The sequence below is a fragment of the Meles meles genome, chromosome 3 (assembly GCF_922984935.1).
Source record: "Meles meles chromosome 3, mMelMel3.1 paternal haplotype, whole genome shotgun sequence".
Lineage (NCBI taxonomy): Eukaryota > Metazoa > Chordata > Mammalia > Carnivora > Mustelidae > Meles > Meles meles.
Genome location: NC_060068.1, coordinates 49,622,882 through 49,694,970, shown reverse-complemented (window position 1 = coordinate 49,694,970; position 72,089 = coordinate 49,622,882). Strand labels below are relative to the sequence as shown.

At 42.0% G+C, this 72,089-nt stretch overlaps 1 protein-coding gene across 1 annotated transcript; it reads right to left on the bottom strand.

Moving 5' to 3' along the window:
* Positions 1-22,027: 22,027 nt before the first annotated feature.
* On the bottom strand, positions 22,028-50,709 carry LOC123938932 (neuronal regeneration related protein). The gene is made up of 5 exons (XM_046000723.1): positions 50,686-50,709; positions 50,263-50,304; positions 48,881-48,945; positions 27,319-27,396; positions 22,028-23,101 (listed from the first exon to the last, which is right to left on the bottom strand). The coding sequence occupies exons 3-5, from the start codon at positions 48,881-48,883 to the stop codon at positions 22,976-22,978; spliced, it is 207 nt and encodes a 68-aa protein (XP_045856679.1). The 5' UTR covers positions 48,884-48,945; positions 50,263-50,304; positions 50,686-50,709; the 3' UTR covers positions 22,028-22,975.
* Positions 50,710-72,089: the final 21,380 nt, after the last annotated feature.

Here is a 72,089-nt window from a genome sequence, read left to right as displayed (position 1 = left end):
TATATTAGTTTGCTGGAGCTGCCATAAAAAACACTGCAGACCCATTGGCTTAAAGAATAGAAACTTATTTTCTCACAGTTCTGGGACTGGAAGTTGGGATCAAGGTGTAGGCAGGACTGGTTTCTTGTGAGGCCTCTCTCCTTTGCTTGCAGATGTCTGCCTTCCCCTTGTGTCCTCATGTGGTCTTTTAGTCTGGGCACCAGCATTGCTAGTATCTCCTGCCCTTGTAAGTACTCCAGTCCTGTGTAGTGAGGGCCCCCACCCCATGGCTTCATAATCCCTCCTAAGATTAAGACCTTATCATTCCTGAACTTCATAAAATCTATCTATGAAAGACCCACAGCAAATATCATCCTCAATGGGAAAAAGCTTGCAGCCTTCCCGTTGAGATCAGGAACATGACAAGGATGCCCACTCTCCCCACTCTTGTTCAACATAGTATTAGAAGTCCTAGCAACGGCAATCAGACAACAAAGAGGAATAAAAGGTATCCAAATTGGCAAGGAAGAAGTCAAACTCTCTCTCTTCGCAGATGACATGATTCTTTATATGGAAAACCCCAAAGACTCCACCCCCAAACTACTAGAACTCATACAGCAATTCAGTAACGTGGCAGGATACAACGTCAATGTACAGAAATCAGTGGCTTTCTTATACACTAACAATGAAAATACAGAAAGGGAAATTAAAGAATCGATTCCATTTACTATAGCACCAAGAACCATAAGATACCTGGGAATAAACCTAACCAAAGAGGGAAAGGACCTGTACTCGAGGAACTACAGAACACTCATGAAAGAAATTGAAGAAGACACAAAAAGATGGAAGACTGTTCCATGCTCTTGGATTGGAAGAATAAACATTGTTAAAATGTCTATACTGCCTAGAGCAATCTATACTTTTAATGCCATTCTGATCAAAATTCCACCGATATTTTTCAAAGAGCTGGAGCAAATAATCCTAAAATTTGTATGGAGTCAGAAGAGACCCCAAATTGCTAAGGAAATGTTGAAAAACAAAAACAAAACTGGCGGCATCACGTTACCCGATTTCAAGCTTTACTACAAAGCTGTGATCACCAAGACAGCGTGGTACTGGCATAAAAACAGACACATAGACCAGTGGAACAGAGTGGAGAGCCCAGATATGGACCCTCAACTCTATGGTCAAATAATCTTCGACAAAACAGGAAAAAATATTCAATGGAAAAAAGACAGTCTCTTCAATAAATGGTGCTGGGAAAACTGGACAGCGATATGTAGAAGAATGAAACTCGACCATTCTCTTACTCCGTACACAAAGATAAACTCGAAATGGATAAAAGACCTCAACGTGAGACAGGAATCTATCAGAATCCTAGAGGAGAACATAGGCAGTAACGTCGTCGATATCAGCCACAGCAACTTCTTTCAAGATATGTCTCCAAAGGCCAAGGAAACAAAAGCAAAAATGAACTTTTGGGACTTCATCAAGATGAAAAGCTTCTGCACAGCAAAGGAAACAGTCAACAAAACAAAGAGGCAACCCATGGAATGGGAGAAGATATTCGCAAATGACAGTACAGACAAAAGGTTGATATCCAGGATCTATAAAGAACTTCTCAAACTCAACACACACAAAACAGATAATCATATCAAAAAATGGGCAGAAGATATGAACAGACACTTCTCCAACGAAGACATACAAATGGCTATCAGACACATGAAAAAATGTTCATCATCACTAGCCATCAGGGAGATTCAAATTAAAACCACATTGAGATACCACCTGACACCAGTTAAAATGGCCAAAATTAGCAAGACAGGAAACAACGTGTGTTGGAGAGGATGTGGAGAAAGGGGAACCCTCTTCCACTGTTGGTGGGAGTGCAAGTTAGTGCAGCCACTTTGGAGAACAGTGTGGAGATTCCTGAAGAAATTAAGAATAGAGCTTCCCTATGACCCTGCAATTGCCCTGCTGGGTATTTACCCCAAAGATACAGATGTAGTGAAAAGAAGGGCCATCTGTACCCCAATGTTTATTGCAGCAATGGCTACGGTCGCCAAACTGTGGAAAGAACCAAGATGCCCTTCAACGGATGAATGGATAAGGAAGATGTGGTCCATATACACAATGGAGTATTATGCCTCCATCAGAAAGGATGAATACCCAACTTTTGTAGCAACATGGACGGGACTGGAAGAGATTATGCTGAGCGAAATAAGTCAAGCAGAGAGAGTCAAGTATCATATGGTCTCACTTATTTGTGGAGCATAACAAATAACATGGAGGACATGGGGAGATGGAGAGGATAGGGAGTTGAGGGAAACTGGAAGGGGAGATGAACCATGAGAGACTATGGACTCTGAAAAACAACCAGAGGGTTTTGAAGGGGCGGGGGGGGTGGGAGGTTGAGGAACCAGGTGGTGGGTAATAGGGAGGGCACGTACTGCATGGAGCACTGGGTGTGATGCCAAAACAATGAACACTGTTATGCTGTAAATAAACAAATAAAAAAAAAATTTAAAAAAAAGACCTTATCGCCACACACACTCATATTCTGCTGGAGTGCCAGCGTGCTAAGGCTTCCACATATGAATTTGGGAGGTTAGTAACAATTGAAGGGTTAATACAAATGTCAAAATGCAATATCATCCAGGCCCCTAAAAATAAAATGAGGAGATGCAGGTGACATCAGTGTTGGGGTAACGGTCTTCATCCTCTTCATTCTCATCTTCTCTCTTGTCGGCAAAGTGTGCATCTTCTTTTTTTTTTTTAGAGAGAGATCACAAGCAGGCAGAGAGGCAGACTGGGGGGGGAGAGCAGGCTCCCCGCTGAGCAGAGAGCCCAACGCGGGGCTCGATCCCAGGACCCCGAGATCATGACCCGAGCCAAAGGCAGAGGCTTTAACCCATTGAGCCACCCAGGCGCCCTGCGTGCATCATTTTTAACTGATTGTCTTTCTGGAAACCCTAGGCTGTCTTAAATGCTAACATTCTGGAGTTTTCGGGAGGTCTCCCTCAGGAATGAGTGAAATGGTGTGATGGACAGGACTGCAGGGTTAAACTCGGGAAACAAATGGAGCGACCCGTCCTGGGCCCAGCAGGAAGGCCTTGGCCAAGACTCGAGCCATGCCGCTTAAATCTACTTTCTGTGCTCCACTTCCCAGCTACCCCTGGGCCATCTAGGACTTCATTCAAATACACTCAAGGCAGGGCGCTCCAACACTTGTGGAACATTTCTCTGGCAGGTTTCCACTGCTTCATTCTTCTTGTTAATGGTGGCAGAGGAAATTACACAAAGTGTCCAGGATGTTGATTTGCTACTTGCCTCACAGATTACTTCAAAGTCCCCTCAGAGTTTTCCGAATTTTACTTTCTAGAACAAATATTACTGGCATAAACATCAAGTATGCCTGTGCAATTATTCTTAATGATTGTGGTAAGCAAGCTCTGGATTTTCAGGTCAGAAGCAGTCTGCCTTTTAGCAGTTAGCAGTTCATGGCCATGTCGTAATATGTTTAGTTGGCACAGGCTCAGGTCTCCAGTTGACTGAATCAGCAATGACAACAGCAACCACAGAGTGTGAAGATGAGTGGGTTTCCATTGAGTTCTCTCCTTTAGCTCTTGTCTTCACACTGTGACACTGTGTGGCATTGCCCAGGTTCTCTTCTGGTTGCCTTGACTGAAGATGGTATCAAAGGAAACCAATTTGATTAATCAAGCCATAAAATTAGACAGGGGCACAAGAAATTATTCCATTAAATCTTCTAGGAAAACTCCAATGCAACCAAACCATTTAAGTTTTCCAGGGCAGAAAGGCAGTGTTTCCTGTATATTTCGCTGTCAGAAAGGTTTCTTGGGTCAAAGTCACTCCCCTGCCAGTGTCTGAACTTGAATTAACTCTACATATTACCATATCTCCTGACTGACAGCCAGTCTCAGGAAAAGGCCTGGTATTCCAACATTTTGGAAGAAAATACAGTAACTGAACTCTGAATGGTGACCCTGGGTTACCCTTGAAATCTTGATTCACAGCATTAGTCATGGCCATGATAGAAGGCACTTAGCCTATGGGTGATCTAAAAAGTCTTGCTTAATCAGTGACTCATATGGTCAATCCCTTGAAATATGGTCATAAATATGAAATTCCAGGGAAACGCTCTGTAATTTTTTTGAAAGCCAGTTGTTTTTCTTTTATGTCAGAAATTTGGCTCTTTGCTTATTTTAGGCTATTTGCTTATCACTTTTCTGTGCCTTTGCATCAATGATCAAAGCTTATTTTGTTGGGTTCCCTTCTTTCTCTGGTCTCCCATTCTGCTTTCTTTAAGTCTTTGACAAAGACCAGTGTTTTTAAGAATACCATCCACTCAACTGGCAATGGGATCAGTCAGTTCTGGCTCTAGATCTCAGCCTGTGCTATTGGACAAATAGGAGGTGAGATTTGCTTGGTGATCTACCATTTGCAAAAAAGTAACCAAGACTTAGTGACGAGTGGCCCGGGAAGGATTTAGACTGTACAATATTGAATGTTAAAATCCGAGATTTCTGGGCATAGAATCAAAGTGGGAATGCTTGGGAGCTGTCAGCATAGTTGAACGGCAACCCTCACAACTGCCACACCTCTCCCAGCTCAGATCCTTATTGTGTAGGTGAGGAAACTGAGTCTCAGGGACATATATGATCATTTGCCCAAGTTCATATAGTTCACTGCTGCAAAGTTGTGTCTGTAACTTGGGTCTCCTGACTTTCAGCTCAGCATTTATGACATCATATTCTCTGTGGCTCTCAAGGTCTTCTTCACCATCCTATCCATCCCACAGTGCCACCCTAACCATAGAACTGTCCAAGTCAGTTCGCTGGAGGTCAGACAAAATAACAAGTCTGAGTACATGAGCTGTGCAGCCAAGAAAAACCTAAGTGTAATCTCCTCTCCACACCTCAGGAATTGTCTACCTCCTCACTAACCAACAGTGGTGGCTTTACATACCCATTCTACGGAGAACAAAGGGATTAAAGAAAACAAACAAACACGTCATAGTATTGGTCTCCTCAAATTCCTTCAGTGTTTCCCTACAGAATTTCAACCCCCTTGCCTCAGTATTAGAGGCACCTTTTAGCCTGCCCTAAGCCTCCGTCCTTCTTTTCTCTTCAGCTGCTTCTTACCCTGTTTGTCTTTGTCTTGCTGTATTTTTTTTTTTTAAGATTTTATTTATTTATTTGACAGAGATCACAGGTAGGCAGAGAAGCAGCCAGAGAGAGAGAGAGGAAGGGAAGCAGACTCCTGGCCAAGCAGAGAGCCCAATGCGGGACTTGATCCCAGGACCCTGGGATCATGACCTGAGCCGAAGGCAGAGGTTTTAACCCACTGAGCCACCCAGGCGCCCCTGTCTTGCTGTATTCTTGCCCCCCTGTTATCCCATTCACCTTGCCCACAGTGCCCCTCCTATGCTATTCTTCATCTAATTCTAGCTGAACCTCTAGACCCAAATTCTTTTTCTCAGGTTTCGCTCAAGAGGGATCCCGTCCACGTCCTTCCGAAGTCATCTAAGCACCCCCTGAACCCTGATTATATAATGTCTGATATTGTCTTTTGTAGGCATATCAACCAGGTTTCTCCTTTCCTAAAGATCTCCATGCTTTTCCATACCTATAGGGCACACACTCTATACTTCTCACCTCTGTGCCATTGCCCATGCTGTTCTCTTCCTTGCAATTCTATTTCTCATTTCTGCCTACTAGAATCCTACCTGTATATCAAAGTTCAGCTGAAATAAACCCTCCATTAAACTTTCTCTAATTTTCTGTATTCAAATGCTGCTGTAACATTACCACAAACGTAGTAGCAACACAGATTTGTCTTTTTATAATCCTAGAGGTCAGAAGTCTGAAATGGCTTGCACAATTGAAGTGACAGGGCTATTTCTTTCCCAGAGGCTCTAGAGGAGAATCCGTTTCTTTGCCTTTTTCATCTTCTAGAAGCCACTGGCTTTCCTTAGCTTGTGGCCCCCTTTTCCATCTTCAAAGCCAGCAGGGTAGCATCTGGAAATCTCTCTTTGTTTCTGACATCACATTGCATTCTCTGTCTGAACTTCCTGTCTCCCTCTTATAAATACCCTTGTGATTATATTAGACCCACCTGGATATTCCAAGAAGCCTCTGCACCTCAGTATCCTCTACTTAATCACATCTGCTGAGTCCCTTTTACCTTGTAAAGTGACATATTCACAAGTTCTGGGAATTCCCCTTACAAACATTTGATATTTTTTATTTCTTTTACCTTATAACATTGTGTTCGAATATCTGTAATTCAGGGTTCCTCGGAGACTGTCTTGAGCTAGAACAGGATAAATTCTTAGAGTGTCTTATCTTTATATTCTTAGTCAGAGCCCCAAGCTCAGCCAGTAAAGCTCTACTACTGAGAAGTGCCTTGTTGGTTTGAAATCCAGGCCATAGAGAGATTTGCCTTCTTTGCAGCTGGCTGACTTGTGTTCCAGAACATGAGGCCCCAGAAATTCAGGGGGCACAAGGCTTCCTGCTCCACATGGTGTGGTATACCCGTGACACATGTAGCATGTAAGCATATACAGTGGTTTAGCACGATGTATCTACACATAGAAAACCTAATAAAATATAGCTGAACCCTAATATTTTTCTGTTGGTAGTTGTATAAATTAGTGCAGTTTTTCTAATGAATAGTTTGGCAACAGATTTGAACGTTTTAATCATGCATAAACTTTTTCCTTATGATTTCATTTCTGGAAACAGTCCTAACTTTGTCTCTGCTGTGATGCCTACACATGGACATAAAGATAATTTACACAAGTTTTGTTCATTGTAGAAGTACCTGCAATAATGGATAATTGGAAACAAGGTAAAAGTCTGTCAGTATAGTCCTAGTTATTGAGTTATGGTATAATATAAAAATAGAATAGTAAGCAGACATTCAAAACAAGAGAGAGATACAAAAACTAGCAAGGAAAATGTTCACAGTATGTTATTTAAAAAAAAAAAAACAAAAACGGGGCGCCTGGGTGGCTCAGTGGGTTAGGCCTCTGCCTTCGGCCCGGGTCATGGTCTCAGGGTCCTGGGATCGAGCCCTACATCGGGCTCTCTGCTTGGTGGGGAGCCTGCTTCCCCCTCTCTCTCTGCCGGCCTCTCTGCCTACTTGTGATCTCTCTCTGTGTCAAATAAATAAAATCTATATTAAAAAAAAACAAGTTGTATACACTACATCTAACACAATTTGACTTTTGCAAACAAAGCCGTATATATAATATATACAACAGAAGGATCAAGAAGATAACGATTATTTCTTGAGTCTGTGATTTTGGAACATGTTCACCTTCTGTGAATATTTGAACTTGATTTTACAGTTATAACTTGCTTTTATAGTTGGTAAAAGGGAAAGAAACTTATTTCTGAAAAAATAGAGCAACAGATGCTATGTGAATTCTGGAAATGAGAGGTCAGTAATGGGCATTTGGTTAGAGACCAAAACACAAGGCATTTTTTCAGAGGAAACTAAAAGCCAAGAAGGAGGTGGCACCCCCTTTAAACTTAACAAAATCAGCTGCTTTACATTTCCTTTCTTTTCCACATGTTGACAGCAGTCACGTAAAAATGTTTCCCAGTGGTATTAGGATGTCAAGATTCCACTATTCTCTACATCTGACACTTTTCGGTTCTTCTGCAGCTTGACCAGAAGGTTAAGGAGATCTTCCAGAATTCCCAGGGTAAGGATGGAGAATAAATTCCTTTTGTTATTGAATTGCTAACCGTCCTACACCAGTTTGATCATTCACCAAATTGGAGGTTTTTCTTAGTATGTCTTTGTTTGCTTTGTGGATAATGACAGACGTTTTTGGTAGGCGATATTTAGATATTTAGAAGTGGGTGAGATTAGTTACCTACCCACAAAATCCCCATCAGTGGTTCATAGAGTCTGAAGTGCCAGCTCTCTGTCCTTCTGGGAATCTGACCAGACTTTTCATAGAAAAGTCTCTAGAGGCAGATGTGACAATATGTTGGTGGCAGAAATGTGTAACTCTGAAGGAAGAGCTGGCTTTCTAGACTTACAGACTCTCCCAAGGGCACAAGTGCAGACTTTTGGGGCAGCTTAGCAGAACCTAACACAATACTTAAGAGAGAAAAGCCAGACACAGACAGACCTGAATTCAGATATTGGCTGTCGCCATACACTAACTTGGGGATGTTACATAATCACGTTTGCTTCCATTTCTTTATCTTTAAGGTAAGGGTAATAAAAAGGTATTTTAAGAACTAAAGAAAATGATGCACATGCTGTACACAGCATCCAGTAGTCAGCATATATTAAATATCAACTATTGTTGTCTTATTTCACTTAGCACAACAACAATTATCATATGGTTTCACTCATATGTGGAACATGAGGAATAGCATAGAGGAACACAGGGGAGGGGAGAGAAAACTGAATGTGAAGAAATCAGGGAGGGAAGAAGTCCATGAGAGGCTCTGGACTCCAGGAACCAGACTGAGGTTGTAAAAGGGAGGGAGGTGGGGGGATGGTGTAGCCGGGTGATGGGCATTGAGGAGGGCATGTGGTGATGAGCGCTGTGTGTTCTATGCAACTAATGAATCGCTGAGCACTACATCAGAAACTAATGATGTACTGTATGTTGGCTAACTGAACATAATAAAAAAATAAACTATTGGGGTGCCTGGGTAGCTCAGTTCTTAAGTGTCTGCCTTCAGCTTAGGTAATGATCTCAGGGTCCTGGGATTGAGCCCCACATCTGACTCCCTGCTCAGCAGGAAGCCTGATTCTCCCTCTCCCATCCCCCTGTTTGTGTTCCCTCTTTTGCTGTCTCTCTCCCTGTCAAATAAATAAATAAAATCTTAATAAATTAATTAACTGTTGTTGTCCCTGTTTTGTGTGGCTCCAGGGGGGAGAACTAGAATTTATGGATGAGAATCAAAAATAGGAAAATAATGAGTTAATTCAAACAAAGAATCTTCTGAAAATTTTAGTATCATAAAAATAGATTAAACTATCTTTTAATAAAATAAATTCCTATCAAGGGCAGTATCCAAGAAGAAACTAAGTTCTTTTTGAGCACAAGTAGAGGGAGCAGCTGGCCGAGGGAGACCTCGCGAGCTCCCCACTGAGCAGGGATCCTGACGTGGGACTGAGTCCCAGGACCCTGGGATCCTGACCTGAGCTAAAGGCACTTAACCAACTAAGCCACCCAGGCATCCTGAACTGTTTAAGTTCTTATCAGAGGTTTATCCAAAGCTTCAGGAGAGATTCTTGCTAAAGGTAGAAGATTGGATATAGAAAGTTCTCTTCACTCTCTGCAACCCAGATTTTGTAATGTTGGCCCATTTTCTTTCCTTATAGGTATGATTTAGACATGATTATCCGTGTGTAGTCACAGGAGGGTCTTTTGTCTTGTAGTTTTGCAGATTGAGAAGGTTAGTCTGTGTGTGCCCTTTTCCTGGGAGCCAGTCAGAAGCCCTTCCACTGCATCTCTAGTCCCATAATATAGCAGTATAAATAATTTTCAGCTTCTAATTTGTTCAGGTACATACACATTCGCCAGCCTGACATTTCCCATTCCTTTATTTACACCCATAGTCATGCACATCTTCAAACAACCCTAGCCCCACATTTGTTTTAAAAGATAGGTCTCTACTGAAACAATAGGGCCTTGTTTCTGGGATTAAATCTGTGCCCTGGGCTCTCTAGCTTTCTGTCATTTGTACTTCTATGCCATTTGATTCTTTTTTTTTTTTTTTAAGATTTTATTTATTCATTTGACAGAGACAGAGATTACAAGTAGGCAGAGAGGCAGGCAGAGAGAGAGGAGGAAGCAGGCTCCCTGCGGAGCAGAGAGCCCGATGTGGGGCTCGATCCCAGGACCCTGAGATCATGACCTGAGCCAAAGGCAGTGCCTTAATCCACTGAGCCACCCAGGCGCCCCGCCATTTGATTCTTACATAATTTTTGTGTATTTACCAACCTCCCTGCTCCTTTTTTTCCCCCCAAGGAAAGGCTCTACGCAGCTCTTTACTCTTGACCCAACCCCCTGCCTCATCCTGTTATTATCTCTACCAATTACTTGCTGACTTCACCCAGACTGAAATCATATCTCGTCTGGGCCCTACTTCTTTTTTAATATTTATTTATTTGACAGAGAGAGAGGTCACAAGTAGGCAAAGAGGCAGGCAGAGAGAGAGGGAGAAACAGGCTCCCCACTGAGCAGAGAGCCCGATGTGGGGCTCGATCCCAGCTCAGATCATGACCTGAGCTGAAGGCAGAGGCCTAAACCACTGGCCACCCAGGCGCCCCTGGGCCCTACTTCTGACCTCACTCTGGCTATGTCTGCTCCTTCTCACTTCTTGGTTGTATTTCAGCTCAGGATTCCCCTAACACTTGTTGGTCGCTTTGCCTAACCTTTAAAAGGTTACAATCAGTTTTTAACCAGCTCATAATGTTTCCTGTACCCATTGCTTCATGCATGAAGGGGCAGAGGAATCTCTTGGTCTTGATGAATAAACTAATCATAAAATGATATAAATGGTTTAAAACTTTAAAAATGTTCACCCTCACTAATATGAAAGAGAAAATAGATGCAATGGGGTACTATTTTTTACCTGTGAAATTAGCAGAGGTTGGCATCCAGGTATGCACTGCAAGGCTGATGGGGGTTCTAGGGGAGATATACTACCGTACTGATAAACCTGTAACTTGGTACAAACTTTTGTGAAAGCACTTTGGCAAAATGTAAAAGGAAACACAGCAGATACCTGAAGAGGTTTTGGAGCATAAAGGTTCATCACAGCATTATTAGAGTGTGAAAGATAAGAAACAAATGTCCAGTGTAAGTAAAGAAGGTTTGCTATAATTAAATATCTTGCAGACATTCAGTGTTTTTCTCTTCCTCTTTTTTTTTTTTTTTTTAAAGATTTTATTTATTTATTTGACAGACAGAGATCACAAGTAGGCAGAGAGGCAGGCAGAGAGAGAGAGGAGGAAGCAGGCTCCCTGCGGAGCAGAGAGCCCGATGTGGGGCTCGATCCCAGGACTCTGGGATCATGACTTGAGCTGAAGGCAGAGGCCTCAACCCGCTGAGCCACCCAGGCGCCCCCTCTTCCTCTTTTTTAAATTAAACTTCCTAATTTGAGATAATTGTAGATTCACATGCCATCATCGGAAATAATACAGAGGGATCCCATTTATGCTTTCCCCAGTTTTTCCAGTGGTATCTTGTAAAGCTGTAGCACAATGTCATAGGATATTGGCACTGATATCATCAAGATGCAGAACATGTCCATCACTACAACGATCCTTCATGTTGAAAAAAAATTTTTTTAAATTTATTTATTTGACAGAGATCGCAAGTTGGCAGAGAGAGGGGTAGAAGCAGGCTCCCTGCTGAGTAGAGAGCCTGATACAGGGCTCAATCCCAGGACCCTGGAATCATGACCTGAGCCGAAGGCAGAGGCTTTATCCCACTGAGCCATCCAGGCACCCCTCATGTTGAACTTTTATACCTTCCCTTCTGCCCACCACACCCCCTCTGTAGCGCCCAGCAACCACTAATCTGCTCTTTGTATACCTTTTTAACTTCAGAAAAGTTATATAAATGAAATTACATGTAAGTTTTTGGGATTGGCATGTTTTCACTGAGCATAACTCTCTGGAAATTCCTCCAGGTTGTTGCACACATAAGTAATGCTTGTCTTTTTATTGCTGAGTAGTATTCCATGATATGGTGCACACAGTCTGTTTAAACAACCCATTGAAAGACATCTGGGTTGTTTGGGGCTGTCATGAATCAGGCTGCTATAAACATTCACACATAGGCTTTTAAAGAACATAATTTTGTATTTCTCTGGGAGAAATACCCAGGAAAGTAATTATTGGGTCATATGTCAGTTGCATGTTTAGTTTTTTAAAAAACTGCCAGATTGTAGCTTTTCCTCATCTTCGTAAGCAGTTGTCTCAACTATCTCTGATCGTTGTCCAGTGATGCTGCATTGTGGTTTTCATTGTGGTACATTTCCCTGGTGGCTGATGATGTTGGGCATCTGTGTACTCAGCTGCCGTCTGTGTATTTTCTGCACTGAAACGTCTCTTCATGCGTTGTGCCATTTTCTTTTCTTTTTTTTAATTTATTTATTTTTTCAGCAAAACAGTATTCATTGTTTTTGCACAACACCCAGTGCTCCATGCAATATGTGCCCTCCCTACTACCCACCGTGTTGTGCTATTTTCTAATTGGATGGTTTATTGTTGAATTTTTAAAAACAGATATAATTAACATATGAAGCTCATCCTTTTAAGGTATAAAATCCAGCAGTTTGCAGTGTGTTCAGAAGACTGTGTAACCCTCACAGTTCTTACAATTCCAGAACATGTTAATCATCCCAAAAAGAAAGACCATTATCTGTTAGGAATCAATCTCCATTCTCTCCTTCCTCAGCCCCTGACAGCTTCTAATCTACTTTCTATTTCTATGAAAGACTTGCCTATTCTGGACATTAAATACAAACAAAATCCTACAATATGTGGCCTTTCGTGACTGGCTTCTCTTAACTCACATAATGTTTTCAAGGTTCAACCTAAATAGCCCATATCAATGCTTCGTTCCTTTCTATGGCTGCATAATATGGCATTGTGTGGATAAACCACATTTTGCTTAGTTCTTTATCAGCTGACGAACATTTCAGTTGTTCTCAGTTTTTAGCTGATCTGAATAATGCCGCTACATACGTTCATAGACAAGTCTTTATGTGCCCCCATTTTCAATTCTTTTGTTCTATACCTAGGAGTGGAATTGCTGAGTCAATGCTAAATCTATGTTTAATTTTTTAAGAAACTGCCAAACTGTTTGCCAAAGCTGCTGCCCCACTTTACATCCCCACCAGCAATGTTATGCGTGTGTAGGACATGTAAAGATTTAAGGAAAAGGCTCTGTGGACGTAGACAAGGTCATTCATTCCAGGCAGTGAATTACCCTTCAGCTGAGCGGCTGATTCTGCCCTCACAGTTGGGTCCGTATGTGAAGAGATGTAACAGCCCCTCAAGTATCCTGCACAGCGGCAGCGAGCAAGGGCTATCTATCACACCCTTCCCAGGGGCTGCTACCACGCTTTTTCAATGTCCCTCCGGGCTAATCCTCCTCCACAAGAACTCACATCAAATACTCCCTCATTATCACATCTGACAAAGGAAATCCTAGCTGTTAATGACAAATTAGAGAGTTACCCCTCTCTCCTAGAAAGCAGTGTCCCTCAGCTCTGCAGGGAACATCTGCTTTTCAGAAACTAGTTTTGAGAATTGAAGGCATGAGCCAGCAGAGCAGTCACCCCTGCGGAGGCCTGGGGAGGCACTGCTGCTTGCTCCCCTCTCCCATCCAGCTGGCCCGTTCGGCACATACATCAAGGAAGGAACAGGGGGTGGTCTGGGGCCTCTGAAAAAGAAGGGACTGTGTGTCCCCTTCTCAGGAGCCGTGAAGACAGCAGTGCAGGAAGCGCATACTGGACGCCTGGCTTAGTACTGGGGTTGCCCCACGTGTTGGGTTGGGGGAGCAGAGCACAAGTAGCGCAAGGGCAGCCATTAGGCAGTAACCAGGACTCCCACTTTCTTTCTTTCTTTTTTAAAAATATTTTATTTATTTGACAGAGATCACAAGCAGGCAGAGAGAGAAAGGGGAAGCAGGCTCCCTGCTGAACAGAGAACCCGATGCGGGGCTCGATCCCAGGACCCTGAGATCATGACCTGAGCCGAAGGCAAAGGCTTAAACCACTGAGCCACCCAGGTGCCCCTTACACAAGTTAGCTCTATCACCAGGCACCCTGATGGCCAGGGCCTCATTTGCTGTGTGTTTTTTGTGGAACCTTCTGCCATCAATCCTCTCATTTCTAAAAAGAAGCTGGGTCAGCTGCGAACAAGGTTCTTGCAAGAGGGCAATAGGGGTGGTGAGAGTTCCAGAAAATGGGTCACAGGCACACTGGCTAAAGGAACTGAGGCAGTGTGGTCTGGAGGAAAAAAAGGCAAGGGGAGCAAGATGCAGAAGGCTGCTGTGTGGAAGAAGGAGCCAGCCTAGTCTGTAGAGCTCAGAACGCAGCTAGGACCAAGGGCTGGGTAGAAAGTAATAGAAGGCATTGGGCTCAGAAAGGTTCCAGCTAATAATTAAAGCTGCCCAACTTGAAAGAATCAGCAAATTAATGCATTCATAAAACTCTCTATTCTATGAGGCTTTCATTTAGCCACATGGGTCTCGGTGAAATAGCCAAGTCGTGCATTAATGGTACTGTGTATTGTGTGAAGGAAGAGATTAATTTTGTGTTGCTTTCAGTAGTTATGCTTGGGGGTAAGACTGATGGACACATGCAATGAAAGAAAAGGTGACCCCCCTTTTCCGTCCTCATTCCCGAGCTGCCTGCTGCTCTTTGGGCTTTTCCCCAGAAGTTCTGGGGTCTCAAGGACTATGGAGTTGAGCACCTGATGTGCAGTCCTTTTCTCTCACCACTCAGCCCCTTCCTCTGGTGACCATTAACCTGCCCTTTTGGATATGCTGGATAGGGATATAATGCCATGCTTGAAAGAATCTGGAGAAGAGGGATTTTAGCACTAAAGAGATTTGACTTTGTAAGGGAGTGAAGTAAAGGCTCTAAAAAGAATTGCCAGTCTTCTACAGACTCATCAGATATGCAGCTCAGGAGGGTTGATGTCTAGGATCTCCCCCCTCTCACCCCATGTGATTAAGTTGGTGCCTTAGTAGACCATCCACTGACAGGCAATCTGAATCTTTCACTTGTCCATCAAAATTTATTGGTGCTTTGTTTCCTCAAGGTCTTATAGCTTGCAGTGCCATAAGTTCATGGTCAGCAACTTTGAAGGCTTCCATTAGAAAAATGGGGAAACTTAGGCATTGTGGCTGGTTGGGAAGTATTTCTGCTCAAGAATGAGTTCCTCAGGGGCACCTGGTGGCTCAGTCGTTAAGCATCTGCCTTCAGCTCAGGTCAAGATCCCAGGGTCCTGGGATTGAGCCCCGCATAGGGCTCTCTGCTCAGCGGAAAGCCTGCTTCTCCCTCTCCCACTTCTCCTGCTTTGTGTTCCCTCTCTCGCTGTCTCTGTCAAATAAATAAAATCTTAAAAAAAAAAAAAAAAGAATGAGTTCCTCAAAACACATAGGTGCATAGGTGGTTGTCTAGTTCAGAGGTTTCCAGACTTCTTGGTTCTTACACTCTCCAAAAGAATTTTAATAGAATATGAATTATCATGCAGTTTTTAAGTTAATAAAGTTTTTCACTGTAAGTTTGAATACTTTCAAAGGATGTAATTGGAGCATATTATAAATGTTAACATTTAAAAATGAAAGTTGAATTTCTTTTGTAAATGTATACAATCAAATCTAAACACTATGGCAATTGAGAATGCATCATTCCACTTAAAAAAAAAGATTTTGTTTATTTAAGAGGGAGAGAATGGAGGGAGGGGCAGAGGAAGAGGGACAAGCAAACTCCCTAGTGGGCAGGGAGCTCAACACAGGGCTTGATCCCAGGACCCTGAGATCATGACCTGAGCCACCCAGATGCCCTGTCATTCTATTTTTAAAAACCATTTATTTAACTTGCAGAAATTTGACTTTTTTTCTCCTTCAACTTTTCTTTCCATTCCCCCCAAATTTTACCTTAATATAATTTTTTTAAAAGATTTATTTATTTGACAGAGAGAGATCACGAGTAAGCAGAGAGGCAGGCAGAGAGAGAGAAGGAAGCAGGCTCCCCGCTGAGCAGAGAGCCCGATGTGGGGCTCGATCCCAGGACCCTGAGATCATGACCTGAGCCGAAGGCAGAGGCTTAACCCACTGAGCCACCCAGGTGCCCCTAATATAATTTTTGTTTAAAAAGACTATTAATTACCCTGTTACATTTACTTTAATAAAAGTATCTAAATTAAAAATTTTAACTTTTATTTTCTGTGACTATAAAACTCTAAGCATTAAAAATATGTGTGATTGAATTGTCATTATTAGCAATGTATTGATTAAAATAACAAATATACTAATTATTGCAAAAAGTGAAAGTATATCGTAAGTGCATCTCTTAATGAGATGAAGGACTTTTGTCAGTTCATGTTTCTGTAGAGGAATATTACTTTTTGCTAGAATGAGATGGGTTGGCTTCAATTCTATTTCTATTTTTTGTTTTTTATTGATGTAAGCTGCAGGAATTGAAAGTCTTTTATCATAGCAATGTAATTCAATTATTTGAACTTCTATGTTATATGCCAAAATTCATATAATGAGCTATTATCAAAAAATTCCTTTTTTTTTTTTTTTTTAAACATTTATTTGACAGAGACAGATCACAAGTAGATAGAGAGGCAGGCAGAGAGAGAGAGAGAGGGAAGCAGGCTCCCTTCTGAGCAGAGAGCCCTATGTGGGACTTGATCCCAGGACCCCGAGATCATGACCTGAGCCGAAGGCAGCGGCTTAACCCACTGAGCCACCCAGGCGCCCATCAAAAAATTCCTTTAATCCTCTGTCACCTGACAGCTTGATTAGGTTCTTCTTCGTTGTTCTTACAAGCAGTGAATTGGAAAACACGTGACTTGCAAAGAGCTTTGTTCTTGTCATTAGCATAATTCACTTTCTCATTTTATGGGAAGTACACTAAAAGAGCTCTGCTAAGATTTCTCATTGTTTTTATGCTGTAACACTTTCACATAGACTCACCTTTTAAAATTCTGTGTCTTCAGAAATGTATTTTAATTTCATTACAGTTTTGCCAAAACAATGCCTTTTGATAAAATACTTTGACCTTATTTTTGCTTTAAATGTGTTACTATTACTTTGGAGCTGCAGATTCAACTCATTTATAGAAAACGTCTGTCACAAACCACGTTGGCAGAGCCAGTGTTCACTGCGAAACCCAAGTAGCCAAATCAGGTAGACTTTCTGTCAGAAAAAACTTTGACTTCATTTTTCAGTCCCCTAAGCTGTTTTGAAGACTATAAAAATCAATGAAGATTAAAAACATATCTTGTGAAGCTGATCACTAACACCATAAAAATTAAAATGATATAGTTAATTCCATGTTTAAGTTATTAAAAACAAGATAATCAATAGACTCTTTCTCATATAAAATAAGAAGAATGGAAAGAATCTGAGGGTTTTGGAGGGGAGGGGAGTGTGAGGTTGGGTGAGCCTGGTGGTGGGTATTACGGAGGGGACGTATTGCATGGAGCACTGGGTGTGGTGCACAAACAGTGAATTCTGGAACCCTGAAAAGAAATTAAAAAAAAAAAAAAAGAATGATAAAAGGCACGGTATATCTGGTAAAAATGGTATATATGGCTGGCTGGCTTTGGAGAATAAGAACTAGTATAACAAGGGCATCTGTGTGGCTCAGTGGGTTAAGTCTCTGCCTTTGGCTCAGGTTATGATCTCAGGTTCCTGGGATGAGGCCCACATCACGCTCTCTGCTCAGCAGGGAACCTGCTTCCTCCTCTCTCTCTGCCTGCCTCTCTGCCTACTTGTGACCTCTCTGTCAAATAAATAAATAAAATCTAAAAAAAACCTAGTAAAAATAGTAGTAGAAATACTACTAATAATATGGAAAGGTCCTATGCTGCTAATCAGTCTGGCAGCACATAATTTTTTATTATTATGAAAAAGATATTAAACACTTAATAAGAGAATATGAAGAAAACTATATGACTATAACTGAAATATTTATTTCAGTCTCTGGTTTGATACAACAGGTTTTGACAACTATATTAACTAATGTGCATTGACTATGAAAATGCTCAGGAAAGTTTATCCTTGGGTTTTATCCATCTTATCTTGTAAAAATTATTATCTTGTAAAAATATTGCCTAGAGGCATTCTAATTACATTTATAATAGTCACCATTGCAAACCTATATATTGCTGTAAGCTGCTCTAAGTTGCATTTCTTCCCAGTTCAGATATGTCCTAGGGATGAGTATGGAGAATTGTGGAAAATAATTGTGTACAAGTGTGCAAAGAGGCCATTTTTGGTATTCAGTTTCTCTGATTTTCTCTGTGCTTCATTCTCTCAGGTCTCTCCCCCTCAAGAGCAAGACGTTCTTTGAAAAGAGTGAAGAGATGGAAGAGGAAAAGGTATCAAATAAAAAGTCATTATTTCTATCATTCCACTTTACCATATATATCTGAATTCTAAAAAGCCATATATGAGTCCAAACACCTTATTTCTGTGTTTTCTAACATAGCAGTTTTATCATGTGTTTAAGAAAGGAGAGCCCAGAGTTGTATGGATTTCTGATTAAAGGAACCTTCAAAGGACCATAAAGGTTCCATTAAAGAGAATTTTCCCTTTGTTTGCCACATCTGGGAATTTGGGTTCATATTAAGGGCCATGTGTCATTAAGATTTGGGATAGGTGAGACTAACATCTTTGTTTTTATAATGTGGGGCAGAGACTAGTATGAATACAGATTTGTTCTCCAGTAGATCCAGGATATTTGTAGAGGATCTGGAAATTAGTTCCCTTCAAACTACCCAGGAGCACGTATTCCTTGGACTTCACATGCCCTGAGGCACACACCCTAGTTTAAAGATTTCACATGCCCTGAGGCACACACCCTAGTTTAAAAATCAGGAGTTTATCAGACCCCTATCTAGCTTAACCTGACCCAGTACAAGATTTTTTTTTAACCATAGGGATCTCAGTCCCTGAGGGAGGGCCATTGAAGAGTTTAAGGGACTCTGGGGATGCAGATGGAACAGCAGCAGCCCCTATTTGGGGAGCAGTGATGAGAAGCCTGTTCCCCGTCTGGTGTTCACAGATCTGCATGTGCTCCAGTTGCCAAACAAAAAGATCTGAGACAGTCCCCTGGTCCTTTGTGGGTGAATAAGCAGGTCACTGTTGTCTGAAACCGGCCATGGGTGCTGCAGACCCACAAGCCAAAGGAGGCAGGCAGGGTAAAGAAAATAAGAGGTTATGAGCTCTGGATTGTTGGGGAGGGGGGTCATGCCTCACCAAAGGGGGAGACCCTACTTGGCTCTAACCCCTCTATCGCCAGATTTTTCAGTTTTCCAGGGAAGACAAAAACCTGCATTTTCACATGAAATCTTCCCATTTGTAAATGTTGGCAATCAAATTGAGATTTTTTATAAAATATTTAGCAGGCAAAACAAGTCTACACATCCTATCTGATCCGTGGTTGTTGGTTAGCAATCTCTGCCCAAAGGCCACAGGGTGTTATTTTTGCCTCCTGAGAGAACAAAGCAGCTCCTAATCAGAGTTTTTGTCTCCCACATGGACTCCAGCTAGCACTCCAGGTTCTTACCTCTGCCTCAGCAGTTATTAACCCCTGAAGTGCATAGCTCAGCAAGTCATAGCTGGGTCCCACAAGTTTAAATGCAGCAAATATTTCAGGCTTCACGGAGGCTGAGGGAATTGTCATTGGCAAACCAGAGTCCACTGCGTTGAATAGAACTTTAGACAGTATTCTAGCTTTCCTGTTTTGTTTTTTTTTTTTTAGCTTTCCTGTTTTTACAGTTCCCGATATATTCTCTAAGTTTTCCTTTCGAGACTGGCAGCACTTGTCTTAATAAATGGAGGGTGTGCAGCCCCAATATTGCAGTTCCTGGATGCTCTCCCTTACACACCTTCAATCTGGAAAGCTGGACCTTCACTCTGGAGCTATAAAGACTGTGAAAACCTCTTCAGTGAAAGAAGTAGCTATGATTCTATTTCAGCCCTTCTCACTTTCAGCCCTTGGCTTGCGATTACCCTCAGTGCTTTAACTTCAGATGGTGTGCTGGTTTTAAAATGTGGCCATAAATTGTTCAGTATTCTTCCCTTTAGGAGGTAGAGCTTAATTCCCTCCCCGTGAGTGTGGGCTATATTTAGTGACTTGATTCTAATGAATAGAATATGATGGATGATAGTGACTTCTGAGAATAGGTCACAGGCATTATGGCTCACTCCCAGCTCTCGAATTACTTGCTCTGAGGGAAGCCAGAGGTCATGAGGACACTTCAGTAGCCTTGTAGAGAGGCCCATGAGTGGAAGAACGGAGTTCTCTTGCCAATAGCAGATTCTCCAGCCCTGGTCAAGCCTTGCTGACTTGACAGCAAGCTCATGAGATCCTGAGCCAGAAGCACCAGTTAACCTGCTCCTGAATAGAGCAGAATCTGTGAGCTAAGAAAAGTGTTGTTTCAGGGTGCACGGTGTGGCGGTAATGTGTTTTGTGGCAACAGATTACTAACACAGATGGGTGTAAAGCCACCTAGGCCATACCGCCTCTGTGGCCTGGCCTCATTGCTCCTTGGGTTTGCCATTTAGCAATGGCAGGAAGACAAGATGCATCCCCTCCGAGCTGTGAAAACATACAGGGGATGGGAAGCTGCTGCATGAGGAATATGGCAGTTGTTTGTAAGGTGAAAGGCAATTTGGTTTAAGGACGACTTCTCTTATATTCGGAAATGTTAACCTCTGGATGAGATCACCAAAAAAGGTAGCGTTAGCTCCATTTAAAGAATTTTCTTTTGGATTGAACAAATTCTGAGCATGTGGTAGGCAGTTGGGATTTTGTTCTGCTCTAAGATTCCTTTCTCTTAATAAAAAAGTTGAAGGTAAATAGGAAAATTAACCAAAATCTGCGATGCACGTGAATTTCAAAAATAACTCCCCAGCATAAATGTCCCTCCTGACACACGGGTGTCAAGACTCCTGACACACGGGTGTCAAGTGGGCATCTGATGCCCCGTTTCCAGAAGCTGAGCACCCAGTTTGGAGCCGTGCCCCTTTGGTTCCTCTCCCTCCTCTCTGGCCTTTGTCTCAGAGGCCTGGGCCTTAACCTCTGTTCAGGTGAAACAGAAGTATCTGGACGCAACCAGCCAGTTCAGCAACTTGTGGTAAGCCAGGTAAAGTTACGTCCTCATGGAGGAGGGAGCAGCTGCATTTCTCATGCTCAGGGAGAGGATGAACCCCCTGAATTTCTGGTTGTGGGGTCACAGGAGACCTCTGGTGATGCCATCTCATCACGTGCTAGATCCCAGGTAGCTGGGTACATATGAACTAATGACTTAAAATCCCGCCTCAAATTCTCATCTTCCTCCAAGCGGAAGCCTTTCATCTATGTATAAGTGCAGATATTCCCCGAAGAAGGGAGGTCTTGTATCTTTTGGATAAAGAGTGCCACAGCCTCGCCCCTAATCTCATAGAACCTTCGGAAGGGAACACACGTGAAAGGCAGAGCTGATTCTCTTCCTTTTGATCTTTGCCCTTCGGTCTCCTCCGGGGGCTCTGAGAACACACGAACTAGCACAAACCAGTGAAAGCATTCAGAAATAGACCTCTCCAATGACGAGCCAAGCCAGTCACCTTACAGCTTGCATATTTATTGAACAAATACTACTAAAATAACTAAAATACACTGGGTACCTGTTGTGAGTGCATCAGTAAAGATCACATTGTTACAAAAGCCTGCATTTCCAGCAGTGCACAACTGCAACTCTACATAAATGCCACAGATGCAGAATACTGTTTTCTTGCTCTATTTACACAGCTGATATACCTATTCTAACAAAGGAGGGGCAGGAAGATGCACAAGAAACTCAGGCCAATGGGGGAGCGAGAAGAGAACGAAGTGCGCTGCATGCAGCATGGGCATTAACAGTCAGACGCGGGACAGGGCGGAACACAGCCTGCCCCGTCCGAGGAAGAGCTGAAAGACAGTTATATAAAAATTAAGGTGGGCTTTCAGACTGGCTAACACAACAACAATCCGTGAGTAGATGGTATTGTCTGGTTTTATTTTTGTTTATCCATTTCATTGGGAGCAAGGACAAAAATGTAAAATCTATACCTTGCTTATCAAAATTGCTGAAGAAAAGTGCTCTGCCTTTTTTCAGGTTTTTAAAAATTTTATAAAGACCTTTTTCCCAACTTATTTTTTGGGAAAGGTGTAATTTTCAGATTCTGACTCAGATGGCAGGGTTTTGTTTTGTTTTGGATTATTTTTCAGAGGGCATTTGTTTGAAACGTTTGCCCTTTCTTCCCCCAAATATCCTTTCAAACAAAAAGAACCGAAAGAGACATCTAAAAACGCCTGTCAAATTATTGCTTTTCTTTCTCTAAGCTAGGCAGGCGAGGCTACCGGAAAGAAGAGATTTGGTAAGTAAATTACAGTTTTGTGATTGCTCCCGCTACTGGGACTGCTTGTCCATGAGTGCCATCCGGCGAGACGTGAGTCTCTCACTCTCTCTGGTAGCGTTCACTCAACCTACAATGCTGAAGAAGAAAGCCACACTGAAGACACGAGGAAAACAAGTCAATCCAGTCTAGAGAACAACATTCAGGGAAACAGAGTACCAACACCTTCTTAGAACATGGAAATAAAATATAACTCCATCAGAGCTACCTCGCCAAGGAGCATGTTGAAAGTCCAAAATAGCACCATTCATCAGTGTCTCAGGTCCTGTGGCAGCATCTCGGTCACTTACCACAAGGAAACAATGAGTTTCAAACTACTTCTATACATCAAAAGAGTACATGGATAAAATATAGATATACAGACAATCGATGAACATAAACTACTAGGCTTATTACATCTAAATGGAAAAAAAAAATGGGGACTCTCAGCCTCTGCGAGAAGCCGTCGGAGCTGTGTGAGTGAAAAGGCAGGAGTGGACCGGTTGTATGAGAGCAGAGGGAGTTTGAGTTGTGGAAGACACCGTTGTTGAGAACCAGGCCTGAAGGCCCACCTGTAAGGGTTGTAAACGTGGATTCACAGTGTGAAATTCTGAGCGGTTTCACTGGAGTCAGAATGATTAAAAACTGGTTTGATGATACCTATTTGTCCACTGTAAATTCTCTAAAGCAAGGCTCAGAGTCCCATAGTTTCTTCTTATACTTGATGATTTACACAGAAAAAAATCCCATATATGATACCATGACCTCATCAATACCCATACACCATATGTAATACAAATGGAGGTGTGACAATTAAAAAGAGTGGAGGTAACCGATGCCTGGGGAGTGGAGTTCACTGCTGCCAGGTGGAGTCAGGGAGACGGCCTCAATCTGCTCATCCTTCTTGCGGTTCACTTCCTTTGGGACAGGAAGTCTTCCCTGAAAACCAGGTGGGGACACACACACACACACACACACACACAAACACACACACAAAGACACGTAGTCATGTTTCTGAAACCATTTGAAATTTTTTCTTCTCCCTCCTGCCTTTTATCCTTGAACTCCAGATGTTTTGCAAACAGAGTTTACATATTAAACACAGTTCACCTGAATGTAAATATTAGGTCTGTGGGGGCATGAAGTAATTAAACACTGGCTGCCTTGGCTTCAGTAGAATCAAGTGCTTCTGTAATGGCTGTGCCCAGCCATGTGGGAGGCAGCATTCCCCAGAGTCAGGTTTCTGAGGACAGTTTCTAGTATGAAACAGGGCCCAACATGAGGCTGGGTAAGAGGTGCTTGTTTCTCTTCAAAGCATTCAGGGACTGTGAAGGAGATGGGTAATTGCCTCTTTTCCAATATATAATAAAAATATTTAAAAGGAGATGACAGCTTATACAAAGGTAACTTATGTATGGTTTTTTCTCTGGACAACTGGCCCAGTCCATGTGGGCCTGATAATCAGAACCACAAGCAGGTACCAAAGGTGGGAGTGTTTGCAGGAAAGAGGAGGACAGTGTGACACCCAGGACAGAATTTAGTGAGATCCACCTCGTTTGGTCTGGGGCTATTCTAAGTCTATCCTCACAAATGTGAGTAAGGTGTCTCTGTTTCTGTCTAGAACAATCCAACCACAGTGTGACTGATCCTCCATCAGGCACCCATGGGGAGCAACTCTCCATCATAACCAGAGAGCAAAAGGACAGGACAGGAAGCCCATTTGCTCAAGGGATGATAGGTCTTAACTTTTAACTTTACCACAAATACCCTGTATATCCCAATCAGATATGAAAATAGTGATTTGACAATAGTCTTATCTTTTAGCCAAATCATTAATTGCTGGAGTTTTCTCAGACACATTATCCAATATGGTTTTAAAAGATTTTTTTTTTCCTTTCTGCTCAGATCACATGTTCCAATTAGACATTTACAATCTATTTTGGCTGGGTATGAATACTTGAATTAAAATAATAATCTTGCTTTGAGATCTGTGAATTATCACATCTGAATCTCTTTTTAAGAATTCAGAAGTCAGGAACTTTCAAACAACTTGAAACTGAGTAAATGTTTTCAGCAGCCACAGGATGTACTAAATGTAACAGATAATTCAGGTTTAGTAAGTCTTATTTCCTATAAATATATTTTTTAAATGTTAAACACCTGGTATGCCTAAATTTTGGGTTTAAAAATCTCAGACTTTGAGAACATACATTTTCAGGATATATAGAACATCCACTCAGTATGTACTTTCATGTTCTAGTCTTAGATTGTGATTTATAAGTTGTTTTGGTATCACTAAATAGCAATAGGACCAAATCAGGAAACTGAGTAATTCATCACTCACACACACTTAAGGACTAGACAAACCTTCAGAATCATTATATTGGGCAGTCTTTTTCAGTTGTGCAAAAAATTTTACTCTTGAAATTTTGACATATAATCCCAAGATATAGGAAAAAAATCCACTGTGATCCTGGTGATTTTAAACTGTTTTTCTCCTCTCCCTCAACCCGTTAGCCTAGTTCAAGATGTGACAAACTTGGGTTTTGGACGAATAAAGAATTTATTGGCTGCTAATTATCACAGGCCAGGAAGGAAAATCAAAACTTCGTAAGTGTGATTTCACTCAGCTACACTCTGTCCGTGGCTGCTCTTAAAGCGGCTTACTTCAGTTCCTACATGACTAACTAGCCAGTCTCTGTATAAGTCTCCATCTTACTAACCCCATTACCTTCATGGAAAAGACAAAACAAAACCAAATGAAGACTGGGTGGGATTCTGGGTAATTTGGGGAGAGGTATTTCTAGGGAAAAAAAATGGGAAGGATATTATTTCAGATGTGAATTTACCATTTTTATTACTTTTTCTATTTTGAGACCACCCCCCCCCCCCAATGTTCATGTCTTCATTTATTATTCATGTTCTGAATACCTACTGTGGCTTGAATACTCAGATTTTAAAGCTACAGAGATTAAAACAGAGGCAAAAATAGTCCCTGTCCATCCTGCCCTTTATTTTCTATATGGGAGATGCCCAGGTTAACTGGACAATGGCAAGGCAACAGTGGTAAGCCATGCAGACAGGCATGCTGCTAAAGTGCCCTGAGGGGCCAAACCTGACCAGCCAGAAAGAGCTTTGCACATCTTCCCTTTGGAGGCTGGAATTTACTAGATTTCAGTCCTTACTTCCTGTCCCTCTTTTTTTTTAAAAAAAAAGAATAAAATCTGCTCCCTCACTGAAAGAACTGTAGGCTTCTATAGTAAGGGGAGAGGGTTTTCAAAGAGGGGATACAATGTAGTCTTAGTTCTTCAGAAGTCAGGCCTTATAAGAATTCAGGCAAAAATAATCCTATCTTCCTCCATCATCCAGCTCCTCATGGCTCCCAGACAACTGAGGATCAATCTAGAAGGCTGGAGCAGCAGCAACAGATGTGTCCGGTGGTTCCCCAGACTGGTTCTCCCAGATGCTTCTATAATTAAGCTACCTCAGGTTGGACGGCCCTCTCTGCTGAGAACTGTTCGAGTCTGAATCCCCCAGTTTCTCAATAATGTACCTCGGACAACATAAGATTATTTTTCTCGATTATGCAAAGATGTGCTTTTCCACAAGGAAACTGCTGGGAAGGACAAATATATTATGCTTAAAGGATTATTCACATATGGAGAGAGAAAAGAAATTAACAGAAGACCTGAATCTCAGGGTCCATTGTGCCAACCTTGTGAAGCATGACTCAGTGGAGGCACGGCCTAGGTCCTGGGTTGGCCTTCTAAGAAAAAGGGAGGGGCTGTTGACCTCACTGAAGAACTTGCCTAGTCTTGCCACTCTGGTTGATGTCACCAGTATCAAAGCAAGGACTTCTGGATGGCTGAATGGGGCAGAAATAATGAAAATACTATACTCTTCCTTTCCTCTCCATTATCATGTCTTACCCTCAGCTGCTCAGTTGAGTGATGCCCTGAGCTCCCAGTAAAGAATGCCTAGAGTTATACTACTGCTGCTGGGGCGGGGGCGGGGGCGGGGGAGCTGCTAGAGTGCTGGCGTGGAGGTGTGGGAGTGTGTGGTGGTCAAGTGTGGTGGGCGGTGGTGCTGGGGTGATGGGGGTGTGCTTCCCACCACCAGCTCGCTTCCACCCCAGCTCTACAAGATGGCACAAGTGTAGCTCAGGCAGGTCCAGAATCCTTTTGTTCACCTACTTTCCTAACACTGGTTTCAACCTGAACCTACAGAAATTCTCTGGAAGATTTAAAGTGATTTAGAATTGTTTTCTCTTAGTGCTAACTACCAGTTGACACAATCTCTCCAAATGCTGCCTGTCAGTAAAAGATAGGGAATGCTGAAACCATTTAGTGTAAGTAAGAGTTTCTCAAACATTAAAATGTCAATAAGAGCTGGGAAAGCCTCACCATGTGTCAATTACACTTATGAAACTTCTGAATGGAGATTTTATTTTCGTGCGCATTTTCTTTCTTTCTTGCAAAATCAACAGGTCAGTGGTAAAAAGTACAGTCCTCTTCCTTAAGGTCAAATTGATATTTACCTTAACGGGCAAGTCCAAAGGTATCTATCCTAAAAACTGCTAAGTGTTCCTGTTGTTAGAAATGGTGCTAAAATCCAAAATGTAAATCTGACATATTTTCTTAATGCAGAGAATTATGACACCTAAGATGTCAGAACAAAGAAAAGATGTTTGTAGAAAATACTTTTAGGCTTAAAAATTAGAAGAAAGAAAAATAATAGTTCATGCTCTGTTTTGTTTCTTGGGTGATTTCATCAGACATTTAGGCACTATTACCAGACAAAAGTGTCATCATTTTGTACTTTTAAGATATCGTTTAGTTTAATCATACTTGAATGGAAGAAAGTAAAAACCTGTAAAATGTGCATTTGATAAATTGATTCTGTGATTCTTAAATGAAAATCTGCTTTGAACTTGTCAAAAAAAGATAATGTGAACCTTAAGAATCATAGGAATTTAGGATATACATACATGTATCTGTAGTACATATGTACTATATATTATTTGTAAGATCATAACAGTATCACGTTAATAGATTCTTATTGTAGACTAAATGGATATTAAAAAAGAAATAACTGATTTTTTAAGTTGGCTTTAAACTGAAAAACATTTTTAACAAAATGGTAGCTAGGGCTCTTACCTTAGGAAGCCTTCCCTCCATTTCCTTATTTGGAAATGGTTCTTGACTGACCCAGACAGAGAGCTCTGGGTAATAAACCTACAGAGACATAAAAGCACACATATTCAGATTAAAAACAGCATTCACTCTGAAACCACGTGGGATCAACTTCATGAGCTCAATCCTCAGTGTCACTTCTTTCCTGATTACAGCTTAGAGCAGTGGGAAAGCCCTTCACCTCTTTCAGACAGTTAGTGTGCATCCAGATGTACAGCACTCAGGGGAGTTCTGGCTCAGGGTCTTCTAAGACTAAGTCCAACAGAGCAAAGATGTCAGTGTTACCTTCAGCACTCTAAGTGGCAGCCTCCTGACGTGACAGGCTGAGCAAACTAAGGCACTGGGGAGGCCTAACTTTAAAAAGCAACCTATGGTAAGTATACTTACAAACCTCCATGTTTATAAGATAAACATGCCACACACCCGTACAACTCTGTGAGGGGTTATCCCAATAATCAATTAAAAGGCTCAACATTAAAGCATCAAAGCATAAGGAGAGGAACAAGCAGCCTGCATTCTCCCCAGGTCCACATGGCAACTGGCGATGCTCTGCCCCATGTCTGAATGTACCCCAGTGTCAGAGAGAAGCAGGGAGATGGGCGGCATTGCCATGAACTATCAGAGAATGCCAGCTGATGAATCTGGGGGTGGGGCCATGCGGGACAAGGGGGAGAGCCCAGAGTGGAACTGAGTAATTCTTCGTTAGGTGTATACAAAGGGTTACTGGCATAAGAAAGTTGCAGACCAGCTGTTCTCCATCTCCAGGAAAGACAAGAGTAGGGGGTTAGGAATTAAATTACAACATGGATTTAGGTCAGCTATAAGGAAGGACTTGGCATAAGAATTGCTAAATTACTGAAAGAATTTAGAGAGGAAAACTGTGAAATCTCCTTTAAGAAATTTAGAAACAGAATCTAACAACCATCTGCCAGAGTTAATTCACATTTGATACAGCCTTGCTTGAAGGGAGGGAAGGAAATTAGATAAGATTCCCTCCAGATCTGATTCACTAAATGCTCTAAATAAGTCTCACATTCAACAAATAATATGAAGAATCACATCTCATTAATAGGTTAACAAACAGGCTTGACAACATTTTTGCTTTTCGAAGCCGCAGATGTGGGAGCCTAGTCATGGGGCAACTGCAATGTATTCACTGTCCTCCTGGTCAGTCCACTTGGTCAGGGGGCCTGAGCTAGGAAATGTGGATGGTTGTGTGGATTCTTCAGGATAGTCGAACAGCAACTATCTTTGCTTTACCCCAGTAACATTACAGCACATCCCAGGGTAGCAAGCAGCTCTGCATACACTACCCTAATTACATCCTGATAATAAACTTAAGTCTTACCATTTCAGAGATAAGAAAACAAACTCAGTAAGGTCACCAACTTGTCCAAAACCATACAGTGAGAACAGGATAGGACTTGAATTGAAACCAGATTTCCAGAGTCAACTTCCCACTATCCTGATGCCCTCAAATCAGCCCAGAATGCAAATTGCCTACCACCTCTCTCAAAATTACACCAGTCCACAGACACCACTCACATTTCTATGTTACATATTTGAGAGCTCATTCTGTAAGAACGGAAGTCTGACTTCAGACTGGGTTTGCTTTCTGGGCCATGTAGTTTCCCCAACCTGAACCTCCTTCAGCTTTCTCCTCCAAATTCCACCATCTGCCTTGTTTGGGACAAACAAGTCACCCCTAACATACCTTTTAACTGGGAATGGGTGAAGAAAAAGAAATTGACATCTAAAATATACAGCTTTTTTTAAGGCTTAAAATAAAGTTAAAGCATACTAAATCCCACTCTGTGCTTGATTTAAGGAGATTCCCAACTGGGATCAACTATAGATTCACTTAATATAGATAGATATAAAATTCACTTAATATAAATTTCTACATTACTACTTTTTTTTTTACATTACTACTTTTAAAAGCAGTACAAATTTTAAATATATATATTAGCAAAAAATAAAGCTCTATTGTAAATAAATGATAAAAATACATGTAAAAACTTAGGCGCATGGACACAATGAAAAGAAACATCAAGTAAATGTTTTATCTTTGTTCTTGAGCTTTTCTGTGATAGTCTATTTTAACAAAATGTCACTGCTTTAGCATTTAACTTCCAGGTTCAAAGCATCACTACAAAAGCCCCCCGAGTCCAATCTGCAGAAAAATAGCTAGCCTCAGAAATCATTATACTTATTATTGTTACAATTTGTTTTTCCAAGAACTTTTTTTTCTTTTTCTTTTCCATTTTTTTTCCTTAAGAAAAACTGATTTTTTTTTTTTTTTTTTTTTTTTTTGCCAAAGAACTCAGGAACATGGGTATCTGATAGCAAAACCCACAACTAAAGAAACTTCTTACCCTATCCCAATTTGTTCTTTTGAAACATAATAATTTAGCCACAGATTGACCAAGGGCACTTCTAATTAGGCACTTTTTAGTGTCTGAATCAAGTAGTCATGGTATACTTTAGGAAAAATAAATGTCCTTCTGGCCGTGTCGGATAGTCTTCCAGTCTCCTTCAGAATCAGAATTTGAAGCCAAAAATGGCAGGGATAGAGGCATCTGTTACATCCTTAAATCCTGCTTGGTTGGTCTCTAAGAACTCAGCATATCCCTGGATATAGCATCTGAAGGGGATGTTTAAACTTTTTTTTGGATTTGGAAAAAGTTGGTAGATTATTGGAAATATATACTACCTCCATTACAGCTTTGTTCTTTCTTTTACCTGTGGTGTTTTGAGACTCTAAAGTGAAGGACTTAAGAGAAAAAAATCTGTGACAAACATTACCCTTGCTCTCAGATACCTCAGAATACCCTTGTCTAAGCATGCATTTGCCACAAGTTTTCGGGGCACTTGCAGTGTGCTGGACACTGCTAGGTTCTAGGGATTACGAGAAATACAGCCCCTGCCTTCTCGGAGCACAACAGATCATTTTATAAAAGTGTGTTCTATGGGCTAAATTGTACATTCCCCACATATAAAATTCATGTGTCAGAATCTTAATCCCCAGTTAGATTGTGCAGATATTTGGAGATAGGGTCTTTAAAGAGGTTATTAAGTTAAAATGAGGTCATGAGTGGAGACCCTAATGCAGTACAACTGGTGTCTTTATAAGGAGGAAAGGACACACATAGAGGAAAGGCCACATGAGGACACAGGGAGAAGATGACCATCTACAAGCCAAGGAAAGAGCCTCAGAGGAAACCAACCCTGCTGACACCTTGACTTCAGAGTACCAGACTCCAGAATTGTGGGAAAACAAAGTTCTGTTGTTTAAAAGCCACCTAATCAGTGGTACTTTGTTGTGACAGCCCTGGCAAATTAATTATGTGCTTTAAATGAAATTTTTTAAAAAAGGAATGTATAGTTTATGTCAAATATAATAGCTGTTGGAAAATGTATCAACAGACTAAAAAAAGAAAAAAAAAACATTCAGCAAGCCATCCAGCAGTGCTGTCAAGAGAAGAAATGGGGGGTGGCAGTGAGCCGATCTGGGAGGGCATGTGATGGCTAGCAGATGCAAGCCAAGGAAGACAGTGGGTTGAGGGTCAGGGTGTCATGAGCTCCATGTGGGAAAGCCCCCTACGGCCAGGAGGTCATGCTGCAGCTCTCGGTGGCCATCCAAGCAGCAGCACAAATGCAGCCCCACAGCTGCTCTACCCCATCTTTTGGCTCAGTTCAGAATATCAGGAGCTGCCAGTGGCCCCAGGATTGGGTACTGATCAAACATGAGTCAGAAAACAGAGAAGCTGATCTGTCTTCCTGAAGTCCACCTGTTCTTGCTTGGACCCTAAACTTGTTCATTCATTTTGGTACAAGTCAACCGATGGCTACGTGATAACACATGGCATAAACTTATTCTAGTTCATTCCATTTTCTGGATTCAAGACCAGGTTCCCTATGAAGACCAACTTAATTAACTGTTTCTTTTTTAAACTTCATTGAGTTCTCTGTTGGTTTGGTGACGTGCATCTCAGCTATGCAAGCGTTCCAGATAGTACGAATGGCGCTACCTCAAAACTACTGCTCTGTTACACAAGCAAACCAAAGTATGGCTTAATCCTCACAACAGAAGATTGTGTCCTGTTAATAAGAAGATACATATTCTGTTAAAACTCTCTTCCATATAGACAATAATTGTTTGCTCTTGCTCAGGTAAAATCCTCAGAACCCCCTGGAATACTGTTCTTCTTGAAGTTAGGAATCACAGAAACAAGCTACATTCTCAACAATGAAGAACACATGAATGTTTGAGAAAACACACTGGGAAGGAAACGGTGTTTTAAATTGAAGAACATGCAAAGGTTTTGCTTGAATTCTGGGAAAGGTTAAGGGTTTATGCTTGTCACTGAATATATTAGTTAATGCATCTTTTTTTACAGTGCTGCATTATCTCGCTGACAGCTAAGTTTAAAAACAACAGAACTGACAAAATGAACCACACTGGCTTAAGCACGCTAATAATGATAGATATGTATTCAGATATCCAGGAGCAACTCTTAGGTAAAACCAATTTTCTGCTTTTATTAAATATATTTAAACCCACTATATATTTCAATACAGTTTTATGGTGAAAATGTGCTCTTTCTTACTGTTTCTCTTCCATGGATGTAAAGTTTGGGTATTTAAGTTTCAATGGTCTATCCCATAAGTTGAGAAATGAAATGCTCATGGTTTCACCTTTGTGAATCTCCGTTCTTTCTTTCTTTCCTTGGCTTTATTCTCTGGATAATACATTATGGGGAAAAAAACTTCATTTTTTTAAGTCCATAAGGTAATAAGCTTGCCAGTAATTACCACTTGATAGCCAAATTAGAAAAATAAAATGGGGAAATCAGAGGCCACTCCTGCTAGTCCTAAAACCGTGCAAACTGGATTATCACTTAACTTCTTTTTGAAACCTCTCCTAAGCTTTTCATTTAGAAACTTGCAGAGTGTTTCCCAGCAGTATGGTCCACACACTGAATCTAACAAATTGACGTGTCTTCTGTCACTTTGATGCTGCATGTAAAATTCTAATTGTACCTGTTTATAACCTGTTCCTACCTGTATTTTTCTCTGGAAAGCAGAGTAATTGTCAGTTGATGCCCAAGTTGGCAAACACTCTGGTTTGGGAAATAAATGAATTTGTATTTTTTCTTTGTTCATTTACTGTCTTTCTCAATCACCTTTGTTGATCTCCTTTGTTAAAGGAGAACAATCCCCAAAATCAGGGCCGTGGCTTTCTTCAGAGTCCAAACACATATGTATACGCTGCTACTTAACTGGGTAACATGCCTTCTTAGAAACCTGCCATGAAGATGCTGCATGGCTTGGTTGTTAGTGACCATAATTAATATTATTTTCTATCCTTGGTGGAGTTCTGTGTGCTTGAGGAATACACACACATGGCCCTTTTATGACTTAACAAGGACAGGTGTCCGCCCCTGCAATTAGGAAAACAGAGCAGGGTAGCAGGTGTCCAGCCTGCATAATTAATTCTTCTAACAGCAAAGGAGCATATTTCATAATCTCTCTGCCAATTAAACAGTGTGTGTGTGTGCATGTGTACATGTTCTATTCCACCTGATTGGCCGGGAGGTCATGGAAGCTGGTACTGTATTACAAGAGGATTTATATGCATATACATGTACTTCATTTCTGCAAATACCCTTTGAAGTGGTGCTATGAAGAATCTCCCTCTAAAGCGACTCTGCTCCCAGGTATGCTGGCCATGTGAGAGGGCAGAATGTAAACTGAAACCATAAATGAGTTACAAGGATCATTTTCTCTGAACAGCATTACATCAAAGATTAGATGGTGCCAAAAGATGATGCACTGAGCTCTCTCTCTAGAGACCTAGTCTTAGCAATCTGCCTAACCCTGCGAGTGCTGTCTGGAGCTGGAGCACATCGCTGAGGAAATGCACTGCCCCTAGAAGACAAAAAAGATAACAGTACAGAACCCCGGGCCATTCAGATAATGTATGTAACCTCTGCCCATTCGGGAAAGCAGGGTGTCACTTGGTGCCTGAATTGGCAAACATTCTGGTTTGGGAACTAAATGAAACAAGCAGCCACCTAAATATATCCACCCCCACACACGCACGCATGCACGAGCTGGATGCTTACGGACCCCTTACGGACACCTGACCATCGCACTCAGCTGTAAATGCCCTCCCGCTGGAAAGGGGACCGTAGCCTTTTAGGGTGCTGCTCGATTACAACACTTGCTGACACACTCAGCTTTTCCAAGGCCTGACAAGTTCTTAACCCTTAGAAATGGGGGTAGGGGAGACAACTGTGGTTCAAGGAGGAAGATGATGGTATCTCACCAACTGCTTAAGCCCACTGGCATTTGCTTTGCTTTGGGTGCACGGGTCCACTATGGGCACAGAAAATGTCCATCTTTTATTGACACACAGCACAATGTGTTCCTGCCAACATTACCTGTCAGGCGGGCCAAAGATTGGCAATTCTTTATTTTGTGAGTTGGGGTGTCTGAAACAAGCTGTGTCGACTTTAATAGTAGAATCCTTTAAATTCACTCTGCTTGCAGTGAAGCCATCTTGAGAGGCCGCTGATGAAAATGTGGGAACCTGACAGCTGTGGAATTTTATTTCTAGATTTCAAGGAGGCAGAGAAAGGAAAAGGAAATCTCGCTGGCAACAAAACGAAAGTGTTTACATGTGAAATTAATCGTCAGCACAAAGAGCTTTCCCAGTCACTCTGTTCCACAGTATAATATGCTGCTGGTTTGGCTGCTGAGTCTTTAAAAATTTGATTTCTAAGAATAATAGCAAAGACTTTAGGGAGGAGCAACAAATCAAGTCAGGAGCAAGCCACAGGAGGTTAACATCATTATCCAGCCTTGCATTTTCGCCACTCTGAGACTGTTAGGTGACCTGTCAGGGCTTTGGCAGTGCCTGGTTCAAGGCAGGGTGCAGTGGCAGCTGGCGGACACGGTCGACTGCGGACACGTGCATGGTACAAACTCCTCCTCCCACCCCAGCCTCATTCCTTTCCAAAAGGAACATGCTCAGCACAAAGCAATCCACCTAAAGACTCCATAAATCCAAAAAAGGGAGTTACTGATCGAGGAATTCTCAGATTTCTGCCAAGGCACCCTCCCCTGGGCTGGAGGTCAGCCTGGTACAATAATCAGAGCCAAACTGCGGACCGGACTCTAGGAATGAAGTTGAACATTTCAAATCTCGACTTTTAGTGGACAATTTTTCTTTTCGGTGATGAAGACAAAACAAAGTACAAACAGCTGATAACAGCCCAAAGTAAACCAGAGGAAAAAGTATAAGAACAAAGCTTGGAAACAAAACTCCTAAGAGATATCTAAGAAGAGATTTTCCAAACAAAGGGAAAAAATAAAGCAACTTTTTAAAGCTCTGGTTTGAGATTAAGCAGTTTGTGAATGAACAATAAGAAAGTAAAGGCCACAAAAGATATTTGCTCTTTTCAGCAGAAAAAATAAAAAACAAAAAAACCAAAAAACCGGCTTTTTTAACTAGCAGCAGAAAAAAAGAAAAAGCCCCTCAGGCATTTAAGCACGGCATAAGCTTTTCCTTGGCCCTATGACCTCAACAAATATGTTAATAAAATCTTTTACCTCCCTGGAGTGAAACCAGAGTAAATATTTACTTAACACATTGAGTTTCTAAGTCTGGACCACCTTATTCCCTAATAGAACTTGGTTTTCACTTGTAATTAAGAAATTAGAAACACTACATTTTGCAATGTGTCTCCTACTTTTAAGGTGAAAGAAGAGAAGGTAAGGGGGAGGGGGGAGCAGAGAGCTAGAGAAAGAAGAAAACTATTTTGTGCCCTGTACAACAAACTGCTTGTGACTTTCCGAACAAAAGTCTCTGCCACAAATGAGGGTAATGCTGCCGGCATGCTTTCCAGTACCAAACATCAGAGTTAGCAGGACTTCTTCCGAGCACATTCCAAGGTTAATAGGAAACATCTAGACTTGCTTTTATTAGCTGGTTTAAATAATTTTAGGTATGCTAGGTTTCACCTTCAAATAACTAAGACAGAAGTCTGACTTCTACTCACTAAGAATGCCATTTTTTTCTTTCTTCTTGTCCTAAAGTATGTGCTACTCATTAAAATCTAGGAAAATTTTCACCAACATAGAAGGAAAAGTCCTCAAATATCAGTTTATTTTGTTAAAGTCATCAATCAAAAGGTAGTAAGGTTTTTTTTTTTTGGTTTTGTTTTTATCTAGACATAATGATTTGGTATTTTTCTTGGTCTGGGTGGAGGATGAGATAGCCAGTTGCTTTTGAGGACTTTGTGGACATCTCAAAGCATTCCTGTGGCTGATATGTTCAAGACTGAACTTTCCAAAAAGTGCATTTTGTCCTAAAGCACACATTCCCAAAGAAACTGTGCACTCTCTCCATCAGCGTGCCCTCTCCTACTGGCTCCTGCAGACCGCCTCCACCGGCCCCATCCAGCATGGAGCAAAAGTCATTTACAGCTCCACGCAGGCCACACCCTGCCTTAATCATTTAAACGCGGCTATCTCTAAACGCGGCTATCTCTTCAACAACAAACAGCATCATAACACATCACCAAATTTGGAGGGAAAGTCATTTCTATTGCAAGAGGATGTAATTAAAATTGGTTTAAATCAGGGGCGCCTGGGTGGCTCAGTGGGTTAAGCCACTGCCTTCGGCTCAGGTCATGATCTCAGGGTCCTGGGATCGAGTCCCGCATGGGGCTCTCTGCTCAGCAGGGAGCCTGCTTCCCTCTCTCTCTCTCTGCCTGCCTCTCTGCCTAGTTGTGATTTCTCTCTGTCAAATAAATAAATAAAATCTTTAAAAAAAAAAAGGGGGGGAAAGGGAATCTCTAAGAGGCTGATGGAATTTGAAAAGGCATGTAATTACTACACTTTAAAAAAAAATTGGTTTAAATCAGATGCTGATTACCTTATTAAAAGTTTGGCTTAAAAAAAAAAAAAAGGAAAAATCGAGCCAGATCTGTATCCGCATGCTGTTAAATGCTCAGGACACATAGAGGCTATGAGAGGATTCCCTATGAAAACGGGCAAAAATCTAAAAGGAAGAGAGTAAGATTGGGATGGATGTGCCCCTTTGTACCATCTGGATTTTCAGCCCCACTGGAGGGTCTTGGAGAGGTGGTAACAGGAGGGGAAGTGGACATGGTCTGATTCAGGAGGCTTCTCTCCGATGAGGGCTCAGTCAGGCAGTACTGTGGGAAGCAAATAAGACTCAAAGGGGCAGCCACCAGCCCAGGGCTGGGAGTCACCAAAGAATCAAGAATCTACAGAGCATGAAGATAAATGCAGAAGGAAGGCCAAGTTAGAGGACGCTGGGCTGTGTTCCCTCACTTACATTCTCACTGACACGAAAAGGGTAGTACTGGAAAGTCAGGCCTTCCTTCCAAGTGCCGGCAGCATTCTCCAGCAACAGAATACTCAGACCTCATGTTCTTGTTTTTCTTCCCCAGTCTTTCTTCCATTGTAAACCAGTCATCAAAACTCTACTTCTCTAAAGAAAGAGGACTGTAAGCAGTACACGGGAGTAGTTGGAACCCGCACGTGCAGAGCATGTAAATTTGGGGACCTGCGGTTTTTGGTGGAAATGCACACGTGGGTTCGTTATAATGTTTTTAGGCATGTTTCCCACGTGCACTTACTGAAGCCTCACAGTGTGGCACCAAGGATGAAATGCATCAATCTAGTGCTGGCAGCAGCATCGGGCACATAAGTGGATCTGGGCCGGGTGTCGTACCATCATCCTCCCCGTTTTACAGATGAGAATGCTGAGGGAGAGCAGTCGAGGAGCCTGCCCATGGTCACATAACCCAATCTCTCCTCTCATGGAATACTATCTGTCAACGTGGCCCTTCTCCCCACTTCCCCCAGAGCCACCTGGAGCGCTGCCATGAACTCCCCTAAGAGCCAGGGCCTGTTTTCCATCCCCCAAGAACCGAGGGTGTTGAGCATCTCTGCTTTCTGCCCTAGTGATGAATTTCTGACACCTATTATCAAAAGGAGTTTTCTCAAAAATATTTGCGGCTCTGCTGCCTGTGTTTCTGATAACTGGCTGCCCTTCAAAAATAACTTACCTACAAACCAGTTAGCACAGTTTGAGGGCAGACAGAGTTACGCTCAGTAACCGTGTGTCACTAGAGTCCTCGAAGGACTGTTAGAGCAGCAGCTCTGGCTGGGTCACATTAAGACTTTGGAGCTGGTTTGGGGCGCCTGGGTGGCTCAGTGGTTTAAGCCTCTGCCTTCGGCTCAGGTCATGATCTCAGGGTCCTGGGATCGATCCCCGCATCAGGCTCTCTGCTCAGTGGGGAGCCTGTTTCTCCCTCTCTCTCTGCCTGCCTCTCTACCTACTTGTGATCTCTCTCTCTGTCAAATAAATAAATAAAATATTTAAAAAAAAAAAAGACTTTGGAGGTGGTTAAACCCAAGCTATACTGGTCATCACAGTTTTGTCTTTTTTCAGTTTTCCCTGGAAGGAAATATTTAGAACAAAACTAGTATCTAGCAATCACTGCAGCTAATTACAAAGGGCATTTGCTGACAAACCAAATTGTTTTAATATGACCCCCAAATGAACTCTCAGACAACTTCTCAGATGGCCTAGCAACGCACAGTCAAATTCAGAATAGCTTTCCCTCATCAAATGTATTTGCACTTGTGTTCACTAGAACTTTGCTTTTCAACATTTCCATTTAAAAACAAACTGCTTAAAGGCGAATTAAAATTTTATCTTTATCAATGATCTTCAAAACTACAAACCATATATAGTTGACCCTTTAACATGGGGGTTAGGGGTCCCGAGGCCCTGCACAGTCAAACATCTGTGTATAACTTCTGATTCCCCCCAAACTTAACTATTAATAATCTAGTGTTAACCGGAAGCCTTACCCGTGTCTATTAACACGTCTTTCATACATCATATATATCATATACTGTACTCTCACACTAATGTAAGCCAGAGAAAAGTAAACGTTACTAAAAAATCACAAAACAAAAATACACTGACAGTACTGTAGTTATAAAAAAAAATCTGCATATAAGGGAACCAGAGCAGTTCAAATCTGTGCTGGTCAAGAGTCAGTTCTACTACATAAAAATATAAAGTGGTCCCAGCTGAAGAAGATAAACACATATTAGCCCAGAGAGACAGTGTATCAACTACCAAGACTAGTAATTCAGAAAGAAAAACAAATTTAACCTCATTCCACTGGGAAACTTCTAATTAATGTAAAAATGCAGATAGTTCTAAGACAAAAAATGAAAAAAAGTAGAGATGGGGTAACAAGCCAATTACTACTCATTACCATCATGAAGGTACTAAATAATAATTAACAAGGTACATAGCATTTGATCCTCCAATTATGTGTGGAGTACCGTATTCAATCACACTGAAAGATCGGGCGCCCCTCTGGCTTTCTCCGAGGGATGTAAGGGCAGCTGATCAGTTTAGTAAAAATTCACATTAATAATCAGATGAATTGTTTCTATGAGGCCAAAGAACAAGTTTAATTGAATTTCTGATTGAATTGATTGTGACAGTGTAGACAGTTAAGCTTCATATAATAAAATTAAAGTTTAAAAAAACATTAAAAAAAAGGAAAAGGAATATGCTTAATAAAGATGAAAAGATGTAGAGACTTGGCTTCCAGACCTTGATAACAAGATCAGAACAATTTAAGATTCTATTATCAAGAAGTGAGCAAAATATCCAAGGGCCGGGGGCATTTCCTGATGTATAATTAGACCCATGTCTCCACAGGGCAGCATGAAATGGAGACTCAGTTATGGTCCACAGCATCTAGGCTTTGGAAACAGTCAAATCCAGGTAATTAAGGATCATAATTATGTACAAGAGAAGGACTCAGAGAAGATGTGGGCAGAATTTCTGATGCTGGAGTAACTGAATTGGTTGGGCATATAATCTTAATTATCCAGCCAATTAATCAGAAAATATGTACCACATACCTACTTTCCATGAGGTCTTGAATATGTGGTAGGTAGCTTTCAATCCTATAGAATGAACATCTTATCAAGAGTACATCCCATTAATTCAGGCTGCAAGTGCCAGGGTAGCAAACACATTTTTTCCAAAACTTTTTTTTTTTTTTTAAGAACAAAGTCACCAAATCCTGGGATGTCTATCTGGGAAAGGACTGGGCTTATAATGAAGTCATTTTTTCAAATCTGAATTCTCTGAAACATACAACAACTGGAAGTCCCTGATCGTGCATGTTTCAAAGAGTGGTTCCATTCCCTGCACACTCTTCATCCTTTCTGCCCATATTCACGGAGTCCCCATAACGCCGGAGGCACCAGGCTAAGTATTCAACCGTGTGCCGCCAAACCCACACAGCGCGCTGAAACACTAAGATTCAGCAACTGCCTGGCCAAACAAGAACAGACTTCCACATCGTGGTCCCAATAAGCCTTCTGGGAAACTTTCACTACGATCACTTGATGAAGGGCATGAAATAGTACTTCTTGGAAAGGCACTTAATAACAATCCCTTACTTGGGTCATGGTTATTAATCTCTTCGTAAGTTTTGTCAGCTAACTACTCACTCTAGCTTTTCCTTGACAGTTCTGAATGTTGGCTGCCAAAGATGCAGTGTCTTCTTCTAATTTCTCCTCTTTCCTGTCCAAGGACGGGCTCTATATCCGACACTGACTTTGTCCAACAAAAGCGTCCTCAAAATGCCTGGACCCACTTTAAACATAACGACTTTTGTAGATTTTTCTCTGTTCAGCCACTGGACTGCAGTACTTTTCCCTGCTGGAAGTGTATCAAACACAGTTCAGACAGGAAGGCTGTTACCTGCCCCAGTAATCAAAGGACAGTGGTGTGTGATGGTGATCTGAGTACTGGTTGGAGTGGAGAAGGGAAAGGAGCTAGAACTGGACGACCCTACCAAACTTCTGTGCACATAATGAATCTCCCTCTTGTTTTAATCACTTATTGGTATGAGTCTTTGCCTTGTATTATTACTGGCAATGACTACTCAGCTATCCTCCCTGTCTTTCCAATCAGGGGCTCTGTTTCCCAATTTTGGCTTCAACGGGGCAAACAGACCTTCCTTTCATTGGCCATGTTCTCTCATGTATCTTCTCTTTCTCCTTCTCAGACACGAGTCACATTTGTATTTTAGTCTACGGAAGTAAGGATGGATGTTGGACAAGCACGGTCTCAAATTGAGGGTTTAAGAACATCTCCAGCTAGATAATCCTTACACTTTTTAAGGCACAATGCTTAGAATGGAAAGCACTTTCAGGCAGTAACAGGCAGTGATTTTTTTTTTTTACGAAGATATGGTCCCCTTGGGCACCAGAGCTCGTGACACTCTGCTGTCACGACGGCCTCTGTCAGGCTGCTAACACACCACGTGTGGAACCTCTAGGGACACAGAGTTACTCCCGCACAGAGCAGCGCCACACGGTCCATGTTTGAGAGGAGACATGTGACTCTACCCCAGAACGAGATTTCTCTTTGAGCAGACCATTCCAAGTGAACTTTCTGGACTCTCAGGACCTCCTCTGTTGAAGGACATGTACAAGAAGGGAGCTGTTTCTGTAGTGTGCTTACATTTCATATCACTATACCCCTACCTCCCTGGTCACGGAGCCTCCTTTAATGATTGGGGAAGGGGGCTTTTCAGTAGTCAATTCAGAATCCGTCCATGCTCATCTCATTTCCTGGGCCGTATGTTTTATAACCCGAGCTGTCACAATTCTATAAAGCACCGGGCAGTTACTAGCTATAAATCTCAAGATAAGTCTCCTGGTTCTGCCCAGAAATAACAGATCTCCATGTATCCATGACTACTGACTCATTCATTTATTCCATAGACATTTATTGATCACTAAGGATACACCAATTCCTGGATAGGTACTGAAGCAGCAATCAGACTAGTTCAGAGACATCAAAGGGTCTGTTCCAAGGTCCCATTAGAACATGTCAACGAAGGCTAGGGCTTCCTTCCACTTTGTGGAAAGAGAATGCCAATCAACTTCACTAGCTGTTCGAGAGTTCCCTCTCAGTGATAAAACTTTCCCACATCTGAATTCACCAACCTAACTATAGAGGAAAAGAAAAAAAACCAAACCAAACCAAACCAAGGCATCACAGCCTCAGCTGCTACCAAAAAGAGGGTTGATGTTCATTTACCAGGGGTCGGTGTTCTTGTTTTGAGTTTACAGTCTTGGAGGGTAGAAGAACAGATTGGCAGAAATAAGCCAGCCAACGAGTAGAATGTTCTAAGGGTGACGCCTGTCCAGAGGAGCATGAGATCACTCCTGCTGGACGTGCGGGGCTGAGTTCCACAGAGGAGCTGTCATTTACACTCAGTCTCGAAGAATGCGTTTATTTTGTCAGAAGGAACCTTCTTTCTAGGACTGAGCAAGCAAAGATACAGGAAGGACCCATAGGGTGTGTTTAGAGTAACAAGTGGCTGGTCCCTCTAGGAAAATATATTCCACTGTGGTTAGAAATCGAAGATAAGTTTATATAATTCTTGGCATGGCTGCCCGGTCACAGAAATTAAACTTCTGAAAGTCTCAACACAGAAATTAAAAATAAATTACCTGGAAGTATGAGGTGAGAGTAGGCGTAAAGAATTCAAGGAACCAGCTTACCTATGTTACTTTTACCAAGAGAACTGGGTAAGTCCAGCCACATCTGAAAGGACTAAAAGAGCTAGTGGAATCACTTCACATTGAAAATCTCGAGGCCGATGTAGTCTAAGCTAGGAGTCTGTGCTGTATTGAGAAGAAATTCCAGAAAAGTCCTTCTCAGTCTTGGCTTTCCCCAATTTCTGTTTATCCTGTGATGAGATTCCCTTCTCACTAGACTATTGACTCACTTAGTAACAACAGCCTGCAGGACCTCAAACTATAAACAATTTTATGATGATGATGTCAGTGTTGGCTTGAATTTTGAGTAAGTACGTCTGGCCAATCAGGAAGAAGTGGAGAGAGAGAACCAACTGGGACCGTGTGGTTGCAACTGATTAGCACATGGCTACACCCAGTTAGCCTCACAGAAGGGAAGTGTGGTGCTGGCACGGCAGCAACACCCCCTCTGGCCATGTGGGCACTGACGGAGTGGCTGGGCATGGCCGGCCGAAGTGCTGTCACCTTCTCGAGAGCAAGAGGTTAACTGCGCTCCCTTCTTCCTTCCCAGTTCCTTGCAGCGAGGGGGTCTTCCTTCTCTCCACCACTCCACCCCAGCCAAGGACAGTGAGGGGCACCAACACAATAAGCTGACATCTAACCAGAAGTATGTGTAAGTCTGTGATCTTTTCTGTTGGGCACGGTCCAAAGGCAAAAAACCTGACAGGTTGGAACCTGAGTGACAGCCCTAGGCCACCTTTAAGATGCCGGCTTGGTGGTGACTCCCTCTGACTTAGCACATCAAATCCTGACTTCTAGGTCTAGTTTGTGAGGTCTGTCCTTGACAGCACAGAGGCCCTAAATAGGGAGGAGGACAGTCCCCACTGTATAAAAGTGCACTATGCTTACTCTTGCAAGAAAGTGTATCTTTCTAATGCAATCCCTTCATCTGGGATTCACTTCTCTCTCATCTAAATCTATCCAAATATTTCTAATTCTTCATTCACTTAGTAATTGTTAAGGACTAGTGTTAAGCCCTAGGGATAAAAAGCTCAAGAAGGCATGGTACCTGCTCTCAAGGAGCAAACAGTCCACTTCTAGGTTTGAAATTTAATGCCAACTCCAATCACTTATTACTGAGCTCTATACTCAGGCTGAATAATGAGAATGAGTATCAGGCTTGATTGGCCTATCTGCCACCAGGATAGTAGGAGTTAGTAGCGGTGTGCATATTTGCTGTCTCTGGGTCTAGCTTAATTTCTGCCTCCTTAAAAAAATGTCTCCCCTACCATCCCCATTCCCCAGTGTTCAATAACATCATTCTTCTGCATCTTACAATTTAGAACCAGATTATACCACCTGACATTAAATTCGTCGCACACGTTAGTCTTCCTTCCACAACTAAAAATACAAGTCGACTGAAGGCAGAGGCCAAGTGTGCGTCTTCCATAATGCGGGAGAATGAAGCACGGATAAAATGCTCATAAAGCACTTGTACAGTTGGTATGGGAACAGACGCACAATCCTACAACTAACTCTTCTCATTCTCTTCAATACTTTCAGTCATGGTACCTTTGTGTTCTCAGGGTCATTTTCATAATATCGTAGGATCAGATTATACTAGAAATAAGTGAGGGCTTTAAAGTTCCAGTACTAGGGGGTCAGAGCTCCCCCCAGATCTCGGAGGGGATTCTTAGGGCTATGGGAAAAGTTGCTGTAAGCTTTGAGCGCCACAGCTGGATTGAGCCCAGCATATCACCGGGTTGATCAGAGTGTGGCTCTAACAGCTGGTCAGTGGGAACAATTGCAAGCCACTCTCTTTTGGCAAGTGGCTTTATGGCCTAACCACAAATTTTGTCTCTTGTTAATAAATCATGGAAAATAATTTACTGTGAAAACTAAAATTACATTCACTTCAATTTCCTAGCTCGTAGAAAAAGGTAAGGATACAAATTACTTCCAGATCACCAAAACTAAACATGATTCAGTCATTTAGGATGAACTTTTACAAGTCCAACCCAATATTTATTGAGCTTCTAACATGTATTTAAAACTTTATTAAGCACTGCATATGAAGTTTATGAACCCTCTGGGATCCTATAAGTTATTTGGTCAACAGAAGAAATGAATATGACTCAACCAACAAATAATGCAGGACAGTATAATCTAGTGTTACACCCAGGTTAATACCATGTCATTGCTACTAATAACTGAATTGATATTTAGAATTTAGTTGAGAGCCATGTTAATGCTTAAATCCCAAGCCATTAGAGCTGCTAATACTTGTCATGCACTAGCAGATCAATTTCAGGGTCACTGCTATTTTTTTAAACCACTGAGACAGAAATCCTTGAAGCTGTCCCTACCTGCAAAATATGTCTAGAAATATCTATTTCAGATAAATTTAGACTCAATAAATGTTATTTTTAGCAACCATAATTTCTACAGATGTGGACTAAGATTTATGGTTAATCTGTTTTCCAGTTCAAAGCAAAAGAGCAGTTTAAAATTGGAATCTTTTAATATATCCTGATCAGCCAAGATGACCCAGTCCAAGTACATTCAATACATTTTCCTCTGATGTACTCATACTGAATTTGCTGATAAGATTTCCTTATCCCTAGTCTTTTCCTGTATAACAAAGAAATTACACAGATCATTTAGGCAACTCCTTCCCACTCCTCTATCACTCTAGCAACATTTTGAATAGCCACGACGAACCAGGAAATCAAGTTTTTTGTTTTGTTTTAGGCACAATTATTCCAATAAGTGATCAATGCTCCATTTCACTTTGGCTGTGTGGATAAGACCTTAAAAGACTTTTTAGCCAAAAATACCACTAAGAAAAAAATGTGTCAGACCAAGGAAGCCAGTAGTTCACCCCAAGGCTCCCCACTCAGTCCAAGGTGGATGAATCCTTAATGTATAACACTCATCATTTAGAGGTCCCTCATCTAATTTAGTGAAGTGTTCATATTTTATTGCATTGTTCTGAAGTACTCACATTTCAGAAGTGTGTTTTTCTACTTTAGAAGTACTAATTTTAAGATTTAAAATAAATTCCTTTAATGTACTTATGATGATCTGCTTTACATACCAATTTTTAAGGATTCTATCAGGTTAAAAATAGAGTGACACTCTGAGTAGCTGTTTATTCTAAGATTTCTGCTCAAATGCCTTCTCTTGCCTGAATTATCTATATAACTCCAGAGGAAGTTGAACTGGGTTTGTTAAAGCTGGATAGAAAATCCGTACTGTCCTAATTCCCCAAACAATCTCCAATCTCCCCCTCTCAGGGTGCTGGAAGGCCTTTTGTAAGATAGCACCATATAAAATTACCTTCCTAGGTACTCTCCAGCATCTCCACAATCGACTGAGCAACCTGTAAATTTACATTCCAAAGCCCAAGGGCACAGCTACCAATAGGACCTCATCCCTCCTCAATCTTTGTCTTTCTCTTTAAACAAGAAAACCTTATGTTAATGGAGAGATTATTGAAAGAGTCTCCTTGTAAACCCATGAATGCCACTTCACAGACTGTACAAAAAGCAGAGCTCTATGAACAGTACAATAGAGTCAACTCATCTTTTTAAAAAAGCTCAGAATCAGCCTTAGAGAGAACTTAAATTGTTCCAATTCCTAGATCTCCATTAAAACATAATGAGTCCGGGGCGCCTGGGTGGCTCAGTGGGTTAAAGCCTCTGCTTTCGGCTCAGGTCATGATCCCAGGGTCCTGGGATCGAGCCCCACATCGGCTCTCTGCTCCGCGGGGAGCCTGCTTCCTCCTCTCTCTCTGCCTGCCTCTCTGCCTAGTTGTGATTTCTGTCAAATAAATAAAATATTAAAAAAAAAACAAAAACGTAATGAGTCCACGTGAGGTCACTGTGAGTCCGTGCACACAGGTACGCAAAGGCAAGCTTACTGCACAGAGGGTGGTCCTGTTCAAAATCAGGACTTAACCTGGACACTGGATTAAATAATTCATTTTTTTCAAACTATCCAATAAGATCATCTGCTCATTCTTTAGTATTTTCTTACCATTGAAGAAAGTATCTGAAGCAAGTACCTTGAAAATAAAACACCTAAATACCAAAAGCCCATATAAAATATATCTCAGAAATTCAAATTTAACAAAAAGCCAAATATAAATTAAAGAAATATGGATGCTCTCCGCAGACTCATAATATCTTGTTAATTGCAAAAATAAATAAAAATTAAAAAGGGCAACTGGAAAAATGCACGTTTACTAGATAACCTAAAAAGTTTGGGAATGGGTTACTGAACTAACACTCTGGTCAACTAAGACACAGCAAACTATATTCAAAATTACACCTTTTAACAGTATTGAGATTGAGTTGTACAACACAATACATTGTTATCTATATACATGGTGTGCCCCCCCCCCCCCCCCCCCCGCAATTGTGCTCAGAGAATCCCCTAACACAGAATACAATGTGATTAGTGCCTGGGAGAATTAACAAAAAAAATTTTTTCTTTTTTTTTAAATAAAGGCACTCTAGGATTCTTGAGTTTCTTCAAATTATTGCTGTGGAACATCATCATTTTAGGGTTTATAAAATGTCTAGATACTGAATCTCTTTGTTTTGAACTCTGAGATCTACCAGTAATTTCTTACCCTGGAATGAGCTGATTATAAATTTGTATTTGGCATAAGCTCTTAACTAAACTAAATTAATCTAAACTAAATTAGATGCTCTTTAGTGTTTCAAATTATGTAAATGGAAATACACATTTAACAGAAAAGGCATGTTCATCCATTTTCCAGAGGCGGCCAGGTGTTAGAGCTACTGCCTCCCCAGCCAAAGTTTCCATTGTATGCAGGCTACATCATTCCTCTAAGTAAGCCAGTCACAGAGATCAGCAAAGTAATTCCAGTTTTAATCGAGGAAGGAAAATAACTTCATTTTGCCAAAAAGGAGAAAAGGAGGTGCCACTAATAATGGTTTTTTAAAGAATAAACTGGAAACTTTTTAAAAACATTAACATATGCAAAGACTTCTAAGAGCTCAGGCCTCCCGGAAAAAGCGAATTGCTAGAAAGTTACTTGGAATCACCCACAGACAAAAACTGTCGGTGGTTTCATTTCAGGCAATGGGCTTGTGCCAAAAGGGACTGACATCTTGATGAAAGGATCACCAAAAAGTTGTGAGAGTTTTTCCATGAGTAAAAATCCTTCCAAGAGCAACAAACTGTGATTTCTCATCCTGCCACCATACATAAAGGACAACTGTAAGAAATTAACAACATGCAATAATAATTCAGATTTACTCTTGTGCATTAATCGTTCCAACTTTCATTCTCGGCTTTGGCACACACGCTGGCCTTTCACGAAGCTCACTGCACTCACTAACACAGAAACATGATATTTACTCCCGGAGCGTGACCTATAGGGCTAGTTCTGACAGGGCAAGCGGTCGGATTTATGTTTAACCAAATTGGTCACTGGACATATTACAACATACATGAACTTTCATGGTCTACCTACGGAGACACAGCGGGTAAGATTCTGGATAAAGAGCTACCAGACAAGTGGATGGGGCCAGTCTCAGGAAAAAGAAAAGAAAAATACTCTGCAGCAGTGCATTTTATTACCATCCTAGCACTCTGAGACAATGACTGAGGAGGAGTTTAATATGAAGTTAGGAATGTTCGTGCAAACCCCCTGACCAGTTGAATTTTCTGCTCATCCCTTTTGCCCTTCCACCTCGTGTTCCTTAATTTGGCCTCTACGCTCCGAGTGTGAGCAAGAGCTATTTTACTTGAGGCTTTGACACCCACCTGTTGAACTGACGGTGAGGCATACACAAAAAATAAAGAGCTTACTTGCTAATAGGATTCAAACTGAACTCATTTAATTGCTCTGATTCATTCTTCTCCTTGGAAGCTTATACTTGGGTTGTTCTCAAAGAAAACATCCAGTATATCAGATTCGATTTTGATTCATTAAATTCCACCCTCGTTTAAAAAAAGAAAAAAAAAAACCCTAAAAACTAAATTTGGAAATCACACATTCTAAGTGGCAAAGAGGTGTTTTAGAGAGTATAAACATCTGCAGTGGGACATGTTGTACTTAACTGAAAAGTTGGACATTTCTGTTATTTTTTTGCAGTCCAACCTTATTTCCAAGGAGGACATTTTTTCATACGAGGCCAATGTACTTACTCAACGGCGTCTGATATGTATTTCATCTCTTTTGCTCTTTAATCAGTCACCAAACACGAAACTGCCCTCTCTGTGGATCATAATACTCATCTGAAATAGTCACACTTTCCTTTAGAGGTAGCATGCTTGACTTCTGAAACTGAGTAATGCCCCTCCGAAGTGAAGTTACAAGTCCACAAAAAGTATCAATACCATTTGAAATACAAGAGACAGAGTACAGTAATATCAAAGACCATGCTCTTCATGTATATTGCTCTTAAGGCGAGCAGATACTATGGCTATTTGGTTAGCAGGACACAGACTCCTACCCCGTGGGTAAGTTCTAGCTATCTCTAAACTAGGACCCACTGCTTTGTCTGAGATCTACTGTTGCCCCCTCTTCTCTGCGTGTCACAACACATCACTCTTCTTAAAGAACAGAACACTTTCCGTTGTTCAAGTTAAATAAATCTTCGCTTCTGAAAGAGGAATTTCAGTCTTCTATTCAAAATGATTGCAAATCAAAAGATCTAATTCACCACATCCAGCTCATATAAATTGCTGTACTGCAAAGCTCCCACATGCCAGAGAGAGAGAGAGACCCTTTTAAAGGTCAAATGGGGTAGGAACAATAAGGGGTTGAGGCAGGGTGAAGGCGGGTGGTTGTTATTTACATGAAATAAAGACTGATAAGAATCTACTGAGAATCCCTCTGATGACCCACTCTTACCATTTTGAGAATCGCTAACAGTCTTGGCCTCGCACCCTCCCTCTCTTCAGTCCAGGGAGACCAACCTGCAAAATATGTTTAAACACAATAGACAAATCGCCTCACCGCAGGTCAGCAAATGAAAAAATGTCTGTTGAAAGGTTACAGACAAATAGCCATTTTCCGTGGTTAAGATAAGTTACATGCAAATTATTGTAACCACTGGGGCTTCGGAGGGAGCTTTCCAAGGGTCTATAGGCTTAAATAGGGGACAAAGGAATCCCTGGTACCCGCTTTGCAGAGTCCTGGGCTATTCTTAAGTGTTTGGTTCATCTTTCAATTGAAGGAGTTCAAAAGGTTTAGCAACTTAAAAGTAGAACCAAGTGGTAAAGATAGATTGTTTTCTGGCTGCTCTTTGTTCCCAGACATACTACTGGCAGTATATTTGCAATCAAGACAGCAGAATAGGAATCAGCCTTCCACCGTGTAGTGTAATGCCTCAGAGTGGATATTTTTGGAAATGGCACTGCATTACATAACCTTCCGTGTTTAAAAAAAAAAAAACAAACACACACTACACTGGGGGGGAAAAAGTCAGGAATATACACCATTATGCCCTTCTCTCTATACCAAACAAACACTAATGTATATGCTGCAGTGATTCTCCTCTCAGCCTTCATGTCAGCAGAACACGGTTCTTTTGTTAACATAAGTTATGACAAAAATTAAGATGAATGGAGAAACTAAAAGTTCTCCAAGAGGGTATCATAAGCTCTTAGAGTTTTCCTATAATGTTATTATAAATACACATAAATGCAAATCAGATTATTATCATCATCAAGCAGAAAGCAGTCATTTCTTTTTAAGCCTTCCCTCCCCCAAAGTTCAAGTGCTTCATAAGAAAATGCAGAAAAAGTGTTGCAAGATAGAATGTCTGAGAAGACCCTTGGCGGCGGCAGCAGCGCGGAGAGAGTAATAAAGTGTACGGATGGAGGGACACGAATTCATTTAATCAAGGGGGTGGGGGGGGGGCATGCACCAAAGTGCACCTAATGCAAAGAAACAAAAACAGTTCCTAACAATGCTTTATGAGCAAGAAGAACAAAAATTAACCACACCATCAAGCAAAAAACCCCACCCCTTCCCAAAAGAATTCTCCCTCTTAACTTGTGCATAAAAAAAAAAAAAAAAAAAAAAAAAAGCCCAAGTTAAATTCCAGCCTTAATGCAGCAGGACCAAAATACCAGTATTTCTTCAAGGTACACGCTTCGGCTCTTTAAAATTGAGAGGGAAGAAGCATGAACTCTGCAGGGCTGAAGGGTCCAGCTAAGAGCAATGGCAAGAAATCGACACAAAAGAGAAAGCAGCGCTCCCGGCCGGGGATGGGAATAGCATATACTTACAGACAAAAGCCCCGCTCCCTGTTCACTCTCTCCTCTCTACACCTGAAACACAAATGTGGATGAAAAAGGGCATCATGCTAGAAAGACAGCTGGGGGGGGGGGAGGGGGAGGGGAGGGGGAGGGGAAAGGGGTGGAGGAAGAGGAGAGAGGAGGGGGAAGGGAAACAAAACCCAAACCGGCTTCACTTCCAAGAAGTGCAGCCGTGGAAAAAGGAGGAGGGGAGGTCTCTCTGCCTCCCGCTCTCTCCAAGAGTGTGTGTGTGTCTCTTTCTCTAAGAGTCTCAGTCTCTTTCTCCCTCTCCCTCTCCCTCTCTCTGCTGCCAGTGTGCTAGTGAACAATGAGCTAATTCTGATGGGGCTGGCGCAGCGCCAGCGCCCCAGCCTTGCTGCCACTGTGCGGCCGCGGCGGAGCCAGACTGCTTACTCGGCAGGAATCGGCGACTCGGGCCCCATCGGCGAGCGGCCAGCGCGCGCGCGCCCAGGCACCCCGCACCCCGGGCGCACCGCGCGCCGCGCCGCCCCCACTGCGCCCGCCACTGGGGGACAAAGGGGCCCCTGCAGACCCGCGCGCCGCCCCGGCCCCGCCCCGGAGCGCGGCGCGCGCACACCCCGGCCCGGTCTCTCCCGCCCCGGGCGGGCTTCTACGCCTGGACGTGCGGTTGCTTTTCAGACAAATAAGGAGGCGGAGGAGGCGGTTTGGGGGCGCGCCAGGCGTGAAGGCGGCCAGAGCGCTGCACAGCCCGGCAGGCCGCCAAGCCGCGGGGAGAGGCGGCGCGGCCCGTACTGTAATAATAAACCTGCAGCAGAGGGCATCTGAGGGAAAGAGGACGGCGACGGGCGGCAGCCGCCTTCCCTTTTATGTGCCTGTCCCGAGCGAAGCAGAAAATGGTGCCCGCCGGCGGCGCGGAGCCGCACACCGACACACAAAGAGCCGCGAGGCACGCGTTTGCGCACAGCCCGGCCGGCCCGCAGCCCCGCCGGCTCCGCGAGCCCGCCCCAGTCCGCAGGAAGCCCGGGCTGGGGAGCACCCCGAAGGCCCAGCCCAGAGGCCCCGAGGCTGCGCGCGCACACGTGGGCACACACTTGTGCACACACGCGTGCACACGCGTGCACACTGCTGCACGCGCCCGAGCAGGCAAGAGCGGCGACCTGGTGTGATCAGCCCGAGACACACTCCCCTCTTGCTCCTTTTTCCTTGAAGGATTTAGCCTGTTACCCCTGCTCTTTGCCCTACTAAAATCATACTTTTTAAATTTGCATATTGCATTTTTAAAATGTGCTTTACATTTCGGATTTTTTTTTTAAATTGTTCTTGTTTAAAATCTGACTATCTTCATAGTAGTGTAACAGCTCAAAATTTTGCTACAACTTGGTTTTGTTGCCAACAAAACAAAGTATCATTTTATGGTAAATGTCAGAAGTTAGAGGGGAAGATTATTTCCTAATTAAAATGCTTTGCCAAGAAGAAAGATATAAAAGATCATAACCTATTCTACATTTATATTCACATTTTAGTTCTAATCACTGAAAGCTGTGTTCTCACACCACAACAGAGAGACAGACAAGAGGGTGCCGGGGAGGGAGAATTTACAAAAACATGTTTATGGACGGTCTTATTTTTTAGATTTAAGGTTTTGTTGGGTATAGATAGAGCACACCTTAAATAGCAATATTTTACACTCTTAATTCTGAAGAATAAATTATCTATAAAGTTGTTGCCAGGCCCATAGATCTTTCACACTACAAAAGCCACTGCGGAGGCAAATCCTTACTAAGCTGCCAGTGAATGTGACACGTAAGGGACCAGCTAGGAGTTTCCCTGAATTAATCTAAACCATCACATTTTTCCGCAAAAAACTTACCTTGGAGCTATTACTAGGAACAAATCGAGGACACAAAATTCATCAAACCTCCTAAATGCCTTCAGAGCCAATGTTCACCTCCCAGGTAGATGGTCTGGGGAGTGAGTCAGAAGGTGGGACAGGAAGAAACTCAGGCTGCTTAGGTAGGTCTAAATCCCCAGAAGTCTGGTTCAAAGGCACCTCAACATTGAAATCTTTGGCCTCAAAAGTAATCCAAGAAGGCACTGTACTTCCACATCAATCAAAAATCTATCCCAGGAAGATATGTTCAAAAATTACTTCTACAAGAAAACATACACACAACACACTGACTTTAGTATTTATGCAAAACTTACTAAGATGCCCTTTAAAAACACAGAGAAATTGGGGATTTATTATATGTTATTTTTTCTTTGCTATAGCCACAAACATACGGGTGACATCATTTTTATTTTGTTTTGTTTTTTTAAGAAACAAGAACACTGGGTTAGAATCATAGTCTATTTACTGTGTTCCAGAAAATGGTTACAATCTGACTATCGAAGAAACATTCCTGAGCCCTTCTGGGTAGAGGAGACTGTACTAAACACTATGGACATGAAGGAACTCGCGCCACACCACCTCACTCAGGAGATGTGAGGATCACCGGTTCCCGCAATCCTGGCTAGCACACTCCAGCCCCTCCCATCTGTCCTACAGGTTGTATGGCAGACCCACTCTCCTGAAATACCTTTCTAATCACAGCACCCCCTGCTTCCTTACAGGATCAAGACCACACTTTAGCCTTCCACTCAGATCTCACCACAGTGTGACCTCAATCCAACTTTCTAGCTTCATCATCCAGTTCTTTCCCAGTCGTAGAACACCAGCCCTCCAATTCAGTCTCATTGATTGCTTAGGGCATATATTTATCCCTAGACCATTTGGGAAGCAAAGTCACGCTAACACTGACTTCCTATAGGATGCCTCAATGTCAGTGCTGTTGACTTCTGGGGCTCAATGATTTTTTATTTATTTATTTATTTATTTTTAATTTATTTGACAGAGATCACAAGTAGGCAGAGAGGCAGGCAGAGAGAGAGAGAGAGAGGAGGAGGAGGAGGAAGCAAGCTCCCCTCTGAGCAGAGATCCCAGGATCCTGGGATCATGACCCGAGCCGAAGGCAGAGGCTTTAACCCACTGAGCCACTCAGGTGCCCCTGAATGGTTTTTTGATGGGGCCAAGGTGTGGGGTGGGGGAAGGGAGAAGTCCTATTTTTCGTAGGATATTTAGTGGCATCTCTAGCGTCTACCAACTGGATGCCAGTAGCAAACCCTGGTGGTGACAACCAAATGTGTGTCCAGAGATTGTCACATGTTCCTCAAAGGGGCAAAGTTGCCTTTGGTTGAGAACCACTGTCTTAAACAATCAGATCCATTTGTTGAGGTGGGAGAGGGGCCTCCCCTGAGTCATGTGCACTGTGTGCAGGAGGGACAGAGATCTGAACAAAAGCAAGGTGTTCTTAGGAAAGACGGCAAAGAACTGGGCAATGTCCTTATCTTCATGGGATCTGCAGTCTCGGGTGAGGGGGTGGAGAAGCAACTAAACCAAAGCCGCAGCGCAGAGTGATAAGGACAACTGTAGACCGAGCTCTTGGCACAGGGCGCCCTGCGAGGTCGGAGGCTCCTTTCTCAATCAGACCAGGGGGCTCAAAGACAGTTTTCTAAAGGAGGCGATGCTTAAGCTGAATTTGTAAAGAGTGAAGAAAAGCCAGCAAACTGAAGAAGGGGAAAAGTGACATTTGGGGTAGAGGAAGGGGTAAATCATGAGCTAAGGAATTTGCTCGGTGACGGGGATAGCCAGGTGATTCCGGAATGCAAGAATCCTAGGTCAGAAGCTGACCCTTGTGTTCTGTCCTTTGCATGGTTGTCAAAGAACATTCCATCCAGGGTTTGGTCAAAAAGAGGATAGGCTTGGGGCACATAGAGCCTTCGGCTCAGGTCATGATCCCAGAGTCCTGGGATGGAGTCCTACATTAGGCTCTCTGCTCAGCGGGGAGCCTGCTTCCCCTCTCTCTCTGCCTGCCTCTCTGCCTACTTGTGATTTCTGTCTGTCAAATAAATAAATAAATAAAATCTTAAAAAAAAAAAAAAAGATTCATCTTTTTAAAAAATGAGGATAGGTTTTAGATGCAGGCTTTTCCTTCAACCTCCCTTAGGCATTTCATTCTCAAAGTATCTTCATATACTCAAATGCATCTCAAATATATAGTCTTGCAATTGTGTTTATTTTCTGTGTCATTCATGGTTTGGGGTAACAAGTTCAATGAGTTTGGGCTCTGGGCAAAAGGCTAGATGTAAAGTGGTCAGAGTCAGCACTCTCTGCCCCCTGAGAACTGGTTTAACCTTCTTCACTGTTAGACTGGGGTTTACACCAGAGGACCAGAGTGCTGTGTTATGTGAAACTACAGACTACGTTTGGCCTTTAGTGCGGTTACACAGGCTCAAACAATAGGTATTATAAGCAGCTTTATACAACCAACCTTATACAATGTATCTTCTCTGAGGCTCATCTCCTATCCCCTTCTGCTCAGTCTCAATGCTGCACAGTTTTCGAGTGAGTGACTCTGTGGCATGACTCTTGGACCTTTTCACTTGCTGTACCTGCTGCCAGAATGGCCCTTTCCCTTTCTCCAGTGTGTTTCTTGCTTCATAAATTTAGGTTATATATCACTTCTTTTAGGAAATGTGCTTTGAACCTCTGGCCTGATTTAGAAAGGAGTCTTTGTGCTTAGGGGTTGCCACTGTCCTTATCACACTGCTGTAACCTTGGCTTTATTTTTCTGTCTTTACCACCAGACTGTAAGTTCCATGAAGGAACAGACTATAGTAGACATTTCTGGTAACTTGCCTAACACCCATTGTTTCTTTCCTCCTCCTCTTTCTTAATGAAACCCCGATTTGTCCTAGTCTTCCTCCTTCCCACCCACCCCCAACCCCCTGCCATATAGTCCCCAAATTCCAGGGAAAGTGATTCTGAAGAACAGACCCTGGTGGTTTTAGCCCATCAATGTATTAAATTGTTTGGAGCTGATAATGGGCTATAGATAAGCATGTGACCTAAGTTCAACCAGTCAAACTGAAAGGAAAGAATTTTATTGCATGCTTGAGCTAAGAAATTTAAATTCTACGCTTAAAGCAATATACAACAATAGATGATATTTAATCTGAAAGTGACATGAACAGATTGTTTCCCCCTAGAGAGATTATTCTTTGCCCAATTCAGAGGATACATTTGGGTAGAGAGAAGGGGAAGAATTGAGGAAGTGAGATCAATTAGGAGACTATTTATAGTAATCCAGGTGAGTAATCCTGAATGGCCCATGGGAAAGGAGAAGAGGGAAGGAGGCAGAATTGCAGGGTTCCTTGGGGGCTTGATAGAGTACTAGAGATTAGCTGGAGAAAAGAGTCTAGGATGATCCCAGATTTCTGGCTTTGTGACTGCTCATGCTCCTTCCTAAAATGGAAAATATGGGAAGAAGAGTGGATTTGGGAGGAGAAGGGAGTGATAGTGAGTTCAGTTTTATACCTACTGAGAGTAGAACCCGCATAGCCTATGTTCCAACAGCAAGCTGTGAATAAGCTCCTTCTCGCCGTCTCCCTCTTCCTCGTGCTTCCTTCCTAAGATGGGTTGACTCGTATCCTCTCCAAAATTTGTATGTTGAAGTGATAACCCCCAGTACCTCAGAATGTGACTGTATTTGGAGATAGGGTCTTTATATAGGTAATTAAGGTAAATGAAGTCTTGAGGGTAGGTCCTAATCCATTGCGACTTGTGTCTCTGTAAGAAGAGGAGATTTGGGCACAGTCACACACAGGAAAGCCCATGGGAAGACATAGAGAGAAGACAGCCATCTACCAGTTTCTTTCTCTCTCCGTCTCTAGAGCTGTGATAAAATAAATCCCCCTGGTTTAAGCCACCGTGTCTGTGGTACTTTACTATGGCAGCCTTAGCAAACTAATGCACTTTCCTTGCACCAAACATCCGGAAGGGTAGAAGATCTGTAATATTTCTGTTTGTTATGAATTTGGGGATACTATAAAAATGGAAGGTCCAAGAAAGATCTGGAAGCTAAAGAAGTAATGTGTTCTCTAAGGACAAGGCTTTGTCCCAATCTAGAAAGTCCCATTAAATATGTATATGAAAGTTGGAGTTGTGGAGGCTCATCTGGAATTCAGGGTCCGTGGTTCTCAGAACAGCATTCTGAAACACATAAGGAAACCTATTTATGATCTCGCCCCTGTCTACTTGCAAGTTTCCAGCTGTATTTACACAGCTGGTGAAGGCAGCGCAGATGAGGATTCTCCCTTCACCACTTAGAAACCCACACTGAGAATAAGTTCAGAAAACGCCTCCGTATTTGAAAATTCAGTAAGCCTCAGGAAGGAACACAAAACATCAAGAACCAAGCCACTGACCCTGGGGACACCGGCAACGAAAGGAGGAAAAATAGGTGTAAACTGAGCAAAATGTGAAATAGGAATGTGGAAGCGAATTCAGGATGACTTCTAACCCATGCCACTCTAGAAAACACAATGATGAGCGTAACATTTAAAAGATCAAGGACAAATGTAAGAGGTGAGGAACTTTTGAAAATCATGGTACCCTCAGGCCTATATTTTGTCCAACATCTGGAAATAATTGGAAATCCCTGGAAAAGTCAAGTTAGCCTTTCTAGAGGTGAAGAACAAGCTAGCTGTTGCAGAAACAAAGAGATAAATGGAAGGAATGTCTCAAAGGAAGATTTATCCAGATTATCCTACCCTACAAAACAGACCATATGAAACACATTTAAAAATTTGCCTTCTGCTTGTCTTAAAAGTTATCTGAATGGTGATGCAAAACTTTAAAAATAATAGTGGTGGTTAATGCTGTTCCAAAACAAGTAAAAGGAAATTATTTTAAAATTCCAGTGGGTGTGCACCCTGTATGTGTGTATGTGTGTGTTAGTTAATTACCCTTAACAAAAAATGTTTTTTTCCTATGGGAAATTCTGAATTTGAAAAGTGATTAACGTAATCAACGTGTATTCTCCATAACGCTAGAGAAATGCAGAATTCATACCCTAAAAGACTCACAAACTATATATCATTACATGATGTGAAGGTAGTGCTTGTCTTATCATTCAAGAGGTGGAGTAAGAAAAAAAAGTCCTTAGATTTAAACGTCCCCGATACTGTGCTGTGTTTACAGTGTTCCATACATACTAACTCTAATTCTGAAACTAACTTGAGCAGCTTGAGAGCTGCGTGAAGTTCTGTCCCCGTTACTGCCATCCTCAGACTCTAGGATTCCAGAGAGCCCGAGATGCCTGGGATCGTGTTTGGGGCACCTTCCCCACCTGACCACTCAGTGGAGAGGGAAGGAGGGGCTGACACCGAAGAAAGAAAAAGCTGATTGGAAGACAAGGCTCTTTGTCTTCAGAATGAGTTTTTTCTTCTTCTCAGAAGTTGGGGTAATTTACCTCTTCTCCTTGTGGAGATACTCAAGAAGCCCTAGCCAGAAGCTTCAGATATCAGATTCCCCTGGAATTCATAGAAATACAGATGTAAAGAATAACGGAAGTGTTTGGATTTCACTAATAATATCACACATGTTTGTCGTACTTCTTACACACACACACACACACACACACACACATACATATATATATATATGATGGGGGAAAAGGGAGAAAAACAAAGGGAACCCTTTAGGATGACAGCTCAGTTAGTGAACACAGATTAGACTGTCTAAATCATGATTGCACTGCATTATTTTTTGCCTCCGTTGCCCCAAGACTAGCATTTGCAACAAGCACTGCCCACGTGCAGGCAATTACCTCATGGACTCCATGTACCGATTCTGTGACATCCTCACCTCACAGAGGAATAACTGAGGCAGAGAGAGTTTACGCCCTCCAGGCGCTCAGCATGATGTCAGTAGTAGAGCTGGGACTTGAACCCAGAAGTCTGACTCCCCAACCCATTCTCTTCTCCACCCTGTTCTCAGCTCCCCTGCTGTGCACCGAGGTCGACAAAGTATATCCAGATCCGGTGGACACTGGTTAGCCCTTCCCTCTCTGACTTCCCCTAATTCTTGGCTATAGTGTCTGGCTTCTCTGACTTTCTCACAGGCTCATCTTCCTTCTACATCATCAATTCTGACAGTTTACAGAAATGAGATGGTCCTTCAGGCAGAAGAGTTTGTTAAAAACACAATCACCTAAACTGTCCCTAAAACAGCTTGTGATCCTCTGAGGTGATCCATTTCTTTTATAAATGGGTTTGAGTGACACTATATACCAGTTACGCCACCAAATACTGGTGATGATATACCGTCCGAAAACACCAAAAAACCCAGATTCTCTTCTCCTGCTCCACACGTACTCACTTACACATGTAACTATGCTTACAGTTCCTTCTGAAAGCACACAGATTTCATAACTTCAGGTTCACCTCGGCTTTGGTCTTGTATGTAACCCTTTCATTCTAAATTAAACACCTTGCTGGAGTTGGAAAATGCATCCTAATCGTTTCTTCAGAATAGTGTAGAATTTTATTTTTGTTGATCCTCGAAGGCATCATGATAAAATAGTGAGAATTTGACTCCGTAACTAGGAAGGCCCACGAGACTTTCCTGAGAATTCTGAGAATGTGTACTTTGAGAAGCTGAAATCAGGACAGTTCCAAGAAAAATGGCCAGGTTTTCATCTTCATGGACTTGCCCTCGTTTTGTGCCAAAAGGTCAGTGACTTAAAGCATCCAGCTGTAATCCCTCAGCTACGCTCTGATGAGCTGATAGGGTACAGCACGTCAGCTCCTCACTAGAGAGAGAACTCTTCAGGCAGATAGTCAAGAACACAGGTGTAGAGGGGTTGGTGCAAGGCGGTGCTGTGTTATCCTCCCACATACTGAATCTGCCCAGGAGATACTTGGAAACCTCTCCTCTTGTGTCCTCCTCCACCATCATCTACTAGGCCTTCTCCCTCTCTTCCCTTCTCCCTCTGCCTCCTTTCTCCCCCCTGGAGTTCTGTTGGTTCCTCCTCACAAACTCAAGTTCAAATGACCAGTCCCTTGATTTCCCCCCCCCCCCATGGAGTTGGGTGCCCTTTCGGTTTAGGTGGGAGACAGGGGCCAAAGGCCTAGGAAAGCAGTGGGTCAGTGCTTTTTCCTGGAACAGTATGGCAAGGGGAGAACATTTCTTTCTGACATAAATCCTCTGGGTGGTAACTCTTCACTGGTTGCTAAGGTCAGAAGCTCTCTCATTCCTTCTGCCAACAAATGTGCAGTTTTACAGTCTTACATGTCCTGAATTCTTTTTGTAAAGTTTTATAGGCCAGATAAACACAACACCAGGTGAGGTGGGCGCAAGGCCAGATTTATTAAAGGCAATCTCCAGCGAAGTTTCAGGGCTCAGGAGAAGGGGAGCCAGGAAAGTCGCACCGGGAGGAGGTGGGCACCCTCAGGCGAGGTTCTGTGACTCTGGAAAGCCCAGTGGGGGAAGTTGCACTGGGAGGGAGGCGGTGGGGGTCTTTTATCGGGTCAAGGCAGGGCATTGGCTCAAATCCATATATGGTAGGTGGTAGGGTGGGGGGTCCTGATACTTCTGTTTCCTGCATAGGTATCGGGTTACCTATGGAGACGTGACCTGGGCATACATCCTTTTGGTGGGAGAATCAAGGGTTGAGGAAGGGTGGGGGGGTCTGCAAGATGGCGGCCCCGGCGGTCATTTCTATTGTTCCTCCTGCATTCCTGGAGCCACCGACCCAACACTTTTTGTCCACTTTTCATAAATTGCAATTTACCTGAGCATCTCTCCTACCCTAGGAATTTAAGGATACACATGAACAAAGCCTCCACTGGCGATATATAAACACATCCTTGGGAATCCAAACAGTCAGGAATTTTGATGCTTCAACTTGAGTTAGGCTGACCTGAGAGGAGACAGAACTATATTTTTGCAACATATATGAAAAGGAAGATTTTACAGGACACATTAATGAGATAAACATGGTTCAAGATTTTAAAAGCCCAGCTTTATGTTTTAGAGTCGAGCTTCAGCACCTTTTCAGTAATTTTCACAAAATGTGCTGTAAATTACCAAAAAAAAAAAAAAACCCCAAACAAACAAACAACAAACCCCAAAACAAAACAGAACTTACTTATTAAAGTAATCCTAAAAGGCCCATGCTTTGGAGTAGCTCCATGGCAACTCTGCTAGTGGCTTTGCAAGGTAGCAGAAATCTCTGTCTTCAACACAGACGTGTTAGCCTCCTTTGACTTAGTGTCCCTGGCACTTTGCTATCTGTGTGTCCTGCAGGCATCAGAAACTCATGTTACCCCAAACTGAAGGTACTTTCTTGGAAGCCTGGGAATATCTTCTGTTCTCTGTTTTTACAAATGGTCACACTTCCGTGTGCTCACTCACATCAGGTGAAAAACCTTCCTCAACTCATTCTTGTGATCATCTCTGGTTGGTGTTAGGCCTATATTTTAAACAGCATCCTTCAGCCTCAAGTCAAACATTACCACTTTTGTGAAGCTTCCCTGATGACCCATTACACCTTGTGACACCATTCATTCGATTCATTAAGTATTTGTTGAGCATCTGCTTATTATGCACAGAGGAAAAAGCTCAGCACTGGAAATAGAACAGTGAACAAGACAGACCCTGGCACTGTCCTAATGGAATTTAATTCTACAACCACAATTCATAATACAAATAAGTTAGTAAGCAAGGCGTTTTAAGATAAAGAAAAACAATGTCTTAAAGGATGAGGCAAAGAATGGCTTGGGGGTGGGCTTTTTGAGCTGATACTTGAGATAAGACCTGCAAAATGAGCCAGAGCCAGCAGCCGAAAGGTATGGGGGGTAAGTATTCTATCAGAGGGGAGGAAAGCAAGGGCAAAGGTACTGTGGCATGAATCTGTGGAGTGTTAAAGGCATAAGAAGACATATTTCTGGGGGCAAGGAAAACTAAAGTGAAGATGAACTTTTTTTTTTTTTAAACATTTTATTTATTTGACAGAGAGAAGTCACAACTAGGCAGAGAGAGAGGAGGAAGCAGGCTCCCTGCGGAGCAGAGAGCACAATGCGGGGCTCGATCCCAGGACCCCGGGATCATGACCTGAGCCAAAGGCAAAGGCTTTAACCCACTGAGCCACCCAGGCGCCCCTGAACTTTTTTGTTTTAATGATTTTATTTATTTATTTGACAGACAGAGATCACAAACAGGCAGAGAGGCAGGCAGAGAGAGAGGGGGAAACAGGCTCCCCACCCAGAAGAAAGCCCAATACGGGGCTTAATCCCAGGACCCTGGGATCATGACCTGAGCTGAAGGCAGAGGCTTTAACCCACTGACCCACCCAGCTGCCCAGAAAAGATGAACCTTTGGGACTTTGTCAAAATAAAAATCTTCTGCACAGTGAAGGAAACAATCAACAAAACTAAAGGCATAGGAGAAGCAAAGGAATAGAAGATATTTGCAAATGACATATATGATAAAGGGTTACTATCCAAAATCTATAAAGAGCTTATCAAGCTCAGCATCCAAAAAAACAAATAATCCAGTTAAGAAATGGGCATAAGACAGGAATAGACATTTTTCCAAAGAAGACATAGAGATGGCTAACAGACACATGAAAAGATGCTCCACATCACTTATCATCAGGGAAATGCAAATCAAACTACAACGAGATATCACCTCACAGCTGTCAGAATGGCTAAAATTAACAACACAGGAAATGACAGATGTTAGTGAGAATGTGGAGAAAGGAAAACCCTCTTACAGTGTTGGTGGGAATGCAAGCTGGTGCAGCCACTCTGGAAAACAATGTGGAGGTTCCTCAAGAAGTTAAAAATAGAGCTGCCCTATCACCCAGCAACTGCACTTTTAGGTATTTATCCGTAGGATACAAAAATACTGATTTGAAGGGACACATTCACCCCAATGTTTATAGAAGCATTTTCTACAATAGCCAAATTATGGAAAGAGCCCAAATGTCCATCGACTGATGAATGGATAAAGAAGATGTGGTGTGTACATACATACCTACATACATACAGGCACAGGAGTATTACTCAGCCATCAGAAAGAATGGAATATTGCCATTTGCAACAATGTGGATGGAAATAGAGGGGATTATGCTAAGTGAAATAAGTCAGAAAAAGACAAATACCATATGATTTCACTCATATGTGGAAATTAAGAAATAAAACAGATGAACATAGAGGAAGGGGTTAAAAAAAAAGGGAGTGGGAGGCAACCGTAAGAGAACCCACTCCCTTTTTTTTTAACCCCTTCCTCTATGTTCATTTGTTCTAGAGAACAAACTGAGGGCTGCTGGAGGGGAGGGGTGGGGCGATGGGGTAAATGAGTGGCGGGCATGAGGGAGGGCACTGTTGTGAGGAGCACTGGGTGTTACACGAAGTGATGAATCACTCAACTCTCCTCCTGAAACCAATATCACACTATGTTAACTAACTTGAATTTAAATAAAAACTTGAACAAAGAGGAAAAAAAAGGAAGGCATAGAAAGAGTGTGATTGAGATAATACGGCTGGAGAGTAATGAGAAAAGAAAAGTAATGAAGATGAGATCAGAAAGGTAGGAATTCTGGTTTAGCACATGTCCCATTGTATGTTAAGTCTTTCATTGTGTTTGTCGTATCACCAGACTTTGGGGACCATTACTTCTGATTTTCAGAACCCTGATGTTTGACACAGTGGGTAGAACATCTGTGTAGTGGGGGCGCCTGGGTGGCTCAGTGGGTTAAAGCCTCTGCCTTCGGCTCAGGTCATGATCCCAGGGTCCTGGGATCGAGCCCCACATCGGGCTCTCTGCTCCGCGGGGAGCCTGCTTCCTCCTCTCTCTCTGCCTGCCTCTCTGCCTAGTTGTGATTTCTCTCTGTCAAATGAATAAAATATTAAAAAAAAAAGAACATCTGTGTAGTGTATAAATATGAAAGAATACATGTTTTCCTTTAAAATAGAGTTTAAAGTGGCTGGTCAGTTCAAGATAGCGAAGTTTTACTAAGTGTTTAATAAATCATCAATAGTTAATTTCCAAGATGCACAGAATTTGCAGAGAGTTATATAAACAAACTGTAGTTTCTCTCTTCAGTTTATAAAGACAGCTCTTTAGAATTTATTTGAGGCATTAAAATGATTTTTTTTTTTTTTTTTGGAATCCTTAACCATATCAAAACTCAAGTTTGATTTGGTGTCGAGTTGAAATGGAGATGATGCAAATCTGACTGGATGTCGGGAAGGAAAGATAATGAATTATTCCCGATGCCCCTCCACGGGCAAGCAAGGGAAACAAGCACTAGAGCTTGACTTGAATGAGTTCTTTCAAAGTATTTCTCCAGCTGTCACACAGAAAACCATTTTTCTCCTAGGAAAGGAACTTTAAACATAGAAGATTTGGGTTTCACCTGAAGAAGAAAAAGTGCTCAAACTTCTATCTCTCATCTATGTTAATATCCTTCTTTTTTTTCTTTTCCTACAGCTGTTAGGACAACAGCACTGATCGTTCATTGAGAAACCATGAAATGATGCAGACTGCCTTTAAGTGGTCAGTAAAGGTATATGAGGCGTGGACCCAAGTCACAAGAGCAGCAGCTGTGTGTTCTCAGGGGCTCTGTGTTAAGCACATTCACCTGCTCTGTGTTAAACTTCACCAAATTCTTCGAGTTAAACATTCTTTAACTCATTTGAACAGATTTTAATACAGTTTAACAGATATGGGATTACTAAGTAAATAATTTGCCTGAGCCCACCCATGCTCACACACAGTAAATGACAGAGACAGGATTTGAAAACAGGACAGACTGACCAGAAGCTTTTACATATATATGTTTTATACTTACACACACAAACACACACACACACACACACACACACACACACACACAACTGAATATTTATGTTCTTTGTATATCTCTATCTGCCAACGGAAAATTTAGAGGCAGGGTTTTATTGTGCCATCAAAATTTAGTATTTCCCTATCCTCCTAACCTAAACCAAAAATTACACCAAAGTCCCTGAGAACATGCAGCATGACTTCAGTATTGGCTAAATAATTGAAGCAAAAAACTGTGATTACAGAATGATTTATAAATATCTATCTGCTGTTACAATAGCTTATCTATGAATGCCACTGTAAAATGCCATCATCCAGGAAAAGTTTCAGAGGAAATGGAATTATGAGGTATTCCAAGATCTGTAAGACAAGGAGGTTGGACTAGAATGTTCTCCAAATCCCTTCTGGTTCTAACGTTGTAAAAATCCTATGACTTTAAAGCTTGGAATGGAATTACGGTGTGAAAATTGACAAATGGCGTCTCTTGCTTAAATGCATTCCTTTAGTTACCCTCAAACTGTGATGACTTGGAAAATTATCATCTTGATCCCACTCTGTTTGGTCAAGGGTCTCTCTCTTTGCACTCCTGATAAACGATCAGAGGTGCTGGACAGAGGTGAGCCTACTTAGTCCAGCCCCACATCAAGGAAAAGGTGAAAAGCCTCAGTATTACACCATCAAGTCATCTCTTCCAGCTTCTCACCAAACACGAGACCACAACGTCTCTGGGTATTTATGGGAACTGTAATCTCAGCCTTTGACTGGGGGGGCTGGATGTTTCCCCTAAAGAGCATAACTGGAATCGCCTTAGATTCATTTCCTGAAAGATGTTATTTTCCTGAAATGTTCCTTTTCATGAATTTTCTTTATTACATGTTATTAATCAAGAGACCTAACATAAATGATGCTGCATTTCAGAGCATCACAGTTTAGGTAATGCTACCTTGTTACTAATGGTTACTGCTGCTTGGTTTTTCTTAAATAGCAGAATGATGATATTCAGATGATCTATTTTAGGTTCTCTATTCATTTGTATTCAACTAAAGTCAACATAGTATTGATAACTCCAGAATTTTACCATATATAAACACACTGTCTTTTAACTATTATGTCTATACATCATCTATATGTCCTCAGTTGCAGGTTACAACAGACAGTAAGGTGGACAAGTTACATTGCACATAACTTTCCCTGGATTCTCTGAGCCTTTATATATTTGAAAAACAATTTAGAGAGCTACCATAGGCCCAACAGTGTACTATATGTTCCTGGATTAAACACGAGATCTTTGCTCAAGGAAGGAGCAGCCTAGTAGAGGAGACAGAATTATAAACATACATAAAGACTCTAATAACTATGTAACTCTCTAAAACAAATGTAATAAATTATATTTAGAGGTCATTCATCAGTCCTTGACTGATGCAAAACAATAGGAATGACACATTATTTTTATTTCATTCAAATCAAGAAGTGGGAGTTAAAATACTAGTCAAAATTCTTTGCTCAAGAAATTTGGAAATGACTGGTTCTTCCACTGTGAATATTTAACAGTGAGAATGTCTTCAGTGAACTTTATTGGGAAAGGGTGAGAACCCATCTTTTTCTGTTGTCCAACCAACATCACTAAGAATTTGCTTCTGGGTAGATGGTGATCAAAGTTCTCATGCCAAGATGTCTCTTTCCTCTCTACCAAGAGGACCCAGAACCAAAGCTAAGGGTTTAAATGATCTAAAGTTCTTCCTTGGGATATTTCTTTGTTCAAAATATATTGCTTTCTACAGAGTCCTTAATATTCTTTTTTTTAATTTTTATTTTTAATCTTTTTTTAAAAAAGATTTTATTTATTCATTTGACAGACAGCTATTCACAAGTAGGCAGAGAGGCAGGCAGAGAGAGAGGAAGGGAAGCAGGCTCCCCGCTGAGCAGAGATTCCGATGCTGGGCTCGGTCCCAGGACCCTGGGATCATGACCTGAGCCGAAGGCAGAGGCTTTAACCCACTGAGCCACCCAGGCGCCCCGAGTCCTTAATATTCTTAATAGTCACAGAGCCCTGAATGGCACAGCAACCTCTAAGAACTTAGGGCAATCCTGAAGGTGAGCTTAGACCCTAAGACACAGAATCACACTCCCGCACCAGGCAGGCCCTTCAGCCCCAGTTGTAGGGAAAGGTCACGAAAAGCCCTTTGTGGTTTTTTTCTATTCTGTTCTTCCAGGAGTTGATAAGCACCTGACAAATTTTGATTCAATATATATTCCCAGAATTTAGACTGAAGCCTCAAGATGAAGAGCTCTGAAAACACCATTCAATTAACCAGTATTCAGTTCGTTCTCCTTACGTGACATGCCCAGCATTGTGCTAGAGTTTGGAAAAGAGAGAGGGGTGCCTGGGTGGCTCAGTGGTTTAAGCCTCTGCCTTCGGCTCAGGTCATGATCTCAGGGTCCTGGGATCGAGCCCTGCATCAGGCTCTCTGCTCAGCAGGGAGCCTGCTTCCCCCTCTCTCTGCCTGCCTCTCTGCCTACTTGTGACCTCTCTCTCTGTCAAATAAATAAATAAAATATTTAAAAAAAAAAAGAGAGAGAGAGATGGGGCGGTGGGGGGGAGGGAAAGAGGAAAAGAATAAACCAATAGACAGATTAGTGGTCCCCCAAAGATGTCTCTGTCCTATCCCCACTACCTCTGAATAGATGACCTTACATGGTAAAAGGGACTTGGCAGATGGAATTAAAGTTATAGACCCTAAAAGAGGAAGATTACCCTGGATTTTTCAGCTGGGCCCACCTAATCACATGGGTCTGTAAAAGCAGAGAACCCCTTCCAGCTGCAGCAAAAAGGCCACAGAAGGGGCATTCTGAGAGATTCAAAATGTGACGAGTCAATGCAGTATGATGGGCTTGAAGCTGGAGGGACAATTAAACAGGAGTGCAGGTGGCCTCAAGGAGCTGAGAGGAGCACCTGGCTACCAGCCAGCAAGGAAACAGGGGCCTCAACTCTGTGATCTCAAAGAAGCAAATCTGCCAACCACCTGAACAGCTGGGAGATGGATTCACCCCCAGAGCTTCTAGAAAGGACCCCACGCTGCTCACACCCCGATTTCTGTTGTACATGACTCTAAGCAGAGGATTTAGCCGAGCTGTAATACCTAGACTTCTAACCTGCAGAACTTTGAGATTAAAAAAAAAAAACAAACATTGTTGTTGTTTTAACTGCTAAATTTATGATAATTTGTTATGGCATCAATGGAAAACAGATACAAACAATAAATGGTCCCCGGCTGCAGAGAATCTGACAGAGGAGAAAATGAGTAAATGTCAGGCTATAACGATGATTTTTAAAAATTATTTTCTTCCAAAGTTTTATTTAAATTCTACTTAGTTAACATACTGTGCAATATCGGTTTCAGGAGTAGAATCCAGTGGTTCATCGCTTACATACAACACCCCAGGGCTCATCATAAGAAGTGCCCTCCTCAATGCCCATCACCCATCTAGCCCATCTCCACCCACCTCCCTCCGTCAACCCTCGGTTTGCTCTCTATCATTCAGAGGGTTTTTTATAAGAAGAGGTCAGTGGATGAGGAGAAATCTTTCTGAGGAATGAGATCAATAGCTTTAAGCATCTCAATGATTGCACCTTAAGTCCCTTTCTATACCAGTCCTCCTTTGGGGGGCATTTTATGTGACAGTCTAAGTTGGGAGCAGCGTGAAGTGCCTTTCCATCCCTCTGTGACTTGTTGGCCTCCCTACGGTAGCGTGAGCCCTCTGATTATCACACATAAGACTTTTCAAAACTAAACAAATGACTCTAACACAGAATATTACTAAGAGTGCAATTTGCCTTTTGCTTTCTTGAAAAAACTAAGATAGCAACCACACTTAGGTTCTGTGTGTCTGTCAATCACTTTTTTTATATGGAGGCTTTCTTTTAATTCTCTGGAGTGTGCCTTAGGGCAAGATTATTTTTAATAATCCAGAGAATGAATTTAAGGCATAAATTATTTTTATTGATTAGTAATGATCAAGACACATCAGGTGGGTGGTGGAAGAAAGAGAAGACAAGAGCTTTGTAAAATATGCTTTGGAAACCTGATGTAAAGGAAATCTCCCAAATCATTCTGTCAGTTATTAACAGTGAGAGAAAACAAGTAACTCTCTGAGGGAAAATATTCTCACAGACAAAGGTCTAACTTCTTTATTATCAAAAGAGTTCCCTTGAATCAATAAAGGACCAACAACTCAATAGAATAATGGATTAGGTAGGGGCGCGTAGGTGGCTCAGTGGGTTAAGCCTCTGCCTTCGGCTCATGATCTCAGGGTCCTGGGATCGAGCTCTGCATCAGGCTCTCTGCTCAGCATGGCGTCTGCTTCCCTCTCTCTCTCTGCCTGCCTCTCTGCCTACTTGTGATCTCTCTCCCTCTGTGTCAAATAAATAAATAAATAAAATCTTTTTTAAAAAAAAGAATAATGGATTAGGTAATATTAAAAGAGAAATCTCAGGGGCACCTGGGTGGCTCAGCCTTTAAGCGTCTGCCTTTGGCTCAGGTCGTGGTCCCAGGGTCCTGGGATCGAGTCCCGCATCGGGCTCTCTGCACAGCGGGAAGCCTGCTTCTCCCTCTCCCACTATCCCCTGCTTGTGTTCCCTCTCTCTCTGTGTCTCTCTCTGTCAAATAAATAAATAAAATCTTTAAAAAAAAAGAAATCTCAGAAAAGGAAATAAGAATGCTTTTAAATTTTGGAAAGATACTCACTTGTAGTAAGACTTTCAGATTAAAATTACAAGGAAACACGATTTATGCCTATTGGACAGACAAGTTCAAAACATGTGCTGATTTACTGTGGCCATGAACATGATGGGAGATAGTGCTGAATACTGCCAGGAGGGGCCCACGCTAGTTGAAACATTTTGGAGACCATTTATTCATATCTACTAAAGTTAAAAATGCACATATCTCTCGGTCCAGCAACTTTACTTCTTACACTTTTTCCCAAAGAAATATCTACAAAGTGGTCTCTGTAAAAGGATACATTTTGGGACATATTTTGTGACAGCAAGTGTTTGGAAACAACTCACATGTATGTCTATTATTAGTGGGCTAGTTAAACAAATCATGGAAAAATCCACTTAATAGTATGCAGCTGTTAAAAAGAATGAGCAAAATTGGAATAACCATTTGGGAAAACTGTTTGGCAGTGTTTCCCAAAGCTAAACAAAAGCCGACCTCATGACCCAGTCGGCACACAGATAGATAACCAAGAGAAATGAATACCTATATCCACTAAAAGATATGCCCAAGTCTGTCCATAGCAGCTTTAATCAAAACAACCCCAAATTAAAAACAATCCAGATGTCCATCAACAGGGGAATGAGTCAACAGTGATCTACTCATACAATAGTATAATACTCAGCAATAAAAATAAACGGAAATGCAACAACACGGAAAATCTGTCTGACTTGTTGAAGGAAAGAAGGGAGATACAGATATGGTTTCATGTATATGAAGTTTCAAAACAGGCAAAACTAAGTGCAATGACAGAAGTTAGACTAGAGGTTTGTCTCTGATGGCGTGGGGGAGCATTCTGAAGTGATGGAATGTTCTATGCATTGACCTGAATGGTGGTTACAGGAGCATATACATTTATAAAATGCTTCCCCCTGTACACTTAAGATGAATGCACTCTACTGATTTAACTTTGATAAAAAGGTAAAAGAGGAAGAATAAGGAAAAAGAGGAAGATGAGTAGTAGGAGGAGAGTGGATCTATTTGTACCCCTGGGGAGAACCTATAGCCTAGAGTATTAAGTGAAGGCATATCCCAACTCGAGTTTGTCAGCTGGACCACTGCACACAGAGGATTATTTATAACTATTTCCTCAATTCTCCCAAGTACGGTACCTAACACTCCCTGATGCCTAGGGGAAATATTACTTTATTACATGACATGGATACCTTCAGGTACAAGAGCTTAACTTTCTCAAGGAATCCTAGATGAGAATGTTTATGTATGCTACATGTTGCGTTTTTTTTAGAAATATATATTTATCACAAAAAACAAATAGTGATTGGGGAGGGATCTGGTAGCTCACTCCTAACTGTATGACCTATTGTACAACTTGAATTATATACTATGTGTATGGAAACACAGAAATTTCTAGATGGAGCAGCGAGAGTATGAGAGAGCTGGGACACTTAGGAATAAATGCAGTGATGCTTCAGTATGGTTATATGTTAACTAAGAAATGAGGCATCTGGGTGGCTCTGTTGATTAAGCCTCTACCTTCAGCTCAGGTCATGATATCAGGGTCCTGGGATCCCTGCTCTGTGGAGAGCCTGCTTCTCCCTCTCCCTCTGCCGGCCACTCCCCCTGCTTATGCTCTGTCTCTCTCTCTCAGTCAAATAAATAAATAAGCAACTCTTATATTACTTTGAGTTTCTCCAAGAAAGAAAAAATAAAAACTTTGATGGCAAAGTATATGATTTAAGACTGTCAAAGTTCCAGAAGTTGCAGGCATGGAGGAAGAAAACGGAATTTGTCAAGAGTATGATTAAAGTATGGAAAGGTTCTGATAATATTCTTTCAGCACGTTGGGTCACTTTTTCCCACCTAAGCCCAGTTGTCTTGTGAAAGAGCTGATGATTACGATAAAGAGGGGAGGTAGGGGAGGTCTGGGAATCTGTCTGGCTGGTAACTTTAAAGGTTAAACAGCAAAATGTCAAAATAGCTTCTCTGTTTTGCTGGTGAATCAAGGTAACTAAAGCCAAAGAAAGCTAAAGAAACTGAAGCCTGATGGCAGAAACCATAGGATTTAGTACAGACCAATTTCACGTGCGTGCGCACATGCGCGCGCGCACACACACACACACACAGCCCAGAAATTAGAGTGGTCTTTGTGAGGAGAATCAAGTTGGGTTCCAATCTCCAACCAGCACATCAGGCTCTTCATATACCAGGAAAATTGCACCAGAATTTCCAGATACATGTGTAACGATGAAGAGAACAGTAAGTACCATGGAAGGAGAAGTAGGAGACTAAGTGAGCACATCAGTGCATGTGCTGAGGGCTTCAGGTACACTCTGTCGTTAAATCCTCACAGCATCCTGCTGCAGCAATGATGCTGTTATCCTCCTCCTACAAACGAGGACACAGGTTCAATGAGTATAAGCAGCTTGCTCAATAGTTGAGTGTGGCGCACCCTTCTTCCCTCCGAACCCCATCCTGTTTGTGTAGTACGTGGCTCGCCACCAGTCGGAATTCCAATGAACTCCTCATGTAAAGAATTACGCATGCAGAGTCCGATTCCTTACTTATTTCTTCGTGATTTAGGCTTTTTCCACAATCCGTCACATTTCTTAATTTGCTGATGCGTTTGACCGCATTTCTTGAAATGGGCACACATTGCTTAGAAATGCCTTACAAGTTTGTTTTTGTTTGCCTATTTGTTTTGCTGTGACACTCATCCTAGAGAGCAGATAGAGATCTCTTGGGAAGGAAAACAAACAAAACAAACCCTGACAAGTAGCCTGTTCGTTGGCATTTTGCAAAGCCCTATGATGAAGCCCCCTCAAAGTTCACTATTCAAGTGTTTAAAAATGCAAAGATACGTCAATGGCATATTATTTCTCAAGACAGCTCTTTGATTATCTAGGGTAAGTTCACGATGGCAACATCTCATTCAGTATTAAAGTATGTCTTATCCTTTTTTTTTTAAGGTTTTATTTATTTATTTGACAGAGAGAGAGAGAGATCACAAGTAGGCAGAGAGGCAGGCAGAGAGAGGGGGGAAGCAGGCTCCCCACTGAGTGGAGAACCCAACGTGGGGCTCGATCCCAGGACCCTGAGATCATGACCAGAGCCGAAGGCAGAGGCTTAACCCACTGAGTCACCCAGGTGCCCCATGTCTTATCCTTTTAATGGTCCTAGAGTATTAGGGAGGAACATCAGTTACACTGTAGAGAAACTCCTTGATTTAAAATTCTTCATTGCTTACAGCATAGACGCCCAGAAAATGGTAAGTAGATAAATTAATGAAAATCGAAATCCCTTGCCATTTTCTTTCTCAAATTTGGTATGTAGAATCATCTCTGTTTGTTTGGTTGCGAAGTAGTTGA

Excerpts from the sequence above, each read along its gene's own strand:
- LOC123938932 (XM_046000723.1), bottom strand. Across the intron at positions 23,102-27,318 it reads TGGAGGGAAGGCTTCCTAAG|GGAAGACTTCCTGTCCCAAA; the intron begins GTAAGAGCCCTA and ends CCTGGTTTTCAG.